This window comes from Triticum urartu, chromosome 3, assembly GCF_003073215.2.
Source record: "Triticum urartu cultivar G1812 chromosome 3, Tu2.1, whole genome shotgun sequence".
In the NCBI taxonomy this organism is placed as follows: domain Eukaryota; kingdom Viridiplantae; phylum Streptophyta; class Magnoliopsida; order Poales; family Poaceae; genus Triticum; species Triticum urartu.
This window is the reverse complement of record NC_053024.1, coordinates 553,488,262-553,560,350: the sequence shown is the minus strand read 5'-3', so window position 1 is coordinate 553,560,350 and position 72,089 is coordinate 553,488,262. Positions and strand designations below refer to the sequence as shown.

At 44.9% G+C, this 72,089-nt stretch overlaps 2 protein-coding genes and 1 long non-coding RNA gene across 3 annotated transcripts; 1 reads left to right on the top strand and 2 right to left on the bottom strand.

The window, feature by feature from the left end:
• The first annotated feature begins 28,162 nt into the window (after nt 1-28,162).
• Nucleotides 28,163-34,790, top strand: LOC125544960. Its single transcript, XR_007299855.1, has 3 exons — nt 28,163-28,373; nt 33,048-33,301; nt 33,474-34,790. It is a non-coding gene; the product is annotated as an uncharacterized LOC125544960 (long non-coding RNA).
• LOC125544958 (disease resistance protein RPM1-like) lies at nt 28,395-33,039 on the bottom strand. The gene has a single exon (XM_048708764.1). The coding sequence runs from the start codon at nt 32,575-32,577 to the stop codon at nt 29,935-29,937; it is 2,643 nt and encodes an 880-aa protein (XP_048564721.1). The 5' UTR covers nt 32,578-33,039; the 3' UTR covers nt 28,395-29,934.
• Nucleotides 34,791-34,909: 119 nt separating the features above from the next.
• Nucleotides 34,910-39,412, bottom strand: LOC125544959 (cytokinin dehydrogenase 5). The gene is made up of 5 exons (XM_048708765.1): nt 38,676-39,412; nt 38,455-38,582; nt 37,278-37,547; nt 36,276-36,541; nt 34,910-35,413 (listed from the first exon to the last, which is right to left on the bottom strand). Exons 1-5 carry the CDS (start codon nt 39,274-39,276, stop codon nt 35,086-35,088), a joined length of 1,593 nt encoding a protein of 530 aa, XP_048564722.1. The 5' UTR covers nt 39,277-39,412; the 3' UTR covers nt 34,910-35,085.
• Nucleotides 39,413-72,089: the final 32,677 nt, after the last annotated feature.

Here is a 72,089-nt window from a genome sequence, read left to right as displayed (position 1 = left end):
TCAAGCTCTTTTCTGGCGTTGTTGCCGGGGAGGTTAGAGCTTGAAGGTATATCTTTAGATCTTGCAATCGAATCTTTGTGTTTCTTGTTTTATCACTAATTTAGTTTATAAAATAAAATTACAAAAAAATATGGAATTAAGGGTACCTAATATGCTTCATCTTTTTAATATCTATCATGAAAATAAGGATTCCGATAATTGTGCTCAAGTGCTAGAAGAAGAATGCATTATAATGTTTAGCACTAAATATTTGAATGATGAGCATGATTGCAATGTTGTTAGTATGAATTCCTTGAATATCCATGATGCTAATGATATGCAAAGCCACAAGCTTGGGGAAGCTATGTTTGATGAAGATGATATTTTTTTGTCCCCCAAGTTTTGATGAGCAAATTTATTATGATGAAAGCATGCCTCCTATTTATGATGATTATATTGATGAAAGTGGATTTGGAGAGGTCATGACTTTATTTTGTGATGAATCCACTATTTCGAAAGAGGTTCCAATTGATTATGAGAACAAAGTTGCTACCTATGATGATTATTGTGATGATCTATGCTATAAAGATTAATGATAAACATGAAACTTGTCATCATGATTTTAGTTTTCAATTGGATTATGCCTCACATGATAGTTATTTTGTTGAGTTTCCTCCCACTATTCCTAAAGAGAAGAATTTTGCTTATGTGGGGAATAATAAAATTTCTATGCTTAGAGATCATGAAAAGAACGCTTTAGGTGCTGGTTATATTGTTGAATTCATTCATGATGCTACTGAAAATTATTATGAGGGAGGAACATATGCTTGTAGGAATTGCAATAATACCAAGTTTCCTCTCTATGTGCTTAAAGTTTTAAAGTTATGCTTGTTTTGCCTCCCTATGCTAGTTGATTATTGTTCCCATAAGTTGTTTGATCACAAAATACCTATGCATAGGAAGTGGGTTAGACTTAAATGTTCTAGTCATATTCTTCATGATGCTCTCTTTATCTTTCAATTCTTATCTTTTATGTGAGCATCATTGAAATCATCATGCCTAGCTAGGGGCATTAAACGATAGCGCTTGTTGGGAGGCAACCAAATTTTATTTATGTTCCTTGCTTTTTGCTCCTATTTAGTAATAAATAATTCATCTAGCCTCTGTTTAGATGTGGTTTTATGCTTTTAATTAGTGTTTGTGCCAAGTAGAACCTTTGGGAAGACTTGGGGAAAGTCTTTGCGATCATGCTGTAAAAAACAGAAACTTTAGCGCTCACGAGAATTGCTGCCATTTTTTATTGGAGAGTGCTATTTAGTTAATTATTTTTTCAGATTATTAATAGACAAATTACTCAGGTCCACCAATTTATTTTAGAATTTTATGAGTTCCATAAGTATATGTTTGATCCAGATTACTACAGATTGTTCTGTTTTTGACAGATTCTGTTTTTGATGTGTTGTTTGCTTATTTTGATGAATCTATGAGTAGTATCGAAGGGTATGAACATAGATAAGTTGGAATACAGTATATATTACACCAATATGAATTCAGAATGAGTTCACAACAGTACCTAAGTGGTGATTTATTTTCTTATACTAACGGAGCTCACGAGTTTTCTGTTAAGTTTTGTGTTGTGAAGTTTTCAAGTTTTGGGTAAAGATTCGATGGACTATGGAATAAGGAGTGGCAAGAGCCTAAGCTTGGGGATTCCCAAGGCACCCCAAGGTAATATTCAAGGACAACCAAGAGCCTAAGCTTGGGGATGCCCCAGAAGGCATCCCCTCTTTCATCTTCGTTCATCGGTAACTTTACTTGGAGCTATATTTTTATTTACCACATGATATGTGTTTTGCTTGGAGCGTCAATTTATTTTATTTAGTTTTGCTTGTTGTTTTAATAAAATACCAAGATCTGAAATGATTAAATATTAGAGAGTCTTCACATAGTTGCATAATTATTCAACTACTCTTTGATCTTCACTTATATCTTTTGGAGTAGTTTGTCTTTTGCTCTAGTGCTTCACTTATATCCTTTTAGAGCACGGTGGTGGTTTTATTTTATAGAAATAATTGATCTCTCATGCTTCACTTATATTATTTTGAGAGTCTTTAGAACAGCATGGTAGTTTTCTTTGGTTATGAAACTAGTCCTAATATGATGGGCATCCAAGAGGGATATAATAAAAACTTTCATATGAAGTGCATTGAATACTAAGAGAAGTTTGATACTTCATAATTGTTTTGAGATATGAGGATGGTAATATTAGAGTCATGCTAGTTGAGTAGTTGTGAATTTGAGAAATACTTGTGTTGAAGTTTGTGGTTCCCGTAGCATGCACGTATGGTGAACCGTTATGTGATGAAGTCGGAGCATGATTTATTTATTGATTGTCCTCCTTATGAGTGGCGGTCGGGGATGAGCGATGGTCTTTTCCTACCAATCTACCCCCCTAGGAGCATGCGCGTAGTACTTTTCTTCGATAACTAATAGATTTTTGCAATAAGTATGTGAGTTCTTTATGACTAATGTTGAGTCCATGGATTATATGCACTCTCACCCTTCCACCATTGCTAGCCTCTCTAATACCGCGCACCTTTCGCCGGTATCCTACACCCACCATATACCTTCCTCAAAACAGCCACCATACCTACCTATTATGGCATTTCCATAGCCATTCCGAGATATATTGCCATGCAACTTTCCACCGTTCCGTTTACTATGACACGCTCCATCATTGTCATATTGCTTTGCATGATCATGTAGTTGACATCGTATTTGTGGCAAAGCCATTGTTCATAATTCTTCCATACATGTCACTCTTGAGTCATTGCACATCCCGGTACACCGCCGGAGGCATTCATATAGAGTCATATCTTGTTCTAAGTATTGAGTTGTAATTCTTGAGTTGTAAGAAAATAAAAGTGTGATGATCATCATTATTAGAGCATTGTCCCAGTGAGGAAAGGACGATGGAGACTATGATTCCCCCACAAGTCGGGATGAGACTCCGGACGGAAAAAAAAAGAGGCCAAAGAAGCCCAAATAAAAAAAGAGGCCATAAAAAAAGAGAAGGCCCAAATAAAAAAATAAAAATAAAAAAATGAGAGAAAAAGAGAGAAGGGACAATGCTACTATCCTTTTACCACACTTGTGCTTCAAAGTAGCACCATAATCTTCATGATAGAGAGTCTCCTATGTTGTCACTTTCATATACTAGTGGGAATCTTTCATTATAGAACTTGGCTTGTATATTCCAATGATGGGCTTCCTCAAAATGCCCTAGGTCTTCATGAGCAAGCGAGTTGGATGCACACCTACTTAGTTTATTTTGTTGAGCTTTCATACACTTATAGCTCTAGTGCATCCGTTGCATGGTAATCCCTACTCACTCACATTGATATCTATTAATGGGAATCTCCATAGCCCGTTGATACGCCTAGTTGATGTGAGACCATCTTCTCCTTTTTTTCTTCTCCACAACCACCATTCTATTCCACCTATAGTGCTATGTCCATGGCTCACGCTCATGTATTGCGTGAAGATTGAAAAAGTTTGAGAACATCAAAAGTATGAAACAATTGCTTGGCTTGTCATCGGGGTTGTGCATGATTTAAATATGTTGTGTGGTGAAGATGGAGCATAGCTAGACTATATGATTTTTAGGGATAGCTTTCTTTGGCCATGTTGTTTTGAGAAGACATGATTGCTTAGTTAATATGCTTGAAGTATTATTATTTCTATGTCAATATTAGACTTTTGTCTTGAGTCTTATGGATCTGAATATTCTTGCTACAATAAAGAAGAATTACTTAGAGAAATATGTTAGGTAGCATTCCACATCAAAAATTCTGTTTTTATCATTTACCTACTCGAGGACGAGCGGGAATTAAGCTTGGGGATGCTGATACGTCTTCAACGTATCTATAATTTTTGATTGTTCCATGCTATTATATTATCAACCTTGGATGTTTTATATGCATTTATATGCTATTTTATATGATTTTTTGGACTAACCTATTAACCTAGAGCCTAGTGCCAGTTTTTGTTTTTTCCTTGTTTTAGAGTATGGTAGAAAAGGAAAATCAAACGGAGTCCAATTGACCTGAAACTTCACGGAACTTATTTTTGGACCAGAAGAAACCTAGAAGACTTGGAGTGCACGTTTGGGGATCAACGAGGAAGCCACGAGGCAGGGGGCGCGCCCACCCCCCTGGGCGTGCCCTCCACCCTCGTGGGCCCCTCGTGGCTCCCCTGACGTACTTCTTCCGCCTATATATCTCCATATACCCTAAAAACATCCGGGAGCACAATAGATCGGGAGTTCCACCTCCAGAAGCCTCCGTAGCCACCAAAAACCAATCTAGACCCGTGCCGGCACCCTGCCGGAGGGGGGATCCCTCTCCGGTGGCCATCTTCATCATCCCGGTGCTCTCCATGACGAGGAGGGAGTAGTTCTCCCTCGGGGCTGAGGGTGTGTACCAGTAGCTTTGTGTTTGATCTCTCTCTCGTGTTCTTGAGGTGGTACGATCTTGATGTATCGCGAGCTTTGCTATTATAGTTGGATCTTATGATGTTTTCTCCCCCCCTCTACTCTCTTGTAATGGATTGAGTTTTCCCTTTAAAGTTATCTTATCGGATTGAGTCTTTAAAGATTTGAGAACACTTCATGTATGTCTTGCCGTGCGTATCTGTGGTGACAATGGGATACCACGTGATTCACTTGATGTATGTTTTCGTGATCAACTTGTGGGTTCCGCCCATGAACCTATGCATAGGGGTTGGCACATTTTTTCGTCGTGATTCTCCGGTAGAAACTTTGGGGCACTCTTTGAGGTTCTATGTGTTGGTTGAATAGATGAATCTGAGATTGTGTGATGATATCGTATAATCATACCCACGGATACTTGAGGTGACATTGGAGTATCTAGGTGACATTAGGGTTTTGGTTGATTTGTGTCTTAAGATGTTATTCTAGTACGAACTCTAGGGCTGTTTGTGACACTTATAGGAATAGCCCAACGGATTGATTGGAAAGAATAACTTTGAGGTGGTTTCGCACCCTACCATAATCTCTTCGTTCGTTCTCCGCTATTAGTGACTTTGGAGTGACTCTTTGTTGCATGTTGAGGGATAGTTATGTGATCCAATTATGTTATTATTGTTGAGGGAACTTGCACTAGCGAAATTATGAACCCTAGGCCTTGTTTCAACGCATTGCAATACCGTTTACGCTCACCTTTATCATTCGTTACCTTGCTGTTTTTATATTTTCAGATTACAAAAACTATTATCTAACATCCATATACCACTTGTATCACCATCTCTTCGCCGAACTAGTGCACCTATACAATTTACCATTGTATTGGGTGTGTTGGGGACACAAGAGACTCTTTGTTATTTGGTTGCAGGGTTGCTTGAGACAGACCATCTTCATCCTACGCCTCCTATGGATTGATAAACCTTAGGTCATCCACTTGAGGGAAATTTGCTACTGTCCTACAAACCTCTGCACTTGGAGGCCCAACAACGTCTACAAGAAGAAGGTTGTGTAGTAGACATCATTGAGCACCTCCAAGCCTAGATCTATGACTTGCAAAATCAAAACTGTGAGTATGAATATAGATTCAAGAGGATGAGTTTGGCTGCACATTTGAGGATTCAGGAAACTCGATCATCCTTCTATGATGGTGAGCCTATGCCTTGGAAGAGGGACGACAAGCCTACATCATCAACAACTCCACCTTCTTCACCAACAAAGAAGAACTGAGTATCTGGTACGGGCACTCCCCTTGGCAACTGCCAAGCTTGGGGGAGTGCCCCGGTATCGTATCACCATCACTTTTATCTTTACCGTTTTTCTTAGTTCGATCCTTTTGATAATATCTTGATCTAGTAGAATAAAGTTTTAGTATGATCTAGTTGTGAGTTTTGCTTTATGATCCTTCTATGTAATCGAGTCCGTGAGCTATATATAATAAAGATTAGTGTTGAGTCAAGGGCTTTATTATTTTGCTATGGTCTTGAGGGAATAAAATAAAAGAGAAGAAATAAAAAGAAATAAAGAGATCATGTGGATCTTATGGAGAGTAATGAGCTCACATATAAAGAGTATGATGAATAAAAGTTGTTGTGAGTTGACAAACATAGTTTTGGTCATCGTTGCAATTAATAGGAAGTAATAAAGAAAGAGAGGTTCACATATAAATATACTATCTTGGACATATTTTATGATTGTGAGCACTCATTAAACTATGATATGCTAAAGAGTTGACGTTGGACAAGCAAGACAACATAATGGGTTATGTTTTCTTACATCTGAGATAAATTATATTGTCATGGATCATCCAACATGTTGAGCTTGCCTTTCCCTCTCATGCTAGCCAATTTCTTTGCACCAAGTAGAGATACTATTTGTGCTTCCAAATATCCCTAAACCCAGTTCTGCCATGAGAGTCCACCATATCTACCTATGGATTGAGTAAGATCCTTCAAGTAAGTTGTCATCGGTGCAAGCAATAAAAATTGCTCTCTAAATATGTATGACTTATTAATGTGGAGAAAATAAGCTTTATACAATCTTGTGATATGGAAGAAATAAAAGCGATGGACTGCATAATAAAGGCCCATATCACAAGTGGCAATATAAAGTGACGTTCTTTTGCATTAAGATTTTGTGCATCCAACCAAAAAGCGCATGACAACCTCTGCTTCCCTCTGCGAAGGGCCTATCTTTTACTTTTATCTTCTACCTTATATAAGAGTCATGGTGATCTGCTCCTGCAATAGGTCTATCACCTAGCGGTGCATCAAGGACATAATTCTTCTGTGCATCAATGAGGATAAACCCCAGATTACGGAGCTAGTATGCATCATTGCTACTAATATTTTTCAACATAGTTTTTATCTAGGAACATATCAAAATAAACGGGGAGCAACATCGTGAGCTATTGATCTATAACATAGTTATGCAAATACTATCAGGACTAAGTTCATGATAAATTAAAGTTCAATTAATCATATTACTTAAGAACTCCCACTTAGATAGACATCCCTCTAATCATCTAAGTGATCACGTGATCCAAATCAACTAAACCATGTCCGATCATCACGTGAGATGGAGTAGTTTTCAATGGTGAACATCACTATGTTGATCATATCTGCTATATGATTCACGCTCGACCTTTCGGTCTCCAGTGTTCCGAGGCCATATCTGCATATGCTAGGCTCGTCAAGTTTAACCCGAGTATTCTGCGTGTGCAAAACTGGCTTGCACCCATTGTAGATGAACGTAGAGCTTATCACACCCGATCATCACATGGTGTCTCGGCACGATGAACTTTGGCAATGGTGCATACTCAAGGAGAACACTTTTACCTTGAAATTTAGTGAGAGATCATCTTATAATGCTACCGTCAAACAAAGTAGAATAAGATCCATAAAGGATAAACATCACATGCAATCGAAATATGTGACATGATATGGCCATGATCATCTTGCGCCTTTGATCTCTATCTTCAAAGTACTGTCATGATATGTATCGTCACCGGCATGACACCATGATCTCCATCATCTTGATCTCTATCAATGTGTCATCACATGGTCGTCTCGCCAACTATTGCTCTTGCAACTATTGCTATCGCATAGCGATAAAGTAAAGCAATTGTTTGGCGCTTGCATCTTATGCAATAAAGAGACAACCATAAGGCTTCTGCCAGTTGCTGATAACTTTAACAAAACATGATCATCTCATACAACAATTTATATCTCATCACGTCTTGACCATGTCACATCACAACATGCCCTGCAAAAACAAGTTAGACGTCCTCTACTTTGTTGTTGCAAGTTTTACGTGGCTGCTAGGGGTTGAGCAAGAACTGTTCTTACCTACGCATCAAAACCACAACGATAGTTTGTCAAGTTAGTGATGTTTTAACCTTCTCAAGGACCGGGCGTAGCCACACTCGGTTCAACTAAAGTTGGAGAAACTGACACCCGCCAGCCACCTGTGTGCAAAGCACGTCGGTAGAACCAGTCTCGCATAAGCGTACGCGTAATGTCGGTCCGGGCCACTTCATCCAGCAATACCGCCAAACCAAAGTATGACATGCTGGTAAGCAGTATGATTTGTATTGCCCACAACTCACTTGTGTTCTACTCGTGCATATAACATCTACGCATAAAACCAGGCTCGAATGCCACTGTTGGGGAATGTAGTAATTTCAAAATTTCCTACGCACACACAGGATCATGGTGATGCATAGCAACAAGAGGGGAGAGTGTGTCCACGTACCCTCGTAGACCGAATGCGGAAGGTTAGCACAACGCGGTTGATGTAGTCGTACGTCTGCACTATCCAACCGATCCAAGTACCGAACACACAACACCTCTGAGTTCTGCACACGTTCAGCTCGATGACGTCCCACGAACTCCGATCCAGCAGAGCTTCACGGGAGAGTTCCGTTAGCACGACGGCGTGATGACGGTGATGATGATGCTACCGATGCAGGGCTTCACCTAAGCACCACTAAGATATGATCGAGGTTGATTATGGTGGAGGGGGGCACCGCACACGGCTGGGAGAGATCAACTGATCAACTTGTGTGTCTAGAGGTGCCCCCTGCCCCCGTATATAAAGGAGCAAGGGGGAGGCCGGCCAGCCCCTGTATGGCGCGCCAGGAGGAGGAGTCCTCCTCCTAGTAGGAGTAGGACTTCCCTTTCCTACTCCTACTAGGAGGAGGAAAGGAAGGAGGAGAGGGAGAAGGAAGGAGAGGGAGGAAAAGGAGGAAAGGGGGCCGGCCCCCTAGTCCAATTCGGTTTGGGCTAGGGGGGCCGCGCGCCCTGCCTCCTCTCTTCCACCACTTGGCCCATGAGGCCCATTACTTCTTCCTCGTATTCCCGTAACTCCCCGATACCCCAAAAAATACCCGAATCACTCGGAACCTTTCCGATGTCCGAATATAGTCATCCAATATATCGATCTTTACGTCTCGACCATTTCGAGACTCCTCGTCATGTCCCCGATCTCATCTGGGACTCCGAACTACCTTCGGTGCATCAAATCACATAAACTCATAATACCGATCGTCACTGAAATTTAAGCATGCGGACCCTACGGGTTCGAGAACTATGTAGACATGACCGAGACACGTCACCGGTCAATAACCAATAGCGGAACCTGGATGCTCATATTGGCTCCCACATATTTGATAACCCACAAGTATAGGGGATCGCAACAACTTTCAAGGGTAGAGTATTCAACCCAAATTTATTGATTCGACACAAGGGGAGCCAAAGAATATTCTCAAGTATTAGCAGTTGAGTTGTCAATTCAACCACACCTGGAAACTTAGTATCTGCAGCAGAGTCTTTAGTAGCAAAGTAATGCGATAGTGGTGGTAACGGTAACAAAAGAGTAATGAAAGCAAAGTAATATTTTTGGTATTATGTAGTGATTGTAACAATAGCAACGGGAAAGTAAATAAGCGTAAACCAGTATATGGAAAGCTCGTAGGCATCGGATCAGTGATGGATAATTATGCCGGATGTGGTTCATCATGTAACAGTCATAACATAGGGTGACACAGAACTAACTCCAATTCATCAATGTAATGTAGGCATGTATTCCGAATATAGTCATACGTGCTTATGGAAAAGAACTTGCATGACATCTTTTGTCCTACCCTCCCGTGGCAGCGGGTCCTAATGGAAACTAAGGGATATTAAGGCCTCCTTTTAATAGAGAACCGGAACAAAGCATTAGCACATAGTGAATACATGAACTCCTCAAACTACGGTTATCGCCAGTAAGTATCCCGATTATTGTCACTTCGGGGTTAACGGATCATAACACATAATAGGTGACTATAGACTTGCAAGATAGTATCAAGAACTCTCATATATTGATGAAAATATAATAGGTTCAGATCTGAAATCATGGCACTCGGGCCCTAGTGACAAGCATTAAGCATAGCAAAGTCATAGCAACATCAATCTCAGAACATAGTGGATACTAGGGATCAAACCCTAACAAAACTAACTCGATTACATGGTAAATCTCATCCAACCCATCACTGTCCAGCAAGCCTACGATGGAATTACTCACGCACGGCGGTGAGCATCATGAAATTGGTGATGGAGGATGGTTGATGATGATGACGACGACGAATCCCCCTCTCCGGAGCCCCGAACAGACTCCAGATCAGCCCTCCCGAGAGGTTTTAGGGCTTGGCGGCGGCTCCGTATCGTAAAACGCGATGAAATCTTCTCTCCTATTTTTTCTCCCCGAAAGCAGATATATAGAGTTGGAGTTGGAGTCGGGAGGTCTCCAGGGGGCCCACGAGGTAGGGGGCGCGCCCTAGGGGGGGCGCCTCCCACCCTCGTGGACAGGGTGTGGGCCCCCTGGTCTTCATCTTTGGCGAGGATTTTTTATTATTTATTGTAAGATATTCCGTGGAGTTCCAGGTCATTCCGAGAACTTCTTTTTCTGCACATAAAACAACATCATGGCAATTCTGCTGAAAACAGCGTCAGTCCGGGTTAGTTCCATTCAAATCATACAAGTTAGAGTCCAAAACAAGGGCAAAAGTGTTTGGAAAAGTAGATACGACGGAGACGTATCAACTCCCCCAAGCTTAAACCCTTGCTTGTCCACAAGCAATTTAGTTGACAAACTGAAAGAAATAAAGAAAAACTTTTACAAACTCTATTTGCTCTTGTTGTTATAAATATGTCAAGCTAGCATTCAAGTTTTCAGCAAAGATTATAACTAACCACATTTGCAATAATTCTCAGGTCTCATGATTACCCATATCAATAGCATAATCAACTAGCAAGCCATAATAATAAATCTCGGATGACAACACTTTCCCAGAACAATCATAATATGATATAACATGATGGTATCTCGCTAGCCCTTTCTGAGACCGCAAAACATAAATGCAGAGCACCTTTAAAGATCAAGGACTGACTAGACATTGTAATTCATGGTAAAATAGATCCAATCATAGTCACACCCAATATAAATTAACAGTGATGAATGGAAATGACAGCTGCGCTCTCCAGCTAGTGCTTTTAATAAGAGGGTGATGACTCAACATAAAAGTAAATAGATAGGCCCTTCGTAGAGGGAAGCAGGGATTTGTAGAGGTGCCAGAGCTTGGTTTTAAAATAGAGGTGAATAATATTTTGAGCGGTATACTTTCATTGTCAACATAACAACCAAGAGATGGCGATATCTTCCATGCTACACACATTATAGGCGGTTCCCAAACAGAATGGTAAAGTTTATACTCCCCCTCCACTAACAAACATCAATCCATGGCTTGCTCAAAACAACGAGTGCCTCCAACTAACAACAGTCCCAGGGGGAGTTTTGTTTTGCAATTATTTTGATTTAGTTTGCATAAAGCATGAGACTGTATCCCAGTGACCAGTCATTTTCTCGTGAGTGAGGAGTGGAGTCCACTCCTCTTGAGAATAACCCACCTAGCATGGAAGATACAGACAGCCCTAGTTGATACATGAGCTATTCGAGCATACAAAACAGGATGATTATTTGAAGGTTTAGAGTTTGGCACATACAAATTTACTTGGAACGGCAGGTAGATACCGCATATAGGAAGGTATAGTGGACTCATCTGGAATAACTTTGGGGTTTAAGGGATTGGATGCACAAGCAGTATTCCCACTTAGTACAGGTGAAGGCTAGCAAAAGACTGGGAAGTGACCAAGTAGAGAGCGACACCAGCCATGTACATGCATTAAAATTAATAAACATTGGATGCAAGCATGAGTAGGATATAATCCACCATGAACATAAATATCGTGAAGGCTATGTTGATTTGTTTCAACTACATGCGTGGACATGTGCCAAGTCAAGTCACTTAAATCATTCAAAGGAGGATACCACCCCATCATACCACATCATAACCATCTCAATAGCATGTTGGCACGCAAGATAAACCATTATAACTCATAGCTAATCAAGCATGGCACAAGCAACTATGATCTCTAATTGTCATTGCGAACATGTTTATTCATAACAAGCTGAATCAAGAACGATGAACTCATCATATTTACAAAAACAAAAGAGGTCGAGTTCGTACCAGCTTTTCTCATCTCAGTCAGTCCATCATATATCATCATAATTTCCTTTCACTTGCACGACCGAACGATGTGAATAATAATAAGAGTGCACGTGCATTGGACTAAGCTGGAATCTGCAAGCATTCAATAAACAGGAGAAGACAAAGCAATATGGGATCTTGGTTAAATCAACAATAAAGCATATAAGAGCCACTTCAACAATTTAATCATGGTCTTCTCCTACTGACCCCCAAAGAAAAGAAAAGAAATAAAACTATTTACACGGGAAAGCTCCCAACAAGCAAAAGAAGAACGGGAAATATTTTTGGGTTTTCTTTTTAATTATTACTACAGCAAGAAAAGTAAACTACTACTAATTTTTTGGTTTTTCTTAAGGTTTATCAAACACACAAGAAGAAAGCATAAAAGAAATAAACTAGCATGGATGATACAATGAAAAAGTATGAGCACCGACATCTAGCAATGAGTGTGTGTGAACATAAATATAATGTCGGTGAGAAATACGTACTCCCCCAAGCTTAGGCTTTTGGCCTAAGTTGGTTTATGGCCATGGCTGGCCTGGCTGATATCCATAATAATAGTTGTTGGGGTCATACTGTTATGAGGAAGAAGAAGGCTCCGATTGCCACTGGTTGGCAATCATCTCCGGATCCCACTGATAGTTAGACTGTCGTGAAGGATCAAATTGTGGTTCCGGTTCTGGCTCCTCGGCTAGTGCAGGGTTCCGGTAGGCGTGGATAGCCGTCAACGGAACAAGGTACGTGCATATAGTCAAATCAAACAAAGAAGGAGCAGGCAAGGTAATAGTCTCAGGATGATGTTTATTAAAGAACAATTGATATTTAAGCTCTCCTGCCCTATTCTTAATAATAAAATCATGTGCCACCATACTTTTATAATCTAGATAAACACGAGGCAGCACTTTTTCTTCCTTCCCAGCATGCCTAATAGGTATGTTAAAATGTGCAGCTAGGCATGTAGCATAGATGCCTCCAAAGATGGGGCCCTTTGTACGGTTCAGACTTAACCGTTTAGCAATAATACCGCCCATACTAAAAGTGTTATCACTGTATAAACCTTGGAGCAAAATAATAATATCAGGCATACTAAGGTTTCCACAGTTTCCGCGACCAATTAAGCAACAACTAGCAAATAATGCAAAGTAACGTAAGACAGGAAAATGTATGCTAGTGATTCGTGCATCGGAAACCTTCCTAGTTTCCCCTACAGTGATAGTATCAATAAATCCCTCCACATCATCACGATGTGGTTCTTCTGTCTTGCCCTCAAAAGGGACTAAACAAATCTGACAAAAATCATAAGGTGACATCTCCTTATGCTCATCATATAAACGAAACTCCACCGTAGGTGGTGAGTTCCTAGAATGAAAATGAAAGTTTTGCACAAAGGTATTTGTGAGTAAGAGATACTGATCGCATTGGTCGTGGAGGAAAGCGGTGAGGCCTGCATTATGAGCCAATTCATGAAAATCTTCATAAATCCCAGCTGCTCTCAAGAAATCCTCGGAATGCCATTCACACGCCCGAACCTCCGCGGTGCGCGGCAAATTATACTTAGGCTTTGGTGCCTTTTCCTTCGAGCTTTGGCTCGATGAGCCCCTCAATTATCTCCTCATCATTTTCTGAATTTTTTTGAAATTTTTAGTAACTTCAAAATAAAAGTAAACCAAACTCAATAATATTGATAGCAACCACTCCTACAAGTGCCTAGGGCCTATATCATGCATCAAAACTACTTTTGACCATATAAATTTGACATGCAAGCTCAAGAATAGGGTCACCTAAGCAGCAAAAATTTGCAATGAATAAAGCACTAGAACAAAAACTAATTAGACCAATGGAGGAGTCACATACCAAGGAACAATCTCCCCAAGCAGTTTTGTGAGAGGTGCTTTGAGCAAGGAGATCGAAAATGGCAGCAAAGAGGGCTGGAACTCATGCTTGAGTTGGTTTTTCGTGTTTGTGGGAGGAAGAAGAAGAGGATGGGTGCAGGAATAAGTGGAGGAGGGCCACCGTGGGCCCATGAGGCAGGGGGCGCACCCTCCACCCTCGTGGCAAGGTGGTTGGCCCCCTGGTGTGTTCTTTGTTCCATAAATCCTCAAATATTCTAAAAAAGCATATTTAATTTTTAGGGCATTTGGAGAACTTTTATTTTCGAGGTATTTTTATATTGCACGGATAATCAGATAACAGACAGAAAATTATTTATTTTTACTTTATTTCAACTAAATAACAGAAAGTATAGAGAGGGTACAAAAGGTTGTGCTTCTAGTTTCATCCATCTCATGCTCATCAAAAGGAATCCACTAACAAGGTTGATCAAGTCTTGTTAACAAACTCATTCCGATTAACATGAAACCGGAGAAATTTCGAATAACACTAGGTTACCTCAACGGGGATATGCACATCCCCAATAATAAGTATATCATATTTCTTCTTGACAGTAGGAAGAGGAAATTCAAAACCTCCAAATATAATCGATGGATTTTTTCTGATAGAATTGATACTATGAACTTGAGGTTGTTTCCTCGGAAAGTGTACCGTATGCTCATTACCATTAACATGAAAAGTGACATTGCCTTTGTTGCAATCAATAACAGCCCCTACAGTATTAAGAAAAGGTCTTCCAAGAATAATAGACATACTATCGTCCTCGGGAATATCAAGAATAACAAAGTCCGCTAAAAAAGTAACGTTTGCAACCACAACAGGCACATCCTCACAAATGCCGACAGGTATAGCAGTCGATTTATCAGCCATTTGCAAAGATATTTCAGTAGGTGTCAACTTATTCAAGTCAATTCTACGATATAAAGAGAGAGGCATAACACTAACACCGGCTCCAAGATCACATAAAGCAGTTTTAACATAGTTTCTTTTAATGGAGCATGGTATAGTAGGTACTCCTAGATCTCCAAGTTTCTTTGATATTCCACCCTTAAAAGTATAATTAGCAAGCATGGTGGAAATTTCAGCTTTTGGTATATTTTTTTATTTGTAACAATATCTTTCATGTACTTAGCATAAGGATTCATTTTGAGCATATCAGTCAATCTCATACGCAAAAAGACAGGTCTAATCATTTCAGCAAAGCGCTCAAAATCCTCATCATCCTTTTTCTTGGATGGTTTGGGAAGAAAAGGCATGGGTTTCTGAACCCAAGGTTCTCTTTCTTTACCATGTTTCCTAGCAACAAAGTCTTTCTTGTCATAACGTTGATTCTTTGATTGTGGGTTATCAAGATCAACAGTAGGTTCAATTTCTACATCATTATCATTACTAGGTTGAACATTATTATGAACATCATCATTAACATTTTCATTAGGTTCATGTTCATTGCCAGATTGTGTTTCAGCATCAGACATAGAGATATCATTTTGATTATCAGGTGGTTCAGCAATAGGTTCACTAGAAGTTTGCACAGTTCTATCATTTTTCTTTTTCTTCTTTTTAGAAGAACTAGGTGCATCAATATTATTTCTCTGAGAATCTTGCTGAATTCTCTTAGGGTGGCCTTCAGGATACAAAGGTTCCTGGGTCATTCTACCAGTTCTAGTAGCCACTTTAACCGCATAATTATATTTCTTACTATTCATCTCATTGAGCAATTCCTTTTGAGTTTTAAGTACTTGTTCTACTTGAGTGGTAACCATAGAAGCATGTTTGCTAACAAGTTTAAGTTCACCTCTAATATTAGCCATATAATCACCCAAGTATTTAATCATATCAGCATCTTGTTTTAATTGTCTACCAAAATAAGCATGAAAGTCTTCTTGCTTAAACATAAAATTATCAAACTCATCCAAGCACTGACTAGCAATTTTAGTAGGAGGGATTTCAGCTCTATCATATCTATAGAGAGAATTTACCTTTACTACCTGTGTCGGGTTATCGAGGTCTGGAGGTTCTTCAATAAGTAAAGGATCAAGATCATATGTTTCTTCGGCAGGCGGTAAATTAAGACCATGTATTTCTTCAATAGGAGGTAAATTCTTAACATCTTCAGCTTTAATACCTTTTTCTTTCATAGATTTCTTTGCCTCTTACATATCTTCGGGGCTGAGAAATAGAACACCCCTCTTCTTCAGAGTTGGTTTAGGAATAGGATCATTAATTGGAGCAAGAGCTGGCTCAGGAGCTGGCTCAGGAGGTGCCCAATTATTTTCATTTGTCAACATATTATTCAATAAGATTTCAGCTTCATCCGGTGTTCTTTCCCTGAAAAGAGAACTAGCACAACTATCCAGGTAATCTCTGGAAGCATCGGTTAGTCCATTGTAAAAAATATCAAGTATTTAATTTTTCTTAAGAGGATGATCAGGCAAAGCATTAAGTAACTTGAGAAGCCTCCCCCAAGCTTGTGGGAGACTCTCTTCTTTAATTTGCACAAAATTGTATATTTCCTTTAAAGCAGCTTGTTTCTTATGAGAAGGGAAATATTTAGCAAAGAAGTAGTAAATTATATCATGGGGGCTACGCACACAACCAGGATCAAGAGAATTAAACCATATTTTAGCATCACCCTTTAATGAGAACGGAAATATTTTGAGGATATAAAAGTAGCAAGATCTCTCGTCATTACTGAACAGGGTGGCTATATCATTTAATTTAGTAAGATGTGCCACAACAGTTTTAGATTCATAGCCATGAAAAGGATCAGATTCAACCAAAGTAATTATATCAGGATCAACAGAGAATTCATAATCCTTATCAGTAACACAGATAGGTGAAGTAGCAAAAGCAGGGTCAGGTTTCATCCTAGCATTTAGAGATTGCTTATTCCATTTAGCTAATAACCTTTTGAGTTCATACCTATCTTTGCAAGATAAAATAACTAAAGAAGCTTCTTGGTCAAATAAATAACCCTCAGGAATAACAAGTGATTCTTCATCATCACTTTCATCATCATAATCGGATTCAATATTTTCATTCTCTCTAGCCCTAGCAAGTCATTCCTCGAGAAAATCACCAAGTGGCACAGTAGTATCAAGCATAGAAGTAGTTTCATCATAAGTATCATGTATAGCAGAAGTAGCATCATCAATAACATGCGACATATCAGAACGAATAGCACAAGCAGGTTTAGGTGACGCAAGCTTACTCATAACAGAAGGTAAATCAAGTGCAGAGCTAGATGGCAGTTCCTTACCTCCCCTCGTAGTTGAGGGATAAATGTTGTCTTAGCGTCTTTCAAATTCTTCATAGTGTCCAACAGATATAAATCCCAAGTGACTCAAAGAATAGAGCTATGCTCCCCGGCAACGGCGCCAGAAATTAGTCTTGATAACCCACAAGTATAGGGGATCGCAACAGCTTTCGAGGGTAGAGTATTCAACCCAAATTTATTGATTCGACACAAGGGGAGCCAAAGAATATTCTCAAGTATTAGCAGCTGAGTTGTCAATTCAACCACACCTGGAAACTTAGTATCTGCAGCAGAGTGTTTAGTAGCAAAGTAATACGATAGTGGTGGTAACGGTAACAAAAGAGTAATGAAATCAGAGTAATATTTTTGGTATTATGTAGTGATTGTAACAATAGAAACGGGAAAGTAAATAAGCGTAAACCAGTATATGGAAAGCTCGTAGGCATCGGATCAGTGATGGATAATTATGCCGGATGTGGTTCATCATGTAACAGTCATAACATAGGGTGACACAGAACTAGCTCCAATTCATCAATGTAATGTAGGCATGTATTCCGAATATAGTCATATGTGCTTATGGAAAAGAACTTGCATGACATCTTTTGTCCTACCCCCCCGTGGCAGCGGGGTCCTAATGGAAACTAAGGGATATTAAGGCCTCCTTTTAATAGAGAACCGGAACAAAGCATTAGCACATAGTGAATACATGAACTCCTCAAACTACGGTCATCACCGGTAAGTATCCCGATTATTGTCACTTCGGGGTTAACGGATCATAACACATAATAGGTGACTATAGATTTGCAAGATAGGATCAAGAACTCTCATATATTGATGAAAACATAATAGGTTCAAATCTGAAATCATGGCACTCGGGCCCTAGTGACAAGCATTAAGCATAGCAAAGTCATAGCAACATCAATCTCAGAACATGGTGGGTACTAGGGATCAAACCCTAACAAAACTAACTCGATTACATGGTAAATCTCATCCAACCCATCACCGTCCAGCAAGCCTACGATGGAATTACTCACGCACGGCGGTGAGCATCATGAAATTGGTGATGGAGGATGGTTGATGATGACGACGGCGACGAATCCCCCTCTCCGGAGCCCCGAACGGACTCTAGATCAGCCCTCCCGAGAGGTTTTAGGGCTTGGCGGTGGCTCCGTATCGTAAAACGCGATGAAATCTGCTCTCCTATTTTTTCTCCCCGAAAGCAGATATATAGAGTTGGAGTTGGAGTCGGGAGGTCTCCAGGGGGGCCACGAGGTAGGGGACGCGCCCTAGGGGGGCGCCCCCCACCCTCGTGGACAGGGTGTGGGCCCCCTGGTCTTCATCTTTGGCGAGGATTTTTTATTATTTATTGTAAGATATTCCGTGGAGTTTCAGGTCATTCCGAGAACTTTTGTTTTCTGCACATAAAACAACATCATGGCAATTCTGCTGAAAACAGCGTCAGTCCGGGTTAGTTCCGTTCAAATAATACAAGTTAGAGTCCAAAACAAGAGCAAAAGTGTTTGGAAAAGTAGATACGACGGAGACGTATCGATATTCTACGAAGATCTTTATCGGTCAAACCGCATAACAACATACGTTGTTCCCTTTGTCATCGGTATGTTACTTGCCCGAGATTCGATCGTCGATATCTCAATACCTAGTTCAATCTCGTTACTGGCAAGTCTCTTTACTTGTTCCTTAATACATCATCTTGCAACTAACTCATTAGTTACAATGCTTGCAAGGCTTATAGTGATGTGCATTATCGAGTGGTCCCAAAGATACCTCTCCGACAATCGGAGTGACAAATCCTAATCTCGAAATACGCCAACTCAACAAGTATCTTCGGAGACACCTGTAGAGCACCTTTATAATCACCCAGTTACGTTGTGACTTTTGGTAGCACACAAAGTGTTCCTTCGGTAAACGGGAGTTCCATAATGTCATAGTCATAGGAACATGTATAAGTCATGAAGAAAGAAGTAGCAACAAACTAAATGATCAAGTGCTAAGCTAACGGAATGGGTCAAGTCAATCACATCATTTTCCTAATGATGTGATCCCGTTAATCAAATGACAACTCATGTCTATGGCTAGGAAACATAACCATCTTTGATAAACGAGCTAGTCAAGTAGAGGCATACTAGTGACACTCTGTTTGTCTATGTATTCACACATGTATCATGTTTCCGGTTAATACAATTCTAGCATGAATAATAAACATTTATCATGATATAAGGAAATAAATAATAACTTTATTATTGCCTCTAGGGCATATTTCCTTCAGGAGGTAGAAATCAAGAAGGAGCATCAAGTGTTGATGGTCAACAAGACCACCGGTTTCAAGAAAATGGTAAAGGGAAGAAGAAAGGGAACTTCAAGAAGAACGGCAAACAAGTTGCTGCTCAAGAGAAGAAACCCAAGTCTGGACCTAAGCCCGAGACTGAGTGCTTTTACTGCAAAGTGACTGGTCACTGGAAGCGGAACTGCCCCAAGTATTTGGCGAATAAGAAGGATGGCAAGGTGAACAAAGGTATATGTGATATACATGTTATTGATGTGTACCTTACTAGAGCTCGCAGTAGCACCTGGGTATTTGATACTGGTTCTGTTGCTAATATTTGCAACTCGAAATAGGGACTATGGATTAAGTGAAGACTGGCTAAGGATGAGGTGACGATCCGCGTGGGAAATGGTTCCAAAGTCTATGTGATCGCCGTCGGCACGCTACCTCTACATCTACCTTCAGGATTAGTTTTAGACCTGAATAATTGTTATTTGGTGCCAGCGTTAAGCATGAACAATATATCTGGATCTTGTTTGATGCGAGACGGTTATTCATTTAAATCTGAGAATAATGGTTGTTCTATTTATATGAGTAATATCTTGTATGGTCATGCACCCTTGAAGAGTGGTCTATTTGTGTTGAATCTCGATAGTAGTGATACACATATTCATAATGTTGAAGCCAAAAGATGCAGAGTTGATAATGATAGTGCAACTTATTTGTGGCACTTCCGTTTGGGTCATATTGGTGTAAAGCACATGAAGAAACTCCATACTGATGGACTTCTGGAATCACTTGATTATGAATCACTTGGTACTTGCGAACCATGCCTCATGGGCAAGATGACTAAAACGCCGTTCTCTGGAACAATGGAGCGAGCAACAGACTTGTGGAAATCATACGTACTGATGTATGTGGTCCGATGAATATTGAGGCTCGCGGCGGGTATCGTTATTTTCTCACCTTCACAGATGATTTAAGAAGATATGGGTATATCTACTTAATGAAACATAAGTCTGAAACATTTGAAAAGTTCAAAGAATTTCAGAGTGAAGTGGAGAATCATCGTAACAAGAAAATAAAATTTCTACGATTTGATCGTGGAGGAGAATATTTGAGTTACGAGTTTGGTCTACATTTTGAAACAATGTGGAATAGTTTTGCACCTCACGCCACCCGGAACACCACAGCGTAATGGTGTGTCTTGAACGTCGTAATCGCACTTTACTAGATATGGTGCGATCTATGATGTCTCTTACTGATTTACCGCTATCGTTTTGGGATTATGCTTTAGAGACGGCTGCATTCACGTTAAATAGGGCACCATCAAAATCCATTGAGACAACACCTTATGAACTATGGTTTGGCAAGAAACCAAAGTTGTCGTTTCTTAAAGTTTGGGGTTGCGATGCTAATGTGAAAAAGCTTCAACCTGATAAGCTCGAACCCAAATCAGAGAAATGTGTCTTCATAGGATACCCAAAGGAGACTGTTGGGTACACCTTCTATCACAGATCCGAAGGCATGACATTTGTTGCTAAGAATGGATCCTTTCTAGAAAAGGAGTTTCTCTCGAAAGAAGTGAGTGGGAGGAAAGTAGAACTTGATGAGGTAACTGTACCTTCTCCCTTATTGGAGAGTAGTTCATCACAGAAACCGGTTCCTATGACACCTACACCAATTAGTGAGGAAGCTAATGATGATGATCATGAAACTTCAGATCAAGTTACTACTAAACCTCGTAGGTCAACCAGGGTAAGATCCGCACTAGAGTGGTACGGTAATCATGTTCTGGAGGTCATGTTACTTGACCATGACGAACCTACGAACTATGAGGAAGCGATGATGAGCCTAGATTCCGCAAAATGGCTTGAAGCCATGAAATTTGAGATGGGATCCATGTATGAGAACAAAGTGTGGACTTTGGTTGACTTGCCCGATGATTGGCAAACCATCGAGAATAAATGGATCTTCAAGAAGAAGACTGGCGCGGACGGTAATGTTACTGTCTACAAAGCTCGACTTGTTGCAAAAAGTTTTCGACAAGTTCAAGGAGTTGACTACGATGAGACCTTCTCACCGGTAGTGATGCTTAAGTCCGTCCGAATCATGTTAGCAATTGCCGCATTTTATGATTATGAAATTTGGCAAATGGATGTAAAGACTGCATTCCTGAATGGATTTCTGGAAGAAGAGTTGTATATGATGCAACCTGAAGGTTTTATTGATCCAAAGGGTACTAACAAAGTGTGCAAGCTCCAGCGATCCATTTATGGACTAGTGCAAGCCTCTCGGAGTTGGAATAAACGTTTTGATAGTGTGATCAAAGCATATGGTTTTATACAGACTTTTGGAGAAGCCTGTATTTACAAGAAAGTGAGTTGGAGTTCTGTAGCATTTCTAATATTATATGTGGATAACATATTGTTGATTGGAAATGATACAGAATTCTGTATAGCATAAAAGGATACTTGAATAAGAGTTTTTCAATGAAAGACCTCGGTGAAGTTGCTTATATATTGGGCATCAAGATTTGTAGAGATAGATCAAGATGCTTAATTGGACTTTCACAAAGCACATACCTTGATAAAGTTTTGAAGAAGTTCAAAATGGATCAAGCTAAGAAAGGGTTCTTGCCTGTGTTACAAGGTGTGAAGTTGAGTAAGACTCAATGCCCGACCACTGCAGAAGATAGAGAGAAAATGAAAAGTGTTCCCTATGCTTCAGCCATAGGCTCTATCATGTATGCAATGTTGTGTACCAGACCTGATGTGTGCCTTTCTATTAGTTTAGCAGGGAGGTACCAAAGTAATCCAGGATTGGATCACTGGACAGCGGTCAAGAACATCCTGAAATACCTGAAAAGGACTAAGGATATATTTCTCGTTTATGGAGGTGACAAAGAGCTCGTCGTAAATGGTTACGTCGATGCAAGCTTTGACACCGATCCGGACGATTCTAAATCGCAAACCGGATACGTGTTTATATTGAACGGTGGAGCTGTCAGTTGGAGCAGTTCTAAACAAAGCGTCGTGGCGGGATCTATGTGTGAAGCGGAGTACATAGCTACTTCGGAAGAAGCAAATGAAGGAGTTCATATCCGATCTAGGTGTCATACCTAGTGCATCGGGTCCAATGAAAATGTTTTGTGACAATACTGGTGCAATTGCCTTGGCAAAGGAATCCATATTTCACAAGAGAACCAAGCACATCAAGAGACGCTTCAATTCCATCTGGGATCAAGTCCAGGTGGGAGACATAGAGATTTGCAAGATACATACGGATTTTAATGTTGCAGACCCGTTGACTAAGCCTCTCTCACGAGCAAAACATGATCAACACCAAGGCTCCATGGGTGTTAGAATCATTACTGTGTAATCTAGATTATTGACTCTAGTGCAAGTGGGAGACTGAAGGAAATATGCCCTAGAGGCAATAATAAAGTTATTGTTTATTTCCTTATTTCATGATAAATGTTTATTATTCATGCTAGAATTGTATTAACCGGAAACATAATACATGTGTGAATACATAGACAAACATAGTGTCACTAGTATGCCTCTACTTGACTAGCTCATTGATCAAATATGGTTAAGTTTCCTAGCCATAGAAATGAGTTGTTATTTGATCAACGGGATCACATCATTAGGAGAATGATGTGATTGACTTGACCCATTCCGTTAGCTTAGCACTTGATCGTTTTAGTTTACTGCTATTGGTTTCTTCATGACTTATACATGTTCCTATGACTATGAGATTATGCAACTCTCGATTACCGGAGGAACACTTTGTGTGCTACCAAACGTCACAACGTAATTGGGTGATTATAAAGGTGCTCTACAGGTGTCTCTGATGGTGTTCGTGGAGTTGGCATAGATCAATAGTAGAATTTGTCACTCCGATTGTCAGAGAGGTATCTCTGGGCCCTCTCGGTAATGCACATCACTATAAGCCTTGCAAGCAATGTGACTAATGAGTTAGTTGCGGGATGTTGCATTATGGAACGAGTAAAGAGACTTGCCGATAACGAGATTGAACTAGGTATTGAGACACCGACGATCGAATCTTGGGTAAGTAACATACCGATGACAAAGGGAACAACGTATGTTGTTATGCGGTTTGACCAATAAAGATCTTCGTAGAATATGTAGGAACCAATATGAGCATCCAGGTTCCGCTATTGGTTATTGACTGGAGACATGTCTCGGTCATGTCTACATAGTTCTCGAACCCGTAGGGTCCGCATGCTTAAAGTTCTGTGACGATCGGTATTATGAGTTTTTGTGTTTTGATGTACCGAAGGTAGTTTGGAGTCCCGGATGTGATCACGGACATGACGAGGAGTCTCAAAATGGTTGAGATGTAAAGATCAATATATTGGAAGGTTATATTCAGACACCGGACGTGTTCCGAGGGTTATCAGATAAATACCGGAGAACCGGGAGGTTACCGGAACCTCCCGGGGGGTTGTTGGGCCTTATGGGCCCAAGTGGAGGAAGAGGAGAGGCGGCCAGCTAGGGGCGCACGGCCCCCGTAGCCCAAACCAAATTGGACTAGGGGGTGGCCCCCTTTCCTTCTTCTTCTCCTCCCCTTCCTTCCCCTCTCTTACTAGGACTAGGAAAGAAGGGGGAATCCTACTTGGAGTAGGATTGCCCCCCTTGGGCGCGCCTCCTCCTCCTTGGCCGCCCCCTCCTCCTCTCCCTCCTTTATATACAGGGAGGGGGCACCCTTAGAGACACAACAATTGATCTGTTGATCTCTTAGCCGTGTGCGGTGCCCCCCTCCACCATAATCCACCTCGGTTATATTGTAGCGGTGATTACGCGGAGCCCTGCGACGGTAGCTTCAACAACATCGTCACCATGCCGTCGTGCTGACGAAACTCTCCCTCGAGCTCTACTGGATCGTGAGTTCGCAGGACGGCACCGAGCTGAACGTGTGCTGAATGTGTGCTGAACGCGGAGGTGTCGTACGTTCGGTACTGAGGATCGGTCGATCGTGAAGACGTACGACTACATCGACCGCGTTGTTATAACGCTTCAGCTTAACGGTCTGTGAGGGTACGTGGACGACACTCTCCCCTCTCGTTGCTATGCATCACCATGATCTTGCGTGTGCATAGGAATTTTTTGAAATTACTATGTTCCCCAGCACATTGAGCTCCATAGGAGTATCAACATCACGAGTAAGAACATCGTGGATATACTTATCTTGGTAAATAAAGAAGACATTAGAGGTAGAGTAACCTGAGTTCCAAGAAAGTAGCGAAGAGGACCAACATCAGACATAGGAAACCGATCACTAAGACATGTATTAACAAAGGTGATGTACTCAGGGTCATCTCCAGTGATGATCATGTCATCAACATGTAGAAGAAGATTTCGACGATGAATAGAAAGATGGACACGCATCATAGGATCATGAGCACTGGTTGAAAAACTAGCGGCAGTCACCACAGAGGCAAAACACTCAAACCAGACACGGGGGCTTGCTTAAGGCCATAGATAGAGCGATGAAGATGGCAGACCATGCCGCGAGGAACAGAATACCAAGGTGGTAGATGCTGATGAGTCATTTTGTGATGTTTTATGCCTACGAAGTAGGCTTTGTCAGATTTTATCGCGTTCGTGCATTTCTTTTTATCTGTTTTCACTAGGATGCTGTTTTCGTACGCATTTGGGAGTTTAAGTAAGGAATGCCAGAAAACGGTGATAAAATCACATCAATAAATGTGATAATTTATTTGTAGGGATACGCAACAAAAAACAATAAAAATTGTCCTACGCACTAGCCCAGGACCACTATGAAGATGCATACAGGGTTTGATCTGATCATTACCAACTTTTAGCAACAGAGGAAGAAGAGTTGGTGACGATTGTCGATGTAGATTTCCGCAGCTAGGACTTAACAACCTCCCAATGGTGATAGTTTTCCTTCCTTGAACATAAGATTGAATGTACGATTTCTCTACCGGGTTGCACACATGCGGTGTCACCGATCCAGCAGCGCTTCGCCACTACTAAACTATCTCGTATAGTAGCTAGACAGAGAAGGAGGATCATTGCATGGATCAACTTGGGGTGGAGTTTGGAGGGCTCCCTTCCTCCTCTATTTATATGAGAAGGAGTGGGGAGGCAAGGAGGTGGCTGCCCCCCCCCCCACCAACATTGCCCCACAAAAAAGGGGGAGCTTGCCCCAAAAAGGGCCCCCTCACCTAGGCCGAACCACATGGAGGGGGCTGCCCCTAAGAGGGTTGATACATCTCCAATGTATCTATAATTTTTTATTGTTTCATGCTATTATATTATCAATCTTGTATGCTTTATATGCCATTTTATATCATTTTTATGGACTAACCTATCAACTCAATGCCCAGTGTCAGTTCCTATTTTCTACATGTTTTTGGTTTTTCAAAAAATCCAGACTAATGAAGTCCTAACACGATGAAACTTTTTGATGATTTTTTCTGGACAAAAAGAGACTCTAGAAGCTTTGGGAGGAGGCCAAAAGACTCACAAGGGAGCGACAAGGCAGGGGGTGCGCCCGGGTGCCTTGTGGGCCCCCTTTGGATCCGTTTGACCTAATTCTAGCGCTATAAACTTCTATATATCCAGAAACCCTCAAGGGAGGTCCAAAAACAATATTATCACCGCCGCAAGACTCTGTTCTTCTGCGATCCCATCTGGAGACCTTTTCCGGTACTCTGCCGGAGGGGGAAACCATTGGGGAGGCAATCTTCATCGCTAATACCCCACCTAGACCGTGAATCTAACTGCTTCAACTACTTCCACCCGAAAACCGCTATCCAGCATGCATCTCAGGGTATTAAGTTTGCAAGAAACAGAGTATTGCAATAAGATAGATGACGTAATGTAGACATGAAGAAGTCAATCAATATGACTAAACCCAGTCAATTTATCCTTAGTGGCAACAATGCAATACGTGTCTTGGCTCTTTTTCATTGGGTTAGAGCACCGTAAGATTTAACCCACTACAAAGCACAACTTCCTCTGAAGATAAATCAATCAAACTTGGCCAAAGAAGATAGACAGGTCAGAGAGCATACAAAGCTATTTAATTATGCAGTAACCAAAACGAAATAGATTAAATTGATTCCAGAACAATCTGATCATAAAGTGACAGTTCACCATACCCCAATAAACACACCATCGATTACATCAAATTGATCTCCATCAAGAACGAGAACATGGTATTGAAGATCCAAAAAGAGAGACAACCATCTAGCTACTATGGACCCATAGGTCCTAAGGGAACTACTCACATATGGTCATGGAGGCAGCAAGATTGATGGAGATGGATCCAGCAATGGCTTCCCCCTCCGGTAGGGCCCCGGAAGAGGCCTCCAGATGGGATCTCCTTGGAATAGTGGCTTAAGGCGGCGATAAATTTCTTCTTGAGGTACAATGGATGGTTTCGGTATTTATAGGGAATTATAGCGGTGGAATCAAGTAAATCCAGTGCCTATGGGCCCCACATGGGCAAGGGGCACAGTCATCCCTGGTTGCGCCACCTGTCTATGTGAGCCCCTTGATGCTCGTCTCGATCTCTCCCGAAGCTTCATGTGTTTCTTGTTGTCCAAAAAAATCATATTAAATTGGCAACATATTTTGTCCTTCGTAGATATTGATTTCCTGCGAAACAAAAAACAAATAAAAAACATGAACTAGCACTAGGCACTAAACTAATAGGTTAGTCTAGAAAATAATATAAAAGGCTATACCAAGCATATAAAAATGATAATATAATAGTATGTAATAATAAAAAAATTATAGATATATTTGAGACGTATCACCCTGACATCATGCATCGGTCTCATCTTACTAAGAACACAACTTCCTTGTACTTCGCTGGCGTCGAAGATGTCGACAGTGTCCTCCGAGCCGGACACGATGTCCCTCGTCTGGTCGATCCATGCTTCTCTGGCCACACTGCCCTTAATGCTCCAAACCTCCATCTCATGAAGGAAGAGTTGCATGCTGTGGAGATCATCGCAAAGCCATACGACATCAGGACATACGACCCAGAGGCGTCATCCATGGTCGGTTGCTTTGCCGCTAAGCAAGGAGAGTAGGCCACGGATCAAAGAAGCAATCGGCCATGGAAATATTGGACTTCCTTTCTATTGTTGAAGAAGGAAGGAGGAAGCTTCATCTGCTATCAAATTTCTGGTAGGAAACCAAGTTCAATGGGCAGTGTTGTAGCACCAATTAGAAGATATTTTCAGTCACTTTATGCCAAAGTGAGATCCTTGGGTCCACTGGCAGTTCCCCTTCAATCTGTGCCATCTATTCCCGGGTAAGCAAACACATCCTCCAATGAATTGGTCGCTTGCTTACAAATGTGCAAAAGAATATATAAAAACAGCTCTGACATTTCATTGAACATATGGCAGCATGAAAAAGACAAACCTGAGCATATAAATAAATATGTTTATTTGAGGGCTACATATGTAAAAGACAAACCGAGACAAATGCAAATTCCCAAACGGACAAAAGATGCTCAGGTTTTGGGCAAATTCCCAAACGGACAAACCGAGACAAATTCCCAAAATGACGATTCCCTTGGAGATGCCGGTTTTTTTTTTTTTTGAGGAAAGTCGAAACCACAGCCGCGGTCGGCCCCGTCCTCTCACGCTCGCGATGTTGGCACGCGCCGCTCGTTAACTGGAGTCGAGCGAGCGTGTTGCGCGACTGAAGCCGGCGTGGCCGGCCGCAACCCAGCGGTTAGCGTCGCCGGAGCCCTCGGGCTTGGGGCGTCCGGGCGAAGGGCAGGGATTCAATCGGCGGGGCCCTTACTCTGCATTGCACGCGCCGTGAGTCTCTGCTGCTAATTCTTGCACAAATTTGTATAGTTTGCACAGATGGGGCAAAAGGTAGTTAACCCTAGCCGCCCGGCCCTATGCTGTTAGAGGATGCAATCGATGACCATGCGCATGACTTCAGAAACGTGATTCGAATCTAGTACAATGTTCAGAAAGAGAATCGTCTGTTGGCAATTTATGATAGACATAATACTGCCGTCTGATCACAACTAGGCGATTACTGCTGTTCCATATATTATCATGTTTTTTGTACTCCTGCTGCGGATCATGTTAGCTTTAAACGAAAATTAGAGGGATGCGGGTTATCCGGTTATGGTAACTGTGAAAGCAGCTAGTGAGCAGGGCATTTGTCACACTCACTTGACAGTCTTTTCATTGCAGGCACATACTATCCCGAATATCACTAAACGAGGCAAAAAAAAATCACTAAATGAGCTTCTTGGAGCCTGTTTTTCTTTCTTAAATCGAAAACCACATTTTTAATGTTTCGAAAAGGAAATCCGAGTTTTCGTCCCACGAGTACATATACACTACATACCTGTAGACTTTTATAAATAAATATGTTTAGTTGAGGGCTACATGAAAAAGACAAATATGTGGATCTGTATAGATGTACTGTCACTGCTATAGATCCACATGTTTGTTTTGTTTTTGTGCTGCCCACAAATGAACATATTTTGAACAAAATTGTGCATATATGGTATATCTATATCACATCTAGATGTATGTGTGTTTTTTATTTCTGAAGCTTTGAAATTTGACTTCTAAAAAAATTGAAAACAATTTTGGACAGGGAGCTAAAATGCTTCTCTCTATATATACCATCTCTTGTGCTAACACACCTGAAGTTATTAGAGGACTGCAAAAACTTTTGGAAGAAGCACGGCACAATACCTAGTTGGGTTGCTAAAAGAGAAAGCTAGATGATATGGATAATCTACTAACCATAAACGAATTGCTCTTCTGCTGCATTAATTGATCAGCTTTGGATGAGTATATCAAACACACCTATACTTTGCTGCTTCACTGAAGAATCATTTCTCAAGAGGAACATGAGGTACTAGTAATGTATAACTACTGCAGAAGATAGAATTCTCTGCCATTTGTTATGCATAATTTACACGAGTTTCGGAATAAAGCGTGTACTTTTCTTGATGCTATATCAGTATCTGTCTAAATATTGTTGTGCAATCCAGTTTGCCTGAATATAAAAACCTTCTAATATCTCATAATTACAATATACAGCAAGCAATTCTACTGACTGCTAACATACTCAAAGGAGCTTCTTTATGGTACATTGGGCCTTAAAGATTAAACATATGGGCACCTTTCATCTAAAATGTACACCTAGTTTGGAACCGGTAGAGGGAGCAGCGAGGCAGTGGAGGCTCTGCTGATCATTGGAAGCGAAGCATGGCACACGGAAAAGAACCATGCTGTCACTGTCATGGCGACACACACACACACACACAAAAGGGAAAAAAAACTCTTAAGATATCATCATCTTCAAATCTTGTCAGCTCGTGGTAGGAAACCTATTTGCAGGACAATTTTAGGGCTGCCCAAACTGTTGAATGATCTGGATAGATGGAATATGTCTGACCCTTATAAAATCATCACCTTCATCCCCCAATTTACCAAGAAAGGAGCTTGACATGCCCACCAATCTCAACCTCTGCAATGTAGCAAGTGACTGGAACCCAGCAGGAATAGCTGCCAACTTTGCACATGACATGATCCACACTTCTTGAACACATGGCATTGCTCCATCAACAACATCCCACCGCTCCAGTTCCTCAAGTTCAGTTATGATGAAGATTTTCAGCTTTAGAAAACCGGAACGGCAGCATCTCATTACTTTCCCCTTGTATGCATTGTTCAGCTGGAGGAACAGCAGATTCGGCAATCGAACAAGAACTGAAAGCGGGTCATCTTCCAGCTCTGAGAAGCTCAAGCGCAGCTTTGTAAGGTTGTGTAGTTGAGCAAACCAATTTGGCAATGTCTGCAAAGATCCAGCTAGATGCAGCTTCTGTAGACATGAAGAAGGTTCCAACATTGCAAGATCAAGTGGCCTGGTGCCATCGCTAGGGAAGATGGATAGGTATGATAGTTCCTTCATATTGTTCACAGAAGAGCATAGCTCTTTGGCATCTTCATTTTTTAAATCCTCTATCGAAAGCTTCTTCAGCTGGGTAAGGCTTGCAATCTCACAAACCACGGCTGTGCTTGCTTGCAACCCAGTTAATATCTGGAGTTTGTCAAGCTGATTAAATCCTATCGGGATCTGGATGCATTGGTCATCTTGTTTCATCTCTAGATGTCGTAGATTTCTTAAACATTTGATTTGAAATGTGATTCTCTTTATCTGAGTCTTCCTGATATCAAGAGTTTGCAAGTGATAGAGCTTGTTCATTGTTCTTGGGAGCTTCTTCAACTTCGTTCCCCTTAGTCCAAGGTACCTCAAGTGAACTAAGCCTCCGATCTCTTTTGGAAGTTCTAGCATGTTACCATCTTCAAAATCCAGAATTCTTACCAGACCAAAGCTCCTTGAAATAACATTGCATTTAATTGCAGTTGGTGCACTGTTGTTGAACATGAAAACAGATCGCAATCTTTTCTTGTGTTCATTGCTGAATGATACATGAGGCATTTGCATTGATACGCGCCGATCACTAACACTTGGGCCTTTATCAGCGCAGATGATGGAAAATTTCTCATTTTCAGACAGCCAAATGGCAAGATCGTGAAGAAGATCATGAACTCTGCATGCTTTTACTCTCCCACTGATGCTTGCTGTTGCCACTTCTACCATGCTTTTGTTGATCAGCTCCATGAGGTACTTCTCTGCAGTCATTTCAAGTGTCTCATCAGCCTTTTCTTTCACAAACCCTTCGGCAATCCATAACCGAACTAATTTCTTTCGGGAGATCTGTGACTCATATGGGATTACAGAGAGCAGCATAAAACATGGCTTCAAAGGCTGTGGGAGGTCCCTATAACTTGAGAGCAGTGTCCGCTGGATTCCCATTTGACCATTGCTTAGATCCTTCTGAATGCTTGCCAGGACACTTTTCCATTTAGTATCTGTTTGTTCTTTCCCGGACATCATACTCCCTGCAGCAACAATAGCAAGAGGCAAACCAACACACTTCTTCACAATGTCCTCGGCAGTTTCCTTTAGAGCGTCCGGGCATATTCCATCCTGCAAGAATGCCTTTTTGCAAAACAAATTCCAGGAATCTTCAAATGGCAATGGCTGAAGCTGCTGCACAGTGCTCTTTACGCCTTCAACTGAGCCAGCCACGGCGGCATTACGAGTTGTCACAAGCACTCGGCTCCCGCTGCATTTTCTGGGCAGTACTAGCTTGATGATATCCCACAACCCTCTGTCCCAGACATCATCAAACACAAGCAGAAACTTTTTACAGCCAAGGCCACTCAAGAGCAATTCTAGGAGCTGCTTCTCGCAGAGGGAGCTCGCCTCTGCAGAGGGGATCTTCATCAGCCCGTTGGCCATCTCACAGAGGACAGAGTGCAGCTCCATCGTTTTCGACACATAGATCCACGCGCAGCATTCGAAATGCTTCTTCACGTCCGGGTTGGTGTACACCTTCTTGGCAAGTGTGGTCTTCCCAACACCTCCCATGCCAACCAAGGATATGACACTTAGCTCCGACTCTGAGCCTCCATCCAAGATATGCCGAAGCAACACATCCAGATATTTATCCAGGCCTACAACATCTATGTCATGAACCATCGGAGATGAGGCTAAAAGACCATGGATCCACTTATCACTTGATTCTCTAGGTCTTTCAACTGCATACTCCAGTCGGCGACGGGAGATGTCACTCAGCTGAGCCCGGATACGACTGATCCGAGCCCCGACGTCATGCCTCGATCTCAGCTTACCAAGAACACAGCAGCCTTGTACTTGGCTGGCGTCGAAGATGTCGATGGTGTCCTCTGAGTCGGACATGATGTCCCTCATCTGGTCAATCCATGCTTCTCTGGCGACGCCGCCCTCAATGCTGCAAACCTCCATCTCGTGAAGGAAGAGCTGCATGATGTGGAGCTCATCACGGAGCCATCCGACATCACGACTTACGGACCAGAGGCGCCGGCCATGGTCGGTTGCTCTGCTACTAAGCAGGGAGCCTAAGACATGGATCAAAGAAGCAAGCACGGGTTCGGCCATGGAAATGCTGGTCTTCCTTTCTGTTATTGGAGAAGGAAGGGGGAAGCTCGGTAGTCCGTATGCTACCAATTTTCTGGTAGGAAGTCGAGGTCAATGGGCAGTGCTGTACCACTGATTACAAGATACTTTCAACCACTTTATGCCAAACTGAGATCCTTGGGCCCACTGGCAGTTCCTCTGCAATCTGGGTCAACTATTCCTATCAACCGTGCATAATTTCCCAGAAGCTAGATGCATAAAACGATGCTTGACCAACTGGATAAATCTTAAGCCGACAAATGAGCAGCCCGCGACCCCGGAGTTCGATAGGATCCATATGTTAAAAAAAGCAAAACACAGTAAACAGTTTCACATCCTTGCTACATGAAGTCACATTTCAGTTCAGTTAAGACCTAGGTGGCAGAACGATCTGCTTTTTTTCCGGGGAAACCATGTGCTTACTGCTTTGACTTTAACATGCTCTTTTGCAGGATATTTTTTTTTATGTTTCAACTTTCAAGCACTGGAGAAGCATATGGGCCTTGGTGATCTGGCTTCAAGGCACTAATGCACAATGGATTTTTAGGCTCACTCAGCCTGTCAGCATGGACTGAAACTGGAGCCCGTCTTTGGAGCTTTCAGTGTGTCTACATTGAGCCTTGAGTTGTGCATTGTGATCTTCTTCCGGGCCTCAAAGTTGCTAATGGACGGAAGAAAACTCACACACTACACTCTAAATTTCTAAGTAACTCCCTTAGTCCATACAGAGTAGCTCTCTGTTCTTGCATACTTCCAGGGATTTGTTCTACATGCTGCAAACTGTTATTGAGCTGAATGAATTTGGTGCCTCTGCCGCTTTTCATCACTGTTAAGAAAAGTCCTGACGTACTTCTCATCTCTGTAATTTTTGTGTGTAGGTGTATCATGTCCGAGGTTGCGTCAGGTTCAAACACTGAGGATTCTGAGACTCTCAGTCAGTGCCGAGTTAAGATCTGAGACTCTCAGTCATCAATCACAGCAACCAACCATCCTAGTGCAGCATCGAACATCTAGCATAACAACGCCATTACGTACGTACATAGTGGGGATCACACTAGGAGGGGGAGCGGCATGAGCAGCTGAGCACCCCCTTTGGCCGATTTTCTGTCCGCTTCGCTTACGACGGAATCGCATTACGTCTGGGTGCATTGCAAGATTGTACTATGAGTTAACGTTTTGTTCTTGGCTCATCAGATTTGGAAGGCCCCCGTCGATCTCATCCGTGCTCCTCCTGTGGCTCCTGGAGAAACCAAACAGCCAACCGTGGAAGTGGGATGCGCGGCTGCCGGCAAGCATGCAATGCAACGCACGTAGCGTACGTGCGTCAAAGACTGGTGAAAAGATGAGACCCGCCGCAGTCCGCACGGTCCGATTATGTTCTTCTGAATGATATACATCGGCGGCCGGAGGACCACCGGCGCGCCGAGGTGGAGGAGGATGAACCTGGCCGCGTTCGTGCGTGTGCTGAGCAACAGCTGCTGGCTACCATGTCAAAGTCGTCCTTGTTCGGCACCACATTGCGTGGCTTTTGACATTTATGTGTCACCTTCCCATTATTCCCCTCCAATGGTGAGCGCGCAGCAAAGGCTCGGGAGCGGGCCATGCCATGTTTCCCTTGGAGCCGAGCGTGCTGCCTCCGTGTGCCACTTGCGGCAGTAGCCCTTGGAGCCGAGCGTGCTGCCTCCGTGTGCCACTTGCGGCAGTAGCTTGGCGAACATCTGTCCCTGCGGCCCACGGATTTTGTAACGTCACTGGCTGATTGATTGACCAAGTGATACGATTGCAGCAACACGTCGGCCGGTGAGCTTCGAAATGCTGTACACAAAAGGAAGGACCATTATCTCGCAGAGTTCTGTACTTCTCTACTTCTGCAAGAGTTGTGTAGTACAGCTTTGCTTAATTCCTAAGACATGCAGTACAGATTAGTCTGGTGCATGCACAATATGCAGGCATTACATCGTCGTGTTAAATGCGTCATCTGTATATATAAAAGCAAACCAATATATAAAGCATTACGCCATATGCATTCTACCACTTGTTCGCTTATTCCCATTTTCCAGCTTGTGGCTGCATGGTAGCTTTTTTTTATATAGCTCTGCTTGTTGGAGTATACAGAGAATATATCTATCCCACGTCATGCTCATCACCAACAGTGATGCCCTGTTTCGTTTTTTTTTTCTTTTTTTTTGCCTTGTTTATGTTTGAAACATATACTGGTTGCCAAAAAAACGGAGGTGGAAAACTGTTCCTTTTTTACCAGCACAGCGAGCACAGAGATGTGGCAACACAGTTGCATCGACGCGACGCGTTCCTCTGTACATAACCAAGCAATTGGGGGTTAAGTTGATAATGCGCGCCACATACATGACACCAACGTACATCTTCTATACATCTCCACACTACCTAATCCTGCTCTTTGACGGCAAATTACATACGTACATACGCCTAGCTAGCTACACAGCTCTTTCTAGTACATGTCAATCAGTCTTCTCAAAAATCGGACAAGAGCGCCGGCGGCGGGAAGAAGATGCCCTGCCCGGTGGCCAGCATGGCCCTCGGGTCGAACTGGGCCTTGAGGCCCGCGAAGCGCGCCCACCTCTTCTCCCCGAAATGGGCCTCCCACTCGGGCTGCGACTTGTGGTTGGGCAGGTACTGCCTGGCCCCGATCCCGGCCTCGGCGCAGAAGTCGAGGATCTGCCGGTTCTGCCGCGCCAGCGCCTCCAGGCTATGCGCCCCGCCCGGCAGCGCCGACCGCAGGAACGCCACCAGGTAGAACACCTCCTCGTCCGGCGTCACCACCGAGCTCCTCGGGTCCCACCTGCACCACCAATACAAAGATCAGAATTTTTTTACACGCAGTTATCAGATCATCAAATCGGCTCGATACAAAAGTTGGAGCAGACTAGGAAAAGCAACAGTTTTTTTCAGTTAAAGAGCTGCGGCTGATTCCGGTGCGTCCGTCCTTTTGTGTTAAGCATAGGAAAGCGACAACGCATCCGGCCACTAGCCACAAAGGCGGCAGAGGAAACCAAATTCTGACTGTGCCGTTCCCGTCGTGCCGCGGAAAGCCGCGGCGACGCCGGCATAAAATAACCGGTCGGCGCGGGCCGGGAGCCGGTGTCCGGTAAACCGCGAGCAGGGCGCGTCACGGCGCCACTCGGGAGGTTTTTATAAAATTCAGAACAGAGCCTGTCACCCCAGTGCGCGATATGTCCGCGGCCATTCACCGGTCACCGGATCCCGGGCGAGGGTGACGGCAATCCGGGAAACTAATCAGGCGGCAGCGACATGCCAATATACTACTGGCGCTGCGTGCGTGGCGCCAATCATGGTGGCGCTCAATGAGTGGCCACCACCTGCGCAGTCTTGTGTCGCATCGCATGTGAGGCCGATGATCGGTCGGCTTCCAAGGGCGGCGCCCGCCCGCCCGCCCGCCCCTGAGACGGGGTCGTGCGCGTGCGCGCGTCTCTGGCTGGCATGTGATGTGCGGTTTGGCGGGCGGATCATGCGAGCGTGGACGGTGATGAGCCAGCCGCCCTGCATCTGCCGGGCCGGTGATGGGCGCCGGTCGTGCGCCCGACTGGTCAACTGGAGCGCCCAGAAACAGCTAGACAGCTATTACTAGGTAGGTTGACTTGGGCAGCAAAGTGGAGGGTGGGTTGACTTGGCTAGTGGCTTACTTGTGCTTGTTCATGGGGTAGATGAGGATGGGCCCGCCGGAGGTGCGGCTGCCGAGGATGCCGCGGAAGACGCCGCGGTCGAAGTCGGCGATGCGCGACGCCGGCACGAACAGGTTCAGCCACGGGTGCGGCACCTCCCACATGCCCTTGCCGCGCAGCTTCAGCTCCGCCGTGTGCACCCGGTCTAGGAAGTCCACGTACGGCAGGTCCGTCGTGAACACCGTGCCCGGGAGGAAGCTCAGGTCGCCCAGCAGCGCGTCAACCTCCTGCAAAACATAATTACCAGCACGATTTAGACTTGGACGATTTTCTCTCTTCCTTTTTACTCCTTTTTTTAAGCAAAGACTTGGCAATTCAATTCATGCACTACATATATACATACATATAATTAAACAAAGCAAAGTAGTAGTCGATAAAATTAGTGCATGCTCGATCGCTAACAGAATTGAGATCTAGTGGTACGTATGGGAAGATCTACAGACCCAGTGTGCCCTGCATGTGGGTGCCATCATATACTAATCAACATGTTTATACTAGTAGTGCTACCTACTCCAAATGCGAATTAACATATCCCAATGATTGGCTAGCCAGGCCCCCCATCAGCAGCAGCAGTACATAAGACTAGTCATAGTGGGAGTAACTTAGCTAGTAACATAGCGCATTTCAAAAAATTGTTGCTTATGCAGCAAGTAATTAATAAGAGGTGGTAACATAATATGTTACTGTAACATAGCGCTTTTCAAAACAAGATGAGTCTACAAGCTAATAAATGAAGCCATTTAAAATATTACTATTATGTTAGTTTGCATTATGAAGATAGTAACTTAGGCTAGTGTCATATACATGACACTAGTATAAGTTACTCCCCACTATGACCAGCTTAACTAAACCAGAAATTAATAATTAAGAAATACCGTCATAAACAAATGGGACGGCCAGGAGAGAATGCGGTACTAGTAATCGGGATCGAGAGAGGCGGCGCCGACGGACAGACAGACGGACCTGATCAACGGTGGCGGCGGTTGAGTCGTCGTAGTTCTTGGTGACCTCGAGGCAGTAGAGCACGCCGGTGTGGTGCTTGAGCGAGCTGAGCTTCACCGGGTTCTGCGGCGAGAAGAAGGAGGACCTCCAGTTGTTGATGAGGCCCTCGGCGGCGACCACGAAACCCTCCACGTAGTCGAACCGGCGGCCGCCGCCGTGCTGGGAGATGAGCCGCTCCTGGTCCGCCGTGAACTCGGTGAAGTTGGAGTAGAGCGCCCGGATCCAGCGAACCTGCACGTACGTACGACCGTGCACATGATTAGACAACGAATTACTAACCCGGTTGATGAGGCTGCTTAATCAGCTTAGATCACCCACTGCTCCGTTTATTATCGTGGAAATAGTCAGCTAATTAAGCTGCCGGGAAAGAACAGAATCTTGCGGAAGATCGCGTGAGCTAAACAAAAGACGTAAGAAGACCCACCAAATTGGTCAGCAAGGCAAGTTGGTCGATTGATCGACCGATGGATGCCAACCAACCTGGGCGGCTGGACCACCTGACCTGAGTGATCGACCAGACGCACAAGCTAATATTTTAATTTTTAATTTGGACGAAGACTTTTCACGGGGTGGACTTTTTCAAAACGCTACTAATAACGAGCGAAAAGACTGCTGCCAGTGCAAAAAACTGCTTGTTGACGCGGACGGCAATCAGCATACGTGTCATGAGCCCAAAGCAGTCGGCATACGTGTCGCACGGACTGTGCTCGAGCCCCGTGAAACGGATCGGCCGGCTATAATTAGAAACACGTTCGGTTGGGCCTATCCTTATCGGTATCTTTATCGGTTTTGTTAACGTACGTGCGGTAATTCCGTCTCCACCTAACAATGGAAACGGATGTCGCCGAGAGCGGCGCGCCCGCCACTTGCACGGCTGGCGTCGAGCTCCGCTCCCCCGCCGGGCGGCGACATATCGCCCCGTCACGCGGGGGCGAGCGAGGTCGAAATGGAGGCAGATAAGGCGCACGAGATATTCCCTCGCCTTCGTCTTGCAGACCAGGTGGGTTAACGAACGAAGGGATTATTAAACAAAGAATGGCGAGGAGGAGAGTGACAGGCATAAAGAAAGAAAGAGAGAAAGGATTGATGCGTGCGTATGGGGAGGTGAGGACGGCGCCGGCATGGGTGGTGGTGCTACCTTGCGGGGAGCAGGCTCGAGGGCGATGCGAGCGCGCGTGATGATCCCGAGCTGCCCCAGCCCGCCCAGCGCGCCGAAGAAGAGCTCCGGGTTCTTCGCCTCCGAGCAGGTCACCGCCTCGCCCTTCCCTGCCAAGCAGATCAGTGTGAGAAGAGAACGCCGGCGAGGTTGGAACCGGTGGCTGATGGATGGGCTCGTGCATGTATGTGTGTACTACGTACCGGTTACGACGTCGAGCTCGTAGACATTGCTGATCTGGGGCCCGTGGTGGAAGGCCTGGCCGCTGATGCCGGCGTTGGAGAGGGTGCCGCCCACGGACAGGTAGAGGTAGTCCGTCCACGACCGCGGCGCGAGGCCGCCGTGCGAGAGCGTCCAGTTGAGCACGTCGATCCACAGCTCGCCGCCCCACACGTCCACGTAGTGCCCGCCCAGCTCCGGCGAGTACACCGGCAATGCGCGCGACGGCGCCTTGCCCCCGAGGCTCATGTCCACCACCACCCCGCCGGGTACCTGCGCCTGCCCGCTGATGGAATGCCCGTGGCCGCGCGCCGACACGCGGATGTCGCGGGCAGACCCGTACGCCGCCCGGACCAGCGCGGCGACGTCGTCCGCCCCGCTCGGATGGTACACGGCCAAGGGCTCGCCCCGGGTGAACCCGCCGAAGTCGCGGGACGCCTCCAGGACGTCGGCCGGGTCGGTGCTGAGGCGGCCGCCGCCCACGTCGCCGCCCAGCTGCAGCAGCTCCGCGGGCTCCAGCGGCAGGCCCACGGTCGAGATGAGGCAGTATATCTGGAACACCATGAAGACCAAGCACCGCGCCATTGCCACTCTCTGTCCTCTGTCTACCTCTCTATCGATTCTTTGGTCTCCTTACGATCGAGGATCGAGTAGCTGATATGTACTCGCAGGGGAGGATGAAGGAGGAGGAGGAACGAGAGAGAGGAGGTGTGAGGCGTTGTGGTGTGAGCAGGCGGTATTTATAGTGGGAGCCCGAGGGGAGGGAGAGGTGGTGGTGGAATTTGGGCGGGACAAAAGTGAGAAACGGAGGAGACCGAGGAGGATAGGAGAGAGAGAGAGACTCCAACATGCCCGCCCGCCGCGGGAACAGAGCACGACCGCTGGGGCCGCCCAGGAATAAACAAGTCCGGAGGCGCGTCACGACTCCTGCACTCGCGGTCGCGGGCCGGCGGCCTCTTAATTCCCCTGTCAGAATTAGTGGATCGCGCGGCCGCCCAAAGATCGCCCCGATTTCACTTCAGCCAGTGGTACTGCGCAGACTCAACTCTTGTACTGCTACCCTGCTAAATGAACGTGGAGATCGAGCAGAACAGAGGCACCCCCCCCCCCTCTCTGCTCCTCGCCCGCTTTGTCGATCCAAATTCTACTACTACTACGTGGAAAAGTGACCCGGATTTCATCCTGCGTGCCATGTGCGGCGAGCTTTGGAGCGGAATTCTTAAAGCTACTAGCAGCGCATAGCTGGAAGAAGAAGCGCCAATCTGTGGAAGCTTTGAGGGGGAGATGGAGGATCAACACCGAGCCAAAAGAAAGACGATCACCTCCCCGTATCTTGACCGGCTTTTGAGGGTGCGCCCCTCAATCTCATCGCCGCTCCACGCATATGCATATGCATGCAGATGGTGAGGAACCACACCACAGCAGCACCGTTCCAAATTTCCAATCAAACACTGCTCCTACAGTACAGCCCGCCTAAAGTGCACCACATAATTAAAAACCGCACCAGCTTTCTGATCCGGCATGCATTTACCAAAGTACGTGCTGCCCAGATCTTCAGATATTAAAATGCGTATGAAAAGCGCGCCGCTGGTACTGTAGCCAACAGATGTCCTCGAGATACCGGTGCCAGTGTTGCTGGCTGCAGTAAAATCAAAGGCGTGTATGCTCGCCACGGGTACGGTGTAGTACTGTTCTTCCACGCTGGTTCTGCCTTTGGCTCGGCCGCGTAGGCTGTGCCTAGCCAGCCAGCTAGGCAAGTGCCCTACGGCGAAATAGAAATGAGAATGGGTAAAGCGTCGACGCGCGCTCCCACGTGACTGATTGCGCAGGATCGCACGAAGATACGCTGATTTCCTTTTGCTTTCTGCTCGCAATCGTATCGGCCGCGAAATTCAGCAGCCATGGGTTTCAGTGAGAGGAGAGCGAGGACGTGGTTTTGGTTGCTTTGGGACGATGCGCATGTGAGGGAGCAAAACGGCGTGGCGGTCTAGCCCCTACCTCCTATTCCTACTGGCTCGTGCAATGTAGACGATCCACGACAACGGTGGTAAAGCGATGGAGGAGGCGAGGACTCTTTGTTAGAAGATAGAAATATTCTTGGAATAGAAAATTTATATAAAGTGAAATGACATGTATCTTAATTTTTATAGAAAAAGAGTGTCATTTGATTTGTAGGATGAGATGGTTTTTTTTTTCATTAGGCCTGAACTATTTTTTTCCCTTCAAAATGTGAAGGCAGGAATCAATCCTACATAGAAATAGAAATTCAATCTTGCAAACCAAATGGCTCAAAAGTGTCAAAAAAATGGCTTAAGAGAAAAATATCCCATAGGATAATATCTTGTAGATTCCTACAAAATACGTGTAAACCAAATGAGGCCTGAACGCATGGGCGGTCATTGTTGGTAAAGGCCTCTTTGTTTAGCTAGTATTGATTGCAATGCCATGCTCACTTGGATCCTACATTATTTTCATATTTTTGTTTTGTTTTGTTGCATCACTAGAAAAAACAAAGAATTCCCAAAAGGTTTGAGTGGATGGTAAAAAATCCTTATGAAATGTACTGCAAAAGAATTCTTAGGAAAAGGTTCTAGAGGAATCAAACAATCAACATATGAAAAACCCCTAAAGAATCAAATAGTCTAAAATTCCTATAAAAGTTCTTTGAATCAGAGGAGCCCTAAGTAGCACTAAGGATGAAGAGGAAGGGTTTGTGGCAAATAACACAATATGAGCTTAAGGCTTCTTTGGATTGCAAGAATATGAAAAATATAGGAATAAGAAAAATGTAAGATTGAGATGTCACATACTGTAGAATCCTACATGATTATAGAACACATGAATCATACACTGAGTGCCTTTGGATGATGCAAGAATGAAACATAGGAATTCTAGAGGATCTAGGAGAGAGAGAGAGAGAGAGAGAGAGAGAGAGAGAGTAAAGGTGCATTGGTGCACTGGACTTCACAAAGAAAATAAAAATAAAAGGAGATTTAAGTTCAAGTTGGAACTCCTACGAAATGGGGAGCATAGGAATGGGCTCCATTGGAATTTGGTACGCTCAATCCTATAATCCAAAGGGATTCCATAGGAAAAAATCCTTAGGATTCAAATCCTCCAAAATTCCTCTGAAATCCTTCAAACAAAGAGCCCATTAGTATTAATTTTATGATAAATGATGACCTAATGGGCCAGTTTTGCGTTATAAGCTGGCACCTCTTGCACCCCTGGTAACTTCCACTTGGATTAAGTGTTGTCCTGGTGAAAAACAATATAGCCATGATGTATGCAACTTCATTGAGTACAGCTCAATACACGTATTCTTGGCCATCATACACTGACAGAAGTTGGACATATTTTTTTAGTCATTGGACTCGGCCGAGATTTATGAACAAGAGAAGGTGTCATCCCATGAAAGGGTGTAGCCTTGCATACGAGATGTCAACCCAGAGATGAGTCGGTGCCTGACATGGCAGGCTTTCCTCACAATCCTTGTCGCCCGAGTTTAGTTGGAAGAAACTTTACTCGAATCTAGTTGTTTGAATGGATCACCTCATAGAGACTTTATGGCACGACTTTCTTAAGCACACGTACTTCCCATGAGAGATGACTTACAAACAGATGGCAAAACTAATGGGGGTGTTGTGGATCGTATGCATCTTATTAAGCATGTTACGGTAAAATGTCCACTCGTGAAGTCTCAAATGTTGGTATGCATCTTATTTGTCCATAAACTCCCAAAGGATCATAAATTTGAGATAGTATCAAATATATGTGTTCTACGATATCAGCCAAAACCGTATGACATCTGACACGAGGTAATGGTACACATTGAACAACTTTTGGGGATGAAAAAAAGAAAAAGAAAATTAATAGGAACAACTAGGGAATTTTGAGAAAACAATGTCTTCCTTCTAGAAATTCTTATTTGTGGAAAAATGGGACAAAATCAAAATGTAGAAACACAAATGAAAAGTCATGGGATCTTTAAGGAAAGAAAATTATAATATGTATACAAAGCCAAATAATTTGGAAGTGTCTAAGAAACTCTAGAATTCCACCTTTCATTTTTTGAATACATATGTTTTATTTCCTTTTCTTCAATTTTGAATTCTGATCTGTATATTCCAGTTTATAGGATATTTTTCATTTTCATTAATTTTCCCAATAGTTCCTTTTACGTTGGACTTCTTAAATGTATTATGGTGGCTTTCCCATAGTTATTTTTTTTATTTTTAGTTTTCTCTTAATGTTTTATTTTTTTTGTTTGCTTGGATTGCCATATGTGCAAAGCCATAACCGCATAGTCATTCACACCACAGAAACTAAGATTAAGGACACCTACCCCGATGTTGGAAGTGAAGGATCAATTATCTGATTTAGAGTTCGTGGACCAAAAATGAACTTGATAATAAATAGTCAAAAGATAGTACTCCCTCCGTTCCTAGATATAAGTCTTTTTAGATATTCCATTGCGGACTACAGACGAAGCAAAATGAGTGAATCTACACTCTAAAATATGTCTATATACATCCGCATGTAGTCCTTACTAAAATCTATAATAAGACTTATATTTAGGAATGGAAGGAGTAAAAAATTACCCTTGGTATGATTGTATTATGTGTTAACTCTCACAACAAACTGTTGAGGTAATGGTTATGCATGATTGCATCATGTGTTACTCTCACAACAGATTGTTGAACCTTCAAATATGACCGTTAAAAAAAGTGCTACTCTGATTTTCGCAACAAAAAAAGGTGCTACTCTGATAACTTGCCACACATGTCTACTTACACAATATCTACTGAACGCTAGCTAGAGTAATAATCACATCAAAATTGTTTTGTACCCCCTCCGTTCAAAAAGTTTGTCTCAATTTCTTAGCGGGTGATGTAAGTGTGGTTTGATTTGTCCTAGCTAGTCATGATGGCCTTCCGCGGACTAGGCCTTAGATACATCTAAGGCAAACTTTTTGGGACGGATGTAGTATTTGAGTACTTAAATTAGGTATTAGGGTTGTTGTTGGCCATTATAATTCCTAACTTACTCGTCAATTAGGGATTCGTTTTCTTCATCCGTGTCGGTGAGGTTGGTTATAGTAAGTGGGGGAGCATCTTCGCAAAAAAAAAAAAAGTGGGGGAGCATCAGCCCGGAAGGCAGCATCAAAGACACACAAGCAAAACATGGCGATCAGGCAGCACAAGCAAGCCATTAATTGCCGTGTTCCCGCAAAAGAAATGGGTCACATTCCATCCCCGCAAGTGCATGCAAGGCTACCAGCCGAACTAGTTATTGTGATGCTGGGTCTGGACCACCCGATCGTCCATCGGCCCAGCAGCAGACGAACACCTATGCGTGCATGCGGTTGACAGGCCAACCCGCCCACCCAGCGGTCCGACCACGCTCCGCTCGTGTGGTCCAAACCAAGATCGGGGCGTTTGCGTGGCGAGCGCGACCGGATCCCCCGGACACGCCATCCATCGACCATCGGGATCCCCTGCGCGATTCGATCGGAGAATTTCTCGATCGCTTGCTAGTGATGTGCCGACGCCGCCGCTCCCGTGCCGTGCCATCTGCCGTGCCCAGCGGCGTAGGTAGGTATACGTCTGGCTGGCGCCGAGTTAATGAGCTTCCGTCGCTGCCGCTCTCCCGTCAAGTTGAACTCTGTCCTTACGAGTCAGTACCATACGAACAGAGTTGGGGTAGTACCCCCTCATCTCAGTTTTGCTGTACAGCAATCTGGATGTGCTTTAAGCATTGCACTTCTAAGTTCTATGTTGGTTGGGTTTGGTGTTATTTTGTGGTTGAACTATGTACTCGTTGCCTGGTCTCTTTAATAGAAATCAAAAAGGAAACCCTCTTCTGCTAAAAAGAATCTAAGTTTTATGTTATTGATTTTACGCTAAGAGTCGTGCAAGCATTTTTTTCTTCTCTTTTTTCTTTTCTAGATTGATTGAGTGACTTAGATGCGCGATGACAAATGTGTTGCCAATCCTTATATATACAACTCGGGCCTTGTATATACAAGGATTGGCAACACATTCGTCACATTTTTAGGTGATGATGAATCCGATCATCTGACTGACTCGCACCGCCGCCTTGGTGGAAAAAATGTCTGCTTGAGTTGTCAAACAATTATGGCGGTACGTACGTCCATTACGTGTTTGATCACTACGACGATGACCAGGACGTCCGGGGGGATCGCAGACAGATCGTGCGAGATCCGGCCGGACGGCGAGGTTCGGTGCCCGTGCAATGCATGTGGAACACGAAACGGTCCCTCCCTCGCCCGCGTACGTTTTCCACGGCGTAGCCAATGTGAAGCCATGCGCATTGGATTCGATCTCGATCGGTTAAATGGTCATCTTCACTCATAACTACAATCGTCGCAGCTAGTACTAGCAACCGTGTGGCAGAAGCAACAAGACCGGCGGCCGGCGGCCTAATGCACGCGCGAGTTTCATCGGCCGTGCGCGCGGTGCCATGCATGCATGTACGATGGTCGTACGTAACAATTGCCTCAGCAAGGGCGCATGCATGGATAAAGATCAACACGCATGTGACATGTCACCTTACGTAGCATGTGGATGGATATTTCCGACCTAGTATGTCATCAGGATTGCGCCTCGGCCTGCAGGACAAGTGTGCACATGTGACGTCGTCGGTGCGCGCGCGCGGCGGTCGATCTCTTGCCGGAACGCTCCGGCAAGGGACGTCACGCGCGTGCGTGTATGGCCAGAAACCGCACGCCCCGTGCGTTCCAACGGCCGGCCGGATCCAAGGGGTGAGCCGAGCAGTTTTGGCGGGCCGGGCGCATGCATGCATGCGATCGCATCCGCGTCACGATGCGTACCGAGGATGTCGCGAGATCGGGCTCCCCGATCTCGCCATGTCACGTCTGCTTTGGTCTCTTGCTCCAACTTGCACGTCACGGTCTCCACCCATCGATGCTATGCTACCTTGTCCGGCCGCCTTGATTATATTAGCAACATATATGTGCGCAAGAGGACGCGTCATTTTCCGCTCCGCGTATGCGGTCGGATAGAAACTTCACTGCGCTGTCCGGATCAATTTTGTCGAGGAGCGATCATGCACGCTTCATGCATGTGTTCATCCGCGGCTAGCTAAGGATGCAAGGCTTACAGCATCTCCAACAGCCGCACAAAAATCGCGCGCCCAATAAAAATTATAGCGCGTCATTGTAGTATTTTTAATACGTCTGGACCTGCATCGCTTTAGCAGACGCTTAAAAACGCGCGTCAAGAAAGCACACGGTGTAAATTATGAAGCGCGCGTAATCCGGAGCCCAAAATATGCTGCACGCCATAACGTTTTTCAGCACGCGCCCAAATTTTTTTAGTGCTACAACATCTGCTGGAGTTGTTCGGCGCCTCAAAAAACAAAATGTTAATGCACGGAGCTTTTTTTGGGCGCTTGTTGGAGATGCTCTTAGACCACACGAAATGTCTAGAAAATCAAGGCATTGTCAGTCTGAGGAGGCAGCTAGCATGTGTGTACGTAGTAAATCCTCCGACGATGACCCGGCCAGCCAACCAGACACACAGTCCCCTCGATCGGTGCTTGCCGGACAGTGATGGCGCCACGTCCACTCCGCGCATTAAACAGCACGGGCAGCTCCATGTCCCGGCTCCAGACACATGGACAAGGTCGCCACTGTTTGATGAAGATCACGCAGTGAGAGCCATGGAGTGGCCATTTGCATGCTGTGATAGTCGCTGCAATAATTATACTAGTATGCATTTTAAACCGGAAGGCTGGGAGCAGCTACCTGGACAGGACAAGATAGAGACGAATCCTCGTTTTCCTTTTTGTCAAGAGAAAGAGAATCCCAGAGCCAGGTAATTTTGTGACGGTACGCATGCACTTCAATCGTTTTCCGGGAGATCTTGGGCGGGATATGGCATGAATGCGAGATTTGGTTGGCCAGTGCCTCGCGTGACCTAATTTAAAAGCTCCATCCTAGTCGTAGACCCAGCCCTCTAGATAGCACTCTCGATGTTGCATGACTGTACTGTCGCCTCGTCTATCTTTTTACGGCTCCAGGTGCATGGTTTGGTTTGCTCAGCTAGGGAGGGAACACCTTGCTCCCCGCGGAACCAAGAAACGAGACAAAGTCTAGGCCCTAGAAAACGACTTCCTTATATATATATTTCTTTCGGTAGGTATATATACTTATACTGCCGCCATTGTGTTCTTCCAAAAGAGTAGTGCCGCCACAGGTGCATCCCTCGTACACACTCTATATACTACTCCGTATTTAGGATTAGAATACAGCAGGGGAGTGCCCTAGTTTTCTTTACATCCACCAAGAGCTTTAGTACGTACTTACATGGATCCGGTTCGAATGGCGGCACGGAGTTTGCAGCTGGGACGGACTAGGGAATTATTGCGGAGTCCAACAACTCAATATTGTAGTACTCTCGTGGGAAACCTAAATGAGTGTACTTGCCACACATACCTGGAAGCCTGGAACCGAGATCTCTTCGGACGGCCGGCCAGCTCATGTCCTGTACTGACGTACGTGATGCCAGCCAGCCAGCGCTACGGAACAAGGCACAACTAGCGAGCAAATGCACAATGCATCACTGTACTAGGCCCATCTGCTAATCAATGCACCAGCAACGTGCAAAAAAGAAGAGGTCAAACAAAGCTCCAGCTTTAACACTCCACTTGCTTGAGTAGCTCGCTCGCACCTGAATCTCATCGACCTTGGCGTATAGAGTTGCGCGCTCTCTGACGAATTTGGGTTCCTTCTTAATTTCCTTGCTCGTATCTAATTAAGTGGATTCCCGCTGATTAGCTCGCGATCTTAGGCTAATCATAGTGAGAGTAACTTAGCTAGTAACATAACGTACTTTAAGAAAATTCTGCTTATGTGGCAAGTACTTAATGAGAGGTGATAACATAATATGTTACTGTAACATAGCGCTTTTCAAGACAAGATGAGTCTACGAGCTAATAAATGAAGCCATCTATGTTACTACTCCCTCCGTCACGGTTTAGAAGGCACAGTTAAATTTGCGTGCGTTTCCACAATAGACAAGGTTTAGGATGCATTGCATTTATTTGTAGTAGCTAATTAGTACTCCGATATACTATTTCTATATGCATGCATAGTGTGAATGCTATTTTTTAGCCCACCTCATAACCAATAGATAACCACTTAGGTCCCAGAGAATTTCTAAACGCGCCTTCTAAACCGTGACGGAGGTAGTACTATTATGTTATTTTGCATTATGAAGATAGTAACTTAGACTAGTGTCATATACATGACACTAGTCTAAGTTATTCCCCACTATGACCAGCCTTAGTTGTGTGCTGATGATTGCGTATATTTAATTTGACCAAACTGCACAAAAGGTGCTCCCTGCGTACCTGTTCTCCCTTTCTTTCTGCCTCTCGTACCAAAGAAATGTGACAACCGGCCAAAATTGACTGCCTTTTAAGATTTGCAAGATCATCATTACCTAATGACAAAACCAATCAAGCCAAGCGGTATAGTATGATTGAGCCCACACATGCAAGATTGGGTTGCCAGTGAGTCTAAGCACATTACTTAATCAACAACCTTTCTGATCATTAAACTGCATAGTTTTAAAATTTACAAAGGTATACATGAATTTTGAGAGTAGATAGGAACTTATCATGACAAGATTTTGCTTCAATTAAGTCATTTATGCTATACGTAGAAATGAAAAAAGATATGCACAATAATTTAAGTAACTTACGTGCAGTTCTGCATTTCCCCCCAAGAACACGCGCAAAGCTGGGCGCACGAGTAGCATAGAAGAAAAGGCGAGATACTCAATACAACACCGAAGAACGGCTACAATGCCGATAAAGGCAAAACAGAAAACAAAAGTGACCACTTCTACACTATAATTTGTCATTTTTGCTGTGTGTAGAAACAAAAATCCACAAGGATAAGCTACTAACCATTCTCAACTTGCTTCAACTTTTCACAATTATCCAAATCTTAAAGTATACTACTCCTTCCGTCCCATAATATAAGAGCTTTTTGACGGACGCGGCTAATCTGCACCCGAGCTCATATGCTCCCGCATGAACAGTAAAATCGAAAAAAATAAAAAAAATTCAAAAAATTCCAAATTTTTTTGAGAGAAACATTGACAAAAGTTCTAAGTGCCTGCAAAAAATCGTCATGAAATCACATTCCTAGAAGGCGTGGCAAAAAAAACAAAAATAGTACTCTGAAAAAGCTACTTTCAAATGCATTTTGAATCACTGAATTTGTTTTTTTTGCCACGCCTTACAGGAATGTGATTTCATGATAAATTTTTGCAGGCACTTAGAACTTTTGTCAATGTTTCTCTCAAAAAAAATTTGGATTTTTTTTAATTTTTTTCGATTTTTTTTCGATTTTACTGTTCATGCGGGAGCATATGAGCTCGGGTGCAGAATGGACTTTTCGCTTTTTGACACTACTTCCAGAGTTTCCGAAAGTAACTTCATACTACATACCAACGTCAAAAAGCAGCAGCTAAGCCTAGAAAGTAAGATTTACTCGCTCAGGGTATCCAAACTGCCCCTCGTGAGACACTAGTAGAGGCAAAATTTGTTGGGTGGCCGTGCCTACTTCTAAATTTTAATCATGCGAAGAATGTGTTTAGCATAGATAACTCAGTGTCATGACCGGGTCGTCCCAAGTCCCCGACCGTATATTCCTGGTCAAAGATATATTCCAAACAAATAAATAAGACTAGTCAAAGGTCTCCGGCCTGTCCTCTGCGTACGTGGCAAGCTAAGCTGCTCGTTGACTCCTGGTCAACGCTCCCGACGATGACAGAAAGGCGGGCGTCACTCGCAACGCTCCTGCCAGCAAAAACGCACACCATTTAATTGTACTCTTTCCGTTTGGAATTACTTGTTACAGAAATAAATATATCTAAACATATTTTAATTTTAGATATATCCATTTCCAAGACAAGTAATTCTGAACGAAGAGAATAGTTAATTACTCCCCGTTTGTGTCATCACTGGCCGCGTGTGTTGATCGCCATCATCGGCCGCTACGACGCGACGAGGCCGACGGTTCTTGGCAGGCGACATCAGCTAGCTGCCGGCAGACGTCGACGAGCTACCCTCGGCCGCAGTGGCGTAGCTAGGGGGTGGCCAGGGTGATCCATGGACCACCCTGAAATCTTTCCATAGCTTGTATATAATGTACTAAAATAAACATTTCTTTGAAAAATAAATAATTTATGCTAATATTTTTATTAATGGACCATCCTGATGTATTGGGCTGGCTACGCCACTGCTCGGCCGATCGGCCGGTGCCAAACCGTCCCGGGCGCATGCAGGCACGTGGCCGGACCGGAGCAGGCACGATCCGGACCAAACGCGCGCGCGGCCCACCGCGGCGCCGGCCACCATATCCGATGGCGATAAGATGGGCCGCCGCGTCAAAAGCTCCGATCCTCCGCGTCTGCATGCTCCTCGCTCGTGCTCGTGCTTCCATCAACCGCCATGCATGCAAATGCAAAAGCGCGCGTGCCGCTGCTGTGCCGCACGCATGCATGCACGCAGCCCGTACGACCTGTCATCTATCCATTCAGAGTGAGTTCTAGATCATGCATGATCTGTCGGGTCTCGGTGGTGCCTCGGGCCACTGGATAAAAATTCGGTCGCCAGGAAACAAATCCCAGCAAAAAGAGCTTTTCAGACGAGACTTGCCTGCTTTCCCGACGTGCGTCCATCCGTGCTCCCGCATACGTGGCATGATTTGATTGGAATAAAATAAGGCCCGGCCCTACCCCTTTAAAATCAGAGAGGAGATGATTAGGTTAAAAAAAAAAAGAAAAAGACAGACGTAGGATGGAGTGGGAGCACGGATGAAAGCATGAGGAGGGAGCAGGCAAGCCGGATCCAGCTTTTCCGCACAAGATTTGGCAACAGGATTCTCGCCACATGCATTGCTGTTGCAACGTACCAAAGGTGGTAGCGTTGCCGCTGCCTTTTGGGCGACCGATCTGATCAGGCAGAACAGAAGCCGAGCTAGATAGATAGATGTATATATCGGCAGAACAGAAGGCGCGTCAGATCCTTGCCTACCCACTGGCCATGGAGACCGATCGGTGTGCGTGCGTTGAGGTTGAGCGTACGTCGAGCCTATCCAATGGAAACAGTCTACTCTTTCCTCAGAAGACAGGATCAGAGTGGCATGCATGAGCTGATGGGAGATGTGATCAGAGTGGAGATGAGATCCATTAGATGGACGGAGGGATACGATATCATTGTCGATCTTCGCATCGCAGGAGGAGATCGAGAGATGTGCTTTTTGAGCAGGCCTTATCTGTCTGTCTGGGCGTCTATCGGCCCATTTTGGGAGCACGAGTACAGTTTCTGATGGGAATCCGTCAAGTTGCATGACCAATCTCGTCCCGAGCCACGCCGAAAGCTCAACAGGGATATGGATGGAATGTGGTTGCGGCTCTGGGTGTGTGGAAACGGATCTAATACTGATCGGACAGTGTTTCTTTTTCTTTTTCATACTTTTTGATGGAACACAAATGTTGATGCGGAGAGTGTCGAATTTAGGCGAGTAGGTTCGAATGTTTGTCGAACACACAAAATTAAAAGGAACCGACGGGATAATTAACCTATCTCATATTGGACCCTTTGGGCCCTAGCATGGTAACTTCCACTTCAACGAGGTTTGCCCACCTTCGATGAGGGAGGAGCTTTGGCGGCGACACAACTTTGACTCGCCACGGATATTAAAATAACAATATATACTACTGACCGGAGTATTTCTTTTTGCAGGGAGAGAATTCAAAACTATTAACCAGTTGTTATAAAAAATATTGTGAACAAACAATGATGAGTGTTTCACCTGTGTGAAATTTTCGTGGGTGAAATGACATTCGTGGAGGCCTAAACAAGATTCCAAAACAAGTCTTTTTGGAGACATTGAGGTTGTTGAAATTAACCAGACCTTCAGAAATCTCATTTCATCATGAAATTTGAACACAGATGAAGCACACATGTTCACCACAAAAAAACAAAATCAGATATTCTTATTTTTAACTATTTTTTGAATTTTTTTGTTCATCCAGATCATGTGTGCTCGGTTGTAGAAACTACACGTCCTAACACAACACCATTTTCTACTCCCTCTCCTTACCCGTAATACACGATGTACTCCCTCTGGTCCTTTTTAATTCGCATATTAGATTTGTCTGAAGTCAAGCCTCGTAAAGTTTGACCAACTTTATAGAAAAAAATACAAACATTCACAATGTGAAATCAATACTAGTAGATGCGTCATGACTTAAAGTTTCGTGTTGTATAACTTTATCATGGTAGATGTTGATATTTTTTCATATAAATATGATCAAACTTTGTAAAGTTTGACTTCAGACAATTCTTATATGCAGAGTAAAAAGGACCGGAGGGAGTAATACGCCAGAATGCTTCACCACTTTGGAAGAAAATATCAGTGGATTCCAAATGGAAATAGAGATATCCTGTCTTAACAATATGGTGGTGGTTGTTACTGCATCATTGTAATTGGCTAAGCATATTTCATAAAAAAGAGTTTCAGCAGGGCACTACTTCTATAATCACTACTAGAATTGCCCTCTTTGCCGAGTTTCAAATAAACTTGGCATAGCCTATATTAAACTCGGCGAAATCTTTGTCGAGTGCCAAACTCAGCCCAACACACTCAGCTAGACAGGGCCCGACAATCATTAATACTGCGGAGTTCTTTCTATCGTGAACTTAGTAATATTTAAACAATTTTTGCCGAGTTCCTATCAGAAAAAACTCAGCAAACCACACCGTCAGACGGGACAGGCCGTTAACAAAAGTGCCACGTGTTACCACAGTTTGCTGAGTTTTGGCACACTAAACTCGGCAAAGTTAGGCCAATATAAATTATCTACATGCTAGCACTCATTACCCAGTACAAAATATCTGTCGAGTTCTTTATTCAACAGAACTAGGCAAACTGTTTGTTGAGTTTGAAACTTGGTAATTTCCCAACCAGTAAGAGCTCGCCGCGTGGCACTGTGTTATTACCCAATGCCACATTTTGTCGAGTATATAACAAACGAAACTGGGCAAATACTTTGCTGAGTTTGAAACTCGGCAGTCTCCCATACAGTAAGGGCTTGACGCGTGGTACTGCGTTATTACCCAGCGCCACATTTTGCCGAGTTCTTTGTTCAGCAGAACTGGGCAAATTATTTGCCGAGTTTGGCACTCGACAATACCTTGTCCAATAAAGATGGATCTACGAGAAAAAAACACAAACAATCCCATCCATCCATCATATGCATGAGAAAGAAAAACATTAGAATTCCGGGAGTGCGATAAAGGTCGCACATACGGCGCACCAGTTGTCACCACCAGCGAAGATGAAAATGACCTTTGCAAAGAGTATCTCTTAATTACTGATTTTGAAATCGACGAGTCGTTGGGCTTTTTATCCGGAAGTACCAAGGAAGATACGGCAAGGGGAGGATCGATCTTGCCCCAAAAGTTGGAGTTGTGTTGTCAGCGTGGTGTGGCGTGGAGCGCGGCGCAGTGGAGAGCGCGATCGACAACATGCACGCCGGCCCCTGGGCGCCGGCAATCTGGCCGCAACAACGCACACGGCACACACCTGACAAAGCGCCACGCACGCATATTTTATCGGGCACGCGCGCCTCACCTCGATCGCTAGAAGGAAAGCGCCCGATCCCGTGACGATCGCCGCATCCACGAACCGAGTTCCCGATTGGCGCCACGGAAAGACGGAACTCAAAGGAAAAGAAAAGGGGGAAAGGGCGCGTTTTTATCTGGCGCGTATCGAACGACGATCGCGAAGAGGATCGATCCATGGATGTCCACCTGAATGAGCTAGTGCTGCCGCTGCTGCTACCGAAGCTAGCTAGTGGGGTGGGAATGGGATATGGTGGAACTGGAACAAACTGATGATCGATCGGCTGCTGAGTTTGGTCGTTGACGCGCGTGCTTGTGTAATTGGATGGACGACCTAGCGGGTCAAAATTAAGCCGTCATTTATCTCATTCGGTAAACAAACAAGCAAACAACCACACTTTATAGCTATATCAAGTACTTCCTCTGTAAAGAAAGTGATCTAAACGCTCTAATATTTTCAAAAAAGGATTTTCCTTCGGTTTGAATTCCCAAGCAAACCACCATTACACATATCGCAATGCTGAGACGGGCAACACATCAAGCCCAAAGAAAAAGAAGAAGAAATAAATGCCAACAGGGGCAGCTCGACAGAGCGCTGAAGACCTGCGACCGCTGCGCCCTCCAAACAAACCACCACAACCCGAGGCTCCGATCTACCGCGAACTAAGCAGCACCTCCAAAAAGGATGCGGCTCCAACGATGCTGCTGCTCGGACAAGTCCTAGGGTTTCTCCTAGTACGTGGAGGAAGATGGGGGATAGCTACAACCGACACCCTTCAAGAAGGGATAGTGGCACCCACCGGTGTCACCGCATCGGAGCCGGACGAACCGGCAAGGATTTCTTCCGCACTCCAAACCCCACCGGCCAACCGGAGCCGACCAGTCAAACCACCGCCCAACACCATGCGCCATCACGGTTGCGTCACCACTAACGCCGTCTCACTGCGAGCACCACCACGAGGCCAAGAAGACCGGAGAGAAGATCCAAGCGATGGGAGCAGCAACACCAAGGCTGAGCGGGAGGGAACCACCTCCACCCCCGTCATGCGAGAGGCCCGGGCCTCCAGCACCGTCCCGGTAGCTGTCCGAACACGGCAGCGGGGCATACCAGGCTACCCCTGGCCCGTCCAGGCCCGAAACAGGCCCGCTAAGCCCCGCCGGCCGTGCTGCACCAAGCTGGCGACGGCGCCGCCAGCCCCCGCCGCTCCCCCACCTCTCGGGAGTCACGCCGCAGACCCGCCCCGCCGCCGGCCCGCCCAGGCCTAGATGGGCCCAAAGGGCCTAGATCTGGGCCGAGCGCCACCGCCAGGCCACGCCGCTGCGCCACCCTGCCGCCAACGACGGCGCCGCTGTCCAGCCGCCCCGCCCACGCCGCGACGAAGAACCCCGCGGCCAACTAGACCGCGCCCCCTAGGAGCACCCTCCGGTGTAGCTCCGCGTCGCGTCAGAGTGCCACCAGGAGGGGAAGTCAGGGGGCCGCCACCACCAACGTCCCCGGGGCCAGGGCGGCGGCGGGGAGGAAAAAGGGAGGGGGGAGGGGGGGGGGCTGAAGGAGGAGAGGTCGCCGCACGGCCGGTCGCCCGCGGGAGCGACACGGTCGCAAGAGGGGAGGGATGCCAATTGAATACCGGCTATGGCAACGCTCTGATATTTCTTTACAGAGGGAGTTCAGCAACTCATGTTGTTGTAAGACTTGACTCCACTTGGTGATTGAAATAATTACGGTGGCCACCTTAATTATGTGGCACTACACACTTGCATGCAGATGCAGTTCATTGTTTTAGGCACAAACATATCGTTCATCGCGACACGATAAGACCTGCGAAAGCTTGCACGTGACATGCCCAGCTATTAGATTACAAAACATGACGGCATCTATCCTATATCGATGGGAGTTGAAGTGCACATAAACTGTACAGAGAGAACGCATCGGGCAGGAGATAACACAGCGCTGCGACTGCAAATCCCTTCTGCCGCCCTGCATGTTCTCCCCTCTCATCCCTCAAAAGCGGCCTGCACTTGACATGATCGAGGACGATCAGAATCTTATCTCCAGGGACGTTCGCATGATCGTATCGGCAGACATGCACCGCCTAAATCACCGCCCTTGCTAGTTAAAAACAAAACACATCTGTCGTCTCTCATTCGTGGAATTTGGACTAATAATCTTGCACCGCCAGAATCTCAGTCGGGATGAGCCACTTGCATCAGTTGCATGTACAATATGCACTACTTGGTGGTTACTGTACTAGTTAGTGAACAGGCCACTTGCAGAGGGAGAAGATCGATACGTGCTTGATTCTTCTCGATCTCACGCGCTGCCCGGCCCATCAGCTGGTACTCTGAATCTCCTCCGCAGCTTTGGACGACAACACCCTACCCAAACTATAGAATTTTTCATTGCAAAAAAAAGCATTATTCCTTCTGTTTATTGCTCTTTCCACCAAGTTGGATTGAATCAACATGGCCTTGTTTATGGAACATCCAGCACAGCACTTCTAGAAGCAAACCACACCAAAGCACCTTGTGTCTTTTCTTTAATGAAACGGAGGCAAAAGATTTGCCCATATATTGATTAAGAGGAGAATTGACTTTGTGTTACAGGTGACCCAGAAGCACCAACGTGATTACTCTCCCAGCATAAAAGCCCCTAAATACTTCGTGCCCGCGGTCACCCAAAGCATCATTTGCTTGGTGCTCATGTTGAGCAAAATTGCGAGGGGGGCACTTCTGTGAAGGAACCAGGCATTTCTCTGATTTCAAATTGTCCCAGACACTAGCATGGTGAGGAAGGCCATGGCATGAGATGCACGGAGTTGAAAGGAGCATTGTAATGTTTCCATGCAGCAAATGCAACCATGGAATACAGCTGAAAGTTACGTACAATGCCCAGCGAGAATCATTTTCGCCACACCGACAATAGGGACTAGAGGGGAACACAGAGCCCCACGGTTCTAGGAAGGTTCCGTTCATTTTTTCTTTTATTTTTCCGTATCATTGTTTTCATGTTTTATTTTCCTGTTTGTTTATTTTTTTTCATTCATGAATATTTTCCAAATTTATGAGTATTTGTTGAAATTTGAGTATATAATTTAAACTCTTGAATATATTTAAAATTGACAAATATTTTGTTAAAAACTATTAACAGTATTTTTTTAAATCCATGAAGATTCATATCCATGAACATTTTTAAAATGTAATTTAAAAAAATTAGTGAGAATTATTTGAAACTCGGGGCCATTTTAAATAATCATGAACAATTATTCAACTCGTGAACATTTTTTAGAGTTCATGAATATTTTTTCACATTCGTGAAGAGTTTGTACATTTATGAACATTTTTAAATTTATGAATGATTTCTAAAGTTTGTGACATTTACAAAAATATCCTGAATATTTTATAAAAAAGTGTTTTAATAGAATGTCGTTTCCAATACTGTTATGCGGGATGCATGACCTGACCACACACACTTACAAATGGTTCCACTTTGAATAAAAGAAATTTTAGCTCTCCTAATCCTCTATTTCTAGTTTCATGTTTTATTTTTATGTTCATTTTTATATATTTTTTCATTCATTAATATTTTCCAAATTTATGAATATTTTTTGAAATTTGAGTACGTAATTTAAACTCTTGAATATATTTAAAGTTCACAATTTTTTATATTCAAAATTATGATTTTTTAAAAAAATCCATGAAGATTCATATTCATGAACATTTTCAAAATTTACAAACAGTTTTTTTAAATCTGTGAGAATTATTTAAAACTTGTGACCATTTACAAAAATCATGAACAATTATATAACTTGTGAATATTTTTTCATATCCGTGAGGAATTTCTAAATTTATGAACATTTTGTAATTCATGAATGTTTTCTAAATTTTTTGACATTTACAAAAAACATCCTGAATTTTTGATTAAAAAAAGTGTTTTAATAGAATGTCGGTTCTGATACTATTATGCAGGGCCCATGACCTGACCACACACTTACGAATGGGTCCACTTCGAATAATATTTTATTTAGCTCTTCTAAGCCTCTATTCCTAGGGACCTTAGTAATTGTAAGGATGTACATTTTGGAATCTCAAATGTGCATGCAGATGGAGAGCAACACGACCTGAAATGTTTAATGTGCCCGCAGCAAGTTAAGTGAAAGGTAAATTGGGGAGTCAACCTATGAATGGTTTTGAGACCTGCCCCATACCCACACCAATCCGTAACTAAAAAGATCAACACCCCTGTCCGGCCCTAGCCACATGAAAATTCTCAGCACCCAAACCAATCCAACCCACAAGCTTTTCACAGCGAAACCACAGAAAACAAATTCATCATTCAGGAATGCGTGGCCACCAAATATGGTAGATCTCCAGCGCAGACTAGAGCGACAACTTGCAGCATGTCTAGAATGCTTGTATGTCATTTTGAAAAAAATGAAAAGAGTCTTGAAATAATATATGCGTGGAAAATAAATTAAATCAGAAAAACATATACCAGAAAGTAAAATAAATCATGGAAAACACAACATAAAATAAAATAAATCACGGAAATCACTGAGAACATAATATTACAAATTCAGAAATTAGTAAGCGTGTTCATGGCACACTTAGAAATAATTGATAGTTCATCCAAAGTAATATTGGTAGTACATCATATCTTAACTCTAAACTAATACTATCTCTGTTCGTAAATGTAAGACATTTTTGCAGTTCAAATTAAAGTGCAAAAACATCTTAAATTACGAACAAAGGGTGTACCAAACTACGGTACAAAAATTTTAATGGTACATGAAAATGGGATCGTTATTTGCTGCATTCATGTAGAAATGGATGATCAATTGGGCTTTGGAAAGACATCCGGTTGTGGAGGAACAAGGCAGTGGAGCAGCATCGACGGATCCGGAAGGATGCTCCTAGCTTGTCTAATCTGAAATTGCAAGCAGCCAAGAATCAGTACATGGATCAACAATATTTGCATCTAAACATATTAAAAAATCTAGAATTCATAAGTGTACAAAGGTTAAATTGGAACATAAATGAGTTATTGTTTTAATAACAAGTGGTGGTCAGCAAACAATAAGAAATTCCATTACATATGTATGTACGAACATTACATACATATAAGGATTAAGGAGGTACAAACATTGCATTACTATAGATTATGAACATAATACAATGCTCACATGCTTAGATCTTACTGACAATGATAGAGTTTTCAGCAACTGCTAAGAGCATCTCCACTCGCCCCCCAACAGGTCCCCCAGGGCCTTTTTACCGCTGGTGTCTAAAAATCGGCCCAATCGCGTCCCCAGTAGCCCAAATTTCGCCGGCTAGTGCCGAAATTGGTGTTGGCAGACCCAGGCCGAACCCGGCGCGCCGGGGGGCACACGGGGCGCCGGGGGAGCGTTTTTCGCGCGAAAGTCCCGCGGGCCCGCCGAGTCAGCGACCAGCCGCGTCTCGTCTTCCTCATCGCATCATTTCGCGTGAAGAATCAATGCCAAGGCTGCCGCCGGTCAGCCTTCCATTGATTCCCCACAGGCGGCGCAGTGATGGCCCGGCGACGCGCCGTCTGTTGGGTAACGTAGCAGAAATTCAAAATTTTTCTACGTGTCACCAAGATCAATCTATGGAGTCATCTAGCAACGAGGGAGGAGTGGATCTACATACCCTTGTAGATCGCGCGCGGAAGCGTTCAAGAGAACGGGGTTGATGGAGTCGTACTCGTCGTGATCCAAATCACCGATGATCCTAGCGCTGAACGGACGGCACCTCCGCGTTCAACACACGTACGGAGCAGCGACGTCTCCTCCTTCTTGATCCAGCAAGGGGGGAGGAGAGGTTAATGGAGATCCAGCAGCACAACGGCGTGGTGGTGGAAGTAGCGGGATTCCAACAGGGCTTCGCTAAGCGCTGCGGGAGGAGGGAGATGTGTCACGGGAGGGAGAGGGAGGCGCCAGGCCTTGGGGTGAGTTGCCCTCCCTTCCCCCCACTATATATAGGTCCAAGGGAGAGGGGGAGGGCGCAGCCTTGCCCCTTCCTCCAAGGAAGGGTGCGGCCAAGGGGGGGAGGAGTCCATCCTCCCCAAGGCACCTCGAAGGTGCCTTCCCCTTTTAGGACTCTCCCCTCCTCTTGTCCCTTTGGCACATGGGCCTCTAGGGGCTGGTGCCCTTGGCCCATATAGGCCAAGGCGCACCCCTACAGCCCATGTGGCCCCCCGGGGCAGGTGGCCCCACCCGGTGGACCCCCGGGACCCTTCCGGTGGTCCCGGTACAATACCGGTGACCCCGAAACTTGTCCCGATGGCCGAAATAGCACTTCCTATATATAATTCTTTACCTCTGGACCATTCCGGAACTCCTCGTGACGTCCGGGATCTCATCCGGGACTCCGAACAACTTTCGGGTTACCGCATACTAATATCTCTATAACCCTAGCGTCACCGAACCTTAAGTGTGTAGACCCTACGGGTTCGGGAGACATGCAGACATGACCGAGATGACTCTCCGGTCAATAACCAACAGCGGGATCTAGATACCCATGTTGGCTCCCACATGTTCCACGATGATCTCATCGGATGAACCACGATGTCAAGGATTTAATCAATCCCGTATACAATTCCCTTTGTCTAGCGGTACGATACTTGCCCGAGATTCGATCGTCGGTATCCTGATACCTTGTTCAATCTCGTTACCGGCAAGTCTCTTTACTCGTTCCGTAACACATCATCCCGTGATCAACTCCTTGATCACATTGTGCACATTATGATGATGTCCTACCGAGTGGGCCCAGAGACACCTCTCCGTTTACACGGAGTGACAAATACCAGTCTCGATTCGTGCCAACCCAACAGACACTTTCGGAGATACCCGTAGTGCACCTTTATAGTCACCCAGTTATGTTGTGACGTTTGGCACACCCAAAGCACTCCTACGGTATCCGGGAGTTGCACAATCTCATGGTCTAAGGAAATGATACTTGACATTAGAAAAGCTTTAGCATACGAACTACACGATCTAGTGCTATGCTTAGGATTGGGTCTTGTCCATCATATCATTCTCCTAATGATGTGATCCCGTTATCAACGACATCCAGTGTCCATGGTCAGGAAACCGTAACCATCTATTGATCAACGAGCTAGTCAACTAGAGGCTTACTAGGGACATGGTGTTGTCTATGTATCCACACATGTATCTGAGTTTCCTATCAATACAATTCTAGCATGGATAATAAACGATTATCATGAACAAGGAAATATAATAATAACTAATTTATTATTACCTCTAGGGCATATTTCCAACAGTCTCCCACTTGCACTAGAGTCAATAATCCAGTTCACATCGATATGTGATTAACACTCAAGGTCACATCCCCATGTGACTAACACCCAAAGAGTTTACTAGAGTCAATAATCTAGTTCACATTACCATGTGATTAACACTCGATGAGTTCTGGGTTTGAACATGTTATGCTTGTGAGAGATGTTATAGTCAACGGGTCTGAATCTTTCAGATCCGTATGTACTTCGCAAATTTCTATGTCATCTTGTAGATGCAACTACTACGCTACATTTGGAGCCATTTCAAATAACTGTTCTACTTGGAGCTATTCTAAATTGTTGCTCCATTATACGTATCCGGTATCTCTACTCAGAGCTATCCGGATAGGTGTTAAGCTTGCATCGACGTAACTCTTTACGTCGAACTCTTTATCACCTCCATAACCGAGAAAATTCCTTAGTCCACTAGTTACTAAGGATAACTTTGACCGCTGTCTTGTGATCCATTCTCGGATCACTCTTGTACCCCTTGACTGACTCATGGCAAGGCACATTTCAGGTGCGGTACACAGCATAGCATACTGTAGAGCCTACGTCTTAAGCATAGGGGACGACCTTCGTCCTTTCTCTCTATTTTGCCGTGGTCGAGCTTTAAGTCTTAACTTCATACCTTACAACTCAGGCAAGAACTCCTTTTTTGACTGATCCATCTTGAACACCTTCAAGATCATGTCAAGGTATGTGCTCATTTGAAAGTACCATTAAGTGTTTTGATCTATCCTTATAGATCTTGATGCTCAATGTTCAAGTAGCTTAATCCAGGCTTTCCATTGAAAAACACTTTCCAAATAACCCTATATGCTTTCCAGAAATTCTACGTCATTTCTGATCAACAATATGTCAACAACATATATTCATCAGAAATTCTATAGTGCTCCCACTCACCTTTTTGGAAATACAAGTTTCTCATAAACTTTGTATAAACCCAAAATCTTTGATCATCATCAAAGCATACATTCCAACTCCGAGATGCTTACTCCTGTCCTCAGAAGGATTGCTGGAGCTTTGCATACTTATTAGCATCTTTCAGGATTGACAAAACCTTCCGGTTGTATCACATACAACCTTTCCTCAAGAAAATCGTCGAGGAAACAATGTTTCGACATCCTATCTGCAAGATTTCATAAATAATGCAGTAATCGCTAATATAATTCCAGCAGACTCTTAGCATCGCTACGAGTGAGAAAGTCTCATCGTAGTCAACTTTTTGAACTTGTCGAAAAACATCTTAACGACAAGTCGAGCTTTCTTAATGGTGACATTTACCATCATTGTCCGTCTTCCTTTTAAAATCCATATGTACTCAACAGCCTCACGACCATCGAGCTGTTCTGTCAAAGTCTACACTTTGTTTTCATACATGGATCCTCTCTCGGATTTTATGGCCTCGAGCCATTTATCGGAATCCGGGCCCACCATCGCTTCTCCACAGCTCGTAGGTTCATTGTTGTCTAGCAACATGACTTCCAAGATAGGATTACGTACCACTCTGAAGTGGTATGCATCCTTGTCATCCCACGAGGTTTGGTAGTGACTTGATCTGAAATTTCATGATCACTATCATAAGCTTCCACTTCAATTGGTGTAGGTGCCACAGGAACAACTCCTATGCCCTGCCACACACTAGTTGAAGTGACGGTTCAATAACCTCATCAAGTCTCCACCATCCTCGCACTCAATTCTTTCGAGAGAAACTTTTCCTCGAGAAAGGACCCGATTCTAGAAACAATCCCTTATTGCTTTCGGTTCTGAGACAGGAGGTATACCCAACTGTTTTGGGTGTCCTATGAAGATGCATTTATCCGCTTTGGGTTCGAGCTTATCAGCCTGAAACTTTTCCGCATAAGCGTCGCAGCCCCAAACTTTTAAGAAATGACAGCTTAGGTTTCTCTAAACCATAGTTCATACGGTGTCATCTCATCGGAATTACGTGGTGCCCTATTTAAAGTGAATGTGGTTGTCTTTAATGCCTAACCCATAAACTATCGTGGTAATTCTATAAGAGACATCATGGTATGCATCATATCCAATAGGGTGCAGTTATGATGTTCGGACATCACACTACGGTGTTCCAGGCTGTATTCGTTGTGAAACAATTTCCACAATGTCTTAATTCTGTGCCAAACTCGTAATTCAGATATTCATCTCTATGATCATATCATAGATCTTTTATCCTCTTGTCACGACGATCTTTCAACTTCATCCTGAAATTACTTGAACCTTTCAATAATTCAGACTCGTGATTCATCAAGTAAATGTACTCAACATCTACTCAAACCATCTGTGAAGTAAGAACATAACGATGTCCACTACACGCCTCAGCACTCATTGGACTGCACACATCAAAATGTATTACTTCCAACAAGTTGCTTTCTAGTTCCATTTTACTAAAAAACGAGGCTTTCAGTCATCTTGCCCATGTGGTATGATTTGCATGTCTCAAGTGATTCAAAATCAAGTGAGTCCAAACGGTCCATTTGCATGGAGTTTCTTCATGCATATACACCAATAGACATGGTTCGCATGTCTCAAACCTTTCAAAAACGAGTGAGCCCAAAGATCCATCAACATGGAGCTTCTTCATGCGTTTTATACCGATATGACTTAAGTGGCAGTGCCACAAGTAGGTGGTACTATCATTACTATCTTTTGGCATGAACATGTGTATCACTACGATTGAGATTCAATAAACCATTCATTTCAGGTGTAAGACCATTTGAAGGTATTATTCAAATAAACAGAGTAACCATTATTCTCTTTAAATGAATAACCGTATTGCGATAGACATAATCCAATCATGTCTATGCTCAACGCAAACACCAAATAACAATTATTTAGGTTTTAATACCAATCTCGATGGTAGAGGGAGCGTGCGATGCTTGATCATATCAACCTTGGAAACACTTCCAACACATATCGTCAGCTCACCTTTAGCTAGTCTCCGTTTATTCCGTAGCTTTTATTTCGAGTTACTAACACTTAGCAACCGAACATGTATCTAATACCCTGGTGCTACTAGGAGTACTAGTAAAGTACACATCAACACAATGTATATCCAATATACTTCTATCGACCTTGCCAGCCTTCTAATCTACCAAGTATCTAGGGTAATTCTGATCCAGTGGCTGTTCCCCTTATTACAGAAGCACTTAGTCTCGGGTTTGGGTTCAACCTTGGGTTTCTTCACCAGAGCAGCAGCTGAATTGCCGTTTCATGAAGTATCCCTTCTTGCCCTTGCCCTTCTTGAAACTAGTGGTTTCACCAACCATCAACAATTGATGCTCCTTCTTGATTTCTACTTTGGTGTCAAACATCGCGAATATCTCAAGGATCATCATATATGTCCCTGATATATTATAGTTCATCACGAAGCTCTAGCAGCTTGGTGGCAATGACTTTGGAGAAACATCACTATCTTATCTGGAAGATCAACTCCCACTCGATTCAAATGATTGTTGTACTCAGACAATCTGAGCACAAGCTCAACGATTGAGCTTTTCTCCCTTAGTTTGCAGGCCAAGAAAATCGTTGGAGGTCTTATACCTCTTGACGTGGGCACGAGCCTGAAATCCCAATTTCAGCCCTCGAAACATCTCATATGTTTCGCGATGTTTCAAAACGTCTTCGGTGCCTCAACTCTAAACCGTTTAACTGAACTATCACGTAGTTATCAAAACGCGTATGTCAGATGTTCGCAACATCCACAGACGACGTTCGAGGTTCAGCATACTGAGCGGTGCATTAAGGACATAAGCCTTCTATGAAGCAATGAGGACAATCCTCGTTTTACTGACCTAGTCCGCATAATTGCTACTATCAACTTTCAACTAAATTTTCTCTAGGAACATATCTAAACAGTAGAACTGAAGCGCGAGCTACGACATAATTTGCAAAGATCTTTTGACTATGTTCAGGATAATTAAGTTCATCTTATGAACTCCCACTTAGATAGACACCCCTCTAGTCATCTAAGTGATTACATGATCCGAGTCAACTAGGCCATGTCCGATCATCACGTGAGACGGACTAGTCATCATCGGTGAACATCTTCATGTTGATCGTATCTACCATACGACTCATGCTCGACCTTTCGGTCTTCTGTGTTCCGAGGCCATGTCTGTACACATGCTAGGCTCGTCAAGTCAACCTAAGTGTTTCGCGTGTGTAAATCTGTCTTACACCCGTTGTATGTGAACGTTAGAATCTAACACCCGATCATCACGTGGTGCTTCGAAACAACGAACTGTCGCAACGGTGCACAGTTAGGGGGAACACTTTCTTGAAATTTTTAATGAGGGATCATCTTATTTACTACCGTCGTTCTAAGTAAACAAGATGTATAAACATGATAAACATCACATGCAATCAAATAATAGTGACATGATATGCCCAATATCATATAGCTCCTTTGATCTCCATCTTGGGCTCCATGATCATCTTGTCACCGGCATGACACCATGATCTCTATCATCATGATCTCCATCATCGTGTCTCCATGAAGTTGTCTCGCCAACTATTACTTCTACTACTACAGCTAACGGTTAGCAATAAAGTAAAGTAATTACATGACGTTTATGTTGACACGCAGGTCATAAATAAATTAAGACAACTCCTATGGCTCCTGCCGGTTGTCATACTCATCGACATGCAAGTCATGATTCCTATTACAAGAACATGATCAATCTCATACATCACATATATCATTCATCACATCCTTTTGGCCATATCACATCACATAGCATACCCTGCAAAAACAAGTTAGACGTCCTCTAATTGTTGTTTGCATGTTTTACGTGGCTGCTATGGGTTTCTAGCAAGAACGTTTCTTACCTACGCAAAAACCACAACGTGATATGCCAATTGCTATTTACCCTTCATAAGGAACCTTTTCATCGAATCCGATCCGACTAAAGTGGGAGAGACAGAGACCCGCTAGCCACCTTATGCAACTAGTGCATGTTAGTCGGTGGAACCAGTCTCACGTAAGAGTACGTGTAAGGTCGGTTCGGGCCGCTTCATCCCACGATGCCGCCGAATCAAGATAAGACTAGTAAGGGCAAGCATATTGAACAAAATCAACGCCCACAACTACTTTGTGTTCTACTCGTGCATAGAAACTACGCATAGACCTAGCTCATGAGGCCACTGTTGGGTAACGTAGCAGAAATTCAAAATTTTCCTACGTGTCACCAAGATCAATCTATGGAGTCATCTAGCAACGAGGGAGGAGTGGATCTACATACCCTTGTAGATCGCGCGCGGAAGCGTTCAAGAGAACGGGGTTGATGGAGTCGTACTCGTCGTGATCCAAATCACCGATGATCCTAGCGCCGAACGGACGGCACCTCCGCGTTCAACACACGTACGGAGCAGCGACGTCTCCTCCTTCTTGATCCAGCAAGGGGGAAGGAGAGGTTAATGGAGATCCAGCAGCACAACGGCGTGGTGGTGGAAGTAGCGGGATTCCAACAGGGCTTCGCTAAGCGCTGCGGGAGGAGGGAGATGTGTCACGGGAGGGAGAGGGAGGCGCCAGGCCTTGGGGTGAGTTGCCCTCCCTTCCCCCCACTATATATAGGGCCAAGGGAGAGGGGGAGGGCGCAGCCTTGCCCCTTCCTCCAAGAAAGGGTGCGGCCAAGGGGGGGAGGAGTCCATCCTCCCCAAGGCACCTCGGAGGTGCCTTCCCCTTTTAGGACTCTCCCCTCCTCTTGTCCCTTTGGCGCATGGGCCTCTAGGGGCTGGTGCCCTTGGCCCATATAGGCCAAGGCGCACCCCCTACAGCCCATGTGGCCCCCCGGGGCAGGTGGCCCCACCCGATGGACCCCCGGGACCCTTCCGGTTGTCCCGGTACAATACCGGTGACCCTGAAACTTGTCCCGATGGCCTAAATAGCACTTTCTATATATAATTCTTTACCTCCGGACCATTACGGAACTCCTCGTGACGTCCGGGATCTCATCCGGGACTCCGAACAACTTTCGGGTTACCGCATACTAATATCTCTATAACCCTAGCGTCACCGAACCTTAAGTGTGTAGACCCTACGGGTTCGGGAGACATGCAGACATGACCGAGATGACTCTCCGGTCAATAACCAACAGCGGGATCTGGATACCCATGTTGGCTCCCACATGTTCCACGATGATCTCATCGGATGAACCACAATGTCAAGGATTTAATCAATCCCGTATACAATTCCCTTTGTCTAGCGGTACGATACTTGTCCGAGATTCGATCGTCGGTATCCTGATACCTTGTTCAATCTCGTTACCGGCAAGTCTCTTTACTCGTTCCGTAACACATCATCCCGTGATCAACTCCTTGATCACATTGTGCACATTATGATGATGTCCTACCGAGTGGGCCCAGAGACACCTTTCCGTTTACACGGAGTGACAAATCCCAGTCTCGATTCGTGCCAACCCAACAGACACTTTCGGAGATACCCGTAGTGCACCTTTATAGTCACCCAGTTACGTTGTGATGTTTGGCACACCCAAAGCACTCCTACGGTATCCGGGAGTTGCACAATCTCATGGTCTAAGGAAATGATACTTGACATTAGAAAAGCTTTAGCCATACGAACTACACGATCTTGTGCTATGCTTAGGATTGGGTCTTGTCCATCACATCATTCTCCTAATGATGTGATCCCGTTATCAATGACATCCAATGTCCATGGTCAGGAAACCGTAACCATCTATTGATCAACGAGCTAGTCAACTAGAGGCTTACTAGGGACATGGTGTTGTCTATGTATCCACACATGTATCTGAGTTTCCTATCAATACAATTCTAGCATGGACAATAAACGATTATCATGAACAAGGAAATATAATAATAACTATTTATTATTGCCTCTAGGGCATATTTCCAACACCGTCCCCCTCCCGCCACACATACACACACGTCTGCCGTCCCCCCGACGGCTATAAAAAGCCACCCCCTCCTCGGCGGTGGTCGCACTCACCTTCGCCCGCACTTCCTCCTCTCCTCGCCGCCGCCCCATCCCATCTCTCTCCCCCGATACCAGCCACCGAGTCTACATCCTCCTAATGGGCGAGCGCTTTCCCGGCGACGGTGCAGCGGCCAACGGCTTCGGCCACCGCACCCTGCACGAGTGGGAGGCACACCTCCTCCACCAGACCAACTACCCGGCGCTGCCTGACATGCATGCGCCGGGGTGGTGGAGTCTCCGCGCTGGAGGCGTCCCAGTCCCCCGCAGCCTGACACCGAGCATCCCGCCTACTTCGACGACGAGATCGAGCGCGTCCGGGCCTCCCAGCCGGAGGAGGTGCGCGGCCACTCGGAGTAAGCCGCCGACAACCACGCCAGCTGGGCGGCGTACTTCCAACTCCGCCACGAGGAGCAACTCGTCTCCACCAACAACGCGCCGGTGAGGGGGCGCCAGAACGCCGACGGCTGCCGCCTGTGGTGGGGCGTCCCCGGGCGGACGCTGCACTTCGTCCTTGAGCACCTTGAGGGCGGCAACCAACCACCGCTCTAGTACCCGGCAGCCCTGGCGCCTGTCCCCCGCCGGAGTAGCGGCGGCATTTGGCTGCCGCGGCGCATGGCGGGTTGTTCGTCCTCCTCCCACTCCCACTCGTGCGGATCGCCGGTGCTCGCCAGCGTCAAGCACGAGCCCGTGGAGACGCCGCTCGGGCGGCGCACCTGCAGCGGCGCCCTCATCATCAACGAGGGCGGCCGTGGCTCCTCCTCCTGCCTCGTCAAACCCAAGACAGAGCCGGGGCTCGTCGCCGTGAAGAGCGAACCCGGCGACGTGGCCGCCCTGGACGACGAGGCCGCCATCAAGTGGGCGCGTGAGGACTACGTCCGGGTGAAGACGGAGCGCCAGCGCCGCGCCCTCGAGGAGTTTGCTGCTTGTCGCCACGGCCATGACGAGGGCGGCGTCATCGTCCTCGAGGACAGTGACGACGACGACGCACCACCGCCGCCAACCAAACCCGTCTGCCAAGGCGACGCAGGGCAGGGGTGCAACACGGATGGCGGCGGCGTGAAGAAGGAGACCGACGACGACTACAGCGCCTTCAGCGCCTTCAGCGCGTTCTTCTGTCTATAGGCGGCACAGTGGTTTTTATTAAGTTTTGAATTATGTTTTTAAGTTTTTATGTACAAATATCAATGAAATCGCCTAATGTGTGTTGAATTTGGCCAAATATTGCCGTGTTTGGCCGAATTTATTTTTCAAAAAGACGTCTGGGTTGGGCTTGGGGCGGCGGTTGGGAAACCATCCGCTCCCACGCCGAAAATATCACCGGCGCTCCCCCAGGCGGCGATATTTCAGGCGTCTGGGGGCTCTAAGTCTAGGACAACATGAACAAGGCCATGATTGCCTGTTCAATTGTGTGCCAGGAACTTCAATCTTTCTGAAAGAAATATTGCCTATGGAACTGCTTGCTGGTCTGATTGGCAGGCATTGTTTGTTACGGAAATGGTTTTAGTCAAAAACTGTGTAGCATCCGTTCTTGCAGTCTGAGTAGTGTAGTTAAACATTCAGAGTTAAGCGACAAAGCAATGGAACTTCTGTTCCTGCAGCCTGATAACCTGATAAGTAAAGGATCCTTCTAAATGACTAGAATACATGTATGAGAGCTAGAATTACTGGAATTGCGCAATGGACAGTGCCTATTGTGTGATAACAGATGCACATAGCACTAAAACTATACTTAATTTGTTTGTTGGCAACATACCACACTCTATATTTACTATTGTACACTTGCTTCTGAAGAGAAACACGGTAACTTTCAGAACATGCAATGCTGCAAGTGTGAGCTTTCCATCTTGTTTGCTGTACTTTATCGGATGTCAGCCATTACTAGCAGTTTGTTGCTGCCACACTGACCTTGATTATGACTGAAACTGGTCCAGTTCTGTTTGCAACTAGACACAAATTAATTACAATCTCCGCTGAGTATATCCTAGTGGTATAAAATATGGGTTAAAGTATATAGTGCTGCCTCCTGAGATATCTATTCTCTGTAAGCTTCAGTCTTTAGTTTGTCAACTGATTACTTGATCAATTTTGGCTTCCTACAATATTACATCTAGTTGATGACCATTACCAGATGAGCGGCTAGCCTGGGAGAATATCCAGTGCTCCCATGCCCCAATGTGTCGAAAGTCAATTTTATAATTTCTGATTTTTTTAATGTTTACAAGACAGATTTCCATAACCTCTTAAAAGATTCAGATCCAAACTCAAAATGCACATTAGTAAACAAAAAAGACAAATTCAACATGAACAGTGTCACAAGAAGACAAAATCTAAAATGACACTGCTCAGTGTATAGTTGGTTGATCGCGCAGGGCGCAGTGAAGCGGTGGATGTCAGGGCGGCGACTCCGAGATATTGCAGCTTCGAGGGATCCGGCTTCGTGTCGTGTGGGCGACGAGGTTGCCTTCGATGTTGGCTGTTGGCATGTTGATGCATTTGGGCGCAGGTCATGTGGAGTGCATGTCCTTCATTTCTGCCAGAGAGTCCCGTGATTGCTTCTCCCATAGTAGTCACAGATTCTTCTTTCCTACAACGGTGGATGGCTGGCTTGTTTAGCAGAGCGGGGTTCCCGTCGGCCTGTGTATGTATGGTGGGTGGTTGCTGTGTCATTCGGCATGTTGTCGGCGAGTGTGGGCTTGGCCTTGTGTTGTTTAATGTGTGTGTGGCAGTAGGCTTGGCCCTTGATGTATTGGTTTTCGTTCGGTTTTCTACTAATTAACTGGGCAACTTTCTTCCGCTTAATTAATGGATGAGGCAAAGCGTTTTAAAAAGAAATGCATAGTTCAAGTTCGAATATGATATTTTAAGAGGCTATAGAGACATGCCGTGTGAACATTCACATTTTTTCTATTTTTTAGTCGTCTAAAATTGACTTCTTAGACATTGAAGCATTGCAGCACCTAAATGTTGGGAGCACTGAACTACTAGTACAGAGGGCTTACAAAATACTGTCACTGCCTTGAACAAACTCTGATGATCTGCCTAGAATTTCCAAGTACCGAAACATGCTTTCCGCCGACTCCCCCTCGTGTCGTCCCCATGGGCGACCCGAGGGGAAACCCTAGCCGCCCTCCCCCTCGAGCCCTCCCGCCTCCCACCCTCCTTGCCGCCGTCCGCAGCGCCACCAGGCAAAGCCTGGCCGGCAAGGCGGTGGCGGGACTTCTTCCCCTTCGAGCATCTCCACCGGCGCGGGATGGCTGGATCGCGAGGAGGCGCTGGATTTACGTGGGGTCCATCGGCGCGGCGTGCGGGCTACCCTTGCCGACGTCGTGCGCGGCGCAGCGGCGGCGGTGGGATCCCATCTCGTGGCGTGGTGACGGCTACGTGGTGGGCTTGGCCAGGTGGTTGCGGGTGCCGCCGGGTTTAGATCGGATCTCGATCTGATGCTGGACATGGTCGGCCGGCGCGGGGTGGTGGTCTTCGCCGCTGGTCACGTCAGATCGGCTGATTCAGCGGATGGATATCTACTACGGATGTTCTTCTCGACTCCTATTGGGTTGAGCCCCATGGCAATCTCATCTATGTAGGTTTCGGTTCTTGGCTCGCTGCCGGATCCGGAGCAGATGAAGGTTTGGTGGTATAGGATGGGGACCGAAGGAAAATTTGGTCGGCTGGTCCGGCCCGACATCAGCGGCGTCCCTCAAACGTCGTTACCCTTCCTGGAGGCGAAGGCGAGGTCCCTCATATCCACCTCTGAACACCTCTCGGACGAAAGTCCAAAATTCAGACTGGATTGGGCGGCGGCGGCGTCCTACGCATCGTAACCTCCATGGAGGCGCCGTCTTGGGAGGCTCGGATGTTCGGGAGAGGTGCTATGGGTGGTGGGCTCCGTGTAGCTCCAGCAATGGTGATGGTGTGGAGGTTGGCAGGAGGAGCGGCGTTGTATCTATCGCGTCGATGGTGACGAGTATTGGCGACATGGTGCAGTTGGATCTCGACGACGGATGTAGCTGGATAGATAGCGCAGGGTAGTGTGGTTGTCTGGCGCCGTGGCGGCCTAGTATTTGATTGCAACCAAACGGGCATGCTACACTCAGGGGCAAATTTTTACAGGGTTTACGGGCTGGCACATGTGGAAGAATTTGATTGGGGTTAGGGAGAGAAAGAGTCCCACCCCCTGGAAATCAGGAGGGAGAGGTTAATTAGTGTTAAGGCACCCTGTAAAACGCCCGTCGTTAGCCCGTGTGTAGGATTATTCGCAGTGAAACCAGATAGTAAGAGCATCTATAACCGGACACGCTATACCCGTCCCAAACGCCCGGGCAGGTTGCCAGTTAGTGCTCAGGTGTTTTTTGGCCACCAATCGAGTCCTCATAGCCGGCCCAAACGCGCGGAGTGACCGGCACTCCTCATAACCGGCACATA

Coding starts and splice junctions, on each gene's coding strand:
- LOC125544959 (XM_048708765.1), bottom strand. CDS start 39,276: ATGGCGCGGTGCTTGGTCTTCATGGTGTTCCAGATATACTGCCTCATC. Junction 36,542..37,277: donor CCGCCGCCACCGTTGATCAG/GTCCGTCTGTCT, acceptor TATGTTTTGCAG/GAGGTTGACGCGCTGCTGGG. Junction 35,414..36,275: donor TACCCCATGAACAAGCACAA/GTAAGCCACTAG, acceptor TTGGTGGTGCAG/GTGGGACCCGAGGAGCTCGG.
- LOC125544958 (XM_048708764.1), bottom strand. CDS start 32,577: ATGGCCGAACCCGTGCTTGCTTCTTTGATCCATGTCTTAGGCTCCCTG.